Source organism: Corvus moneduloides, chromosome 1 (assembly GCF_009650955.1).
Source record: "Corvus moneduloides isolate bCorMon1 chromosome 1, bCorMon1.pri, whole genome shotgun sequence".
NCBI classification, from domain to species: Eukaryota; Metazoa; Chordata; class Aves; order Passeriformes; family Corvidae; genus Corvus; species Corvus moneduloides.
Window position 1 is genome coordinate 72,819,511 of NC_045476.1, and position 72,089 is coordinate 72,891,599.

Here is a 72,089-nt window from a genome sequence, read left to right on the forward strand (position 1 = left end):
GCATTTTTCTAGTTTTATTAATAAATGAGCTGCTTGAACAAAATTCGCTGAAAAATTACAACATGAGGTTAGAAAAGTAGCTCATGCTACCAACTTTCCAATGAATTTAGGAACTCCTGTCAAATTTACTCCATAAACCATTCCACACTTAATTTGAATTAAATGTATTCACTAGTCATAAAAACACCTACGAGTTAGGAAAGAGTGTCAAGGTCACAGCGAGCTTTTCCCACTCCTCATCAAGGCCACTGATATCCACCAAAAGTGTCCACAAGTCCATCTTAGTTTTCACAGCCAAACTCTCATGTTTTGTGCTAATGACTAGGACTCATGGCCAGAAATATTTTGCCTTGGATTCCTCTGTTTTTGAGAAGGTGACATCCATAGTTAACTGTGTACTACATTAAAAAGTCAGCTAAAGCTCTTCCTACATGCTCTCTCATGCCTGACTAGCATGCAATTAAATGCACAGTATTCCTACTGCTTTTCTTATTACCCAGCTTATCACCTTGACAGAAAAATGCCCAGCATGAAGAAAAGGAGCAAAAAAGAAAAGGGGTTTTTTTATTTGCTCGCAAACCCAAAGCTCCACTGGAAAAATTAGGCAAGTAGAAAACAAACTGGACAATTAAACCAGTGCAACTTGCAAACCAGGAAGCTGCTGGACTTGGCAGATTAAGCCAGGTAGCACCAATCTCTGCAGCACAACAGCACCTGTGTGTAAGCCATTCCCATAGAAATGCTCTAACTTTCATGGCTCAGTTATCTTCAAAGAAATCTTCATCTCATTCCACTCCTTTTCTTTTACAGCAAAGACACATTTTTCCATTTGCAATAAGTTCTTTGTAAAATGATGCAGATGTTGGAGTCATAAAGTATTGACACATTTTTAGCCTTTAACTGTGGTTTTTCCTCTTGGGAAATGAGGCAAATAAAAGTTTTCCTTGCTGATCATTGGTTTATAATGCCACCAGATTGCTGTCAGCTCCAACAAAGAACTCCTTGCACCAACAAAGACTCCCTCAGGCTGTAGGAAGAGACCAGAGTTTGCAAATGCAATCTGCATTCCAGAGAGTCAGGGAATTACCTATGGCTCTAATACTGTATGCTTAGAGAGAATCAAACTTCCATCCACCATCAGAAACAGTGTGGCCAGCAGGGCCAGGGCAGTGATTTTCTCTCTGGACTTGGCACTGGTGAGGCTGCATTTCAACTCCTGTGTTCAGTCTTGGGCCCCTCTACAAGAAGGACGTTGAGGTGCTGGAGCAGCTCCAGAGAAGGATAACAAAGCTGGTGAAGGGTCTGGGGACCAATGAGGAGTGGCTTAAGGAGCCGGGAATGTTTAGCCTGGAGAAAAGGAGGCTCAGGAGGAACCTTATTGCCCTCTACAACCACCTGAAAGGAGATTGTAGCCAGGTGCAGGTCGGTCTCTTCTCTCAAGTTACAAGGGATAGAACAAGAGGAAATAGCCTGAAGTTGAATCAGAGGAAATGGCCTGAAGTTTAGATTGGATATTAGGAAAAACTTCTTCACTGAAAGGGTTGACAGGCATTGGGACAGACTGACGAGGGAAGTGGTGGAATCCCTGGAAGTGTTCAAAAAAACATTTAGATGAGGCACGCATTTTTTGCCAAATCTTTAATCTGATCTGTCAAATATGAGGAGAATGTTACAGTAAGAGTTATCAACTACAAGCACAAGGCAGCTTACAAGTAATGCTGCTTGGTAAAGGAGGTTTCAGCTTTAAAATCGTGAATGGACTGAAGCTATTGACATAGAACTGGTTTTATTCAGGATATTGAGGCTAAAACTGAAATACTAGGAAAATCAACAAAGTCCAACATGTCTTCCAGCTTTCGTGGGTCCTTCACATAAAAAGAAATTAAGGCAAAGGTCTGAGTGTGAAAATAAGGTGGAATTTGTTAGTCTAGATACCGTGGTGATTGACAGAGTTTATCAAGTTGTGCGCTGTGGTCACAAGCCACCAACCTGTGCTCAGCAATCACAGGTTCAAGGATAAGTAGTCAGTGTCCCTCAGAGTTGAGACAATGTTACCCCAAGTATAGGTTTAATAAAAGTTGCCGATTTCCTCCTCCTTTCCTGAGAAACAGGTTAAGAACAATGTATTTGTTTGAAGGGAAAAAAAAGTTAAAAAGTAAGCTGTTCACATAAAGCTAAATCCTTTTGGTCGGGTAATTTACAGTACAGTTTGGCCTTTAGTAATCATTTGCTTTGCTTAAAATGGAGAGACCAAAAATCACATAACCCAACTGAAATATCACAATTCGCTTTAATGTCTCTCCCTCCCTTTTCCATTTTCCAGGGTCACTCACCAGACTATCTGTCCCATTTCCCCAATTTTTTAATTCTTGAATACCAAATTCCTGAAAATTATTTCTATCCAAAAGCTCGACTGAAGTGTAACAAAAAGACATGCAAAACCAAACCGCTGCAGATAGGTGCACCTAATTATTCAGTACATATAAGCTCATTCTGTCAAGGGGCAGCGCTGTTGTTGCCCAAAGCTCTGGGTTAGTTTATGCAGAATGAGCTCTCATCCTTCAGACCCTTTGTCTCTCTCTCGCATTTGACATACAGTGAATGTCCACAGCCCTCTCTCACTCAGAGCTGGATATTGGAACAGTTATGAAAACATTTAAGAGGCACAAGAGTTCTGTTCTTTCTCAGCAGATGCATGTGAAAAGAACTAAACTAGCATTTCCCAATTCCTTTGGCTCTCAATAGCATTTTTTCTTGAGACTAATTTCATCCTGGTATATCTGATCAAAGATTTTAAAAAATACACATTTTTGGTGAAGATATAGTATTCATGTGGGCATCCAGCCATTTCTTTCAGAAAGACAAAAGTACTTTTATGCAAGCTCTTTAGTTTTCTATTTGTAGAAAAACTTCTTGGCAGATGCTGGTTAATTGATATGCACATTTCCAAGGTCACTTTTTACAGCAAAATAAATATTTCTCTCTGTTCCCTTTCTAAATGCCTGTATTTTCCTCATGCTGATATCTATGACAACAGGACTGTGTGTTTGAAGCACGGGGTCACACTCAATTTTTCGCAAGCATACACTTTTCCTTGAAAGAAGTTTGTGCTATCTACCCAGCAGTGCACTCTGATGGCACACAAGGCAGCAAGAACAGCTTGGGAAGAAAGAGTGGCAGAAACATTGTGCAAAGAACTCCAGTTTGGGAAAGGCTTCACTTGTTGGCAACAAGGTTTATAACCACAAGAAAACCATCACCAAGAAATTTCTGACACACTGCTTAGTAGGATCCTGCTCTATAGCCCCCAGCTCTGGCTAAGCTCCACTGCCATTATAAACCCACGATAAAACTCCTCTTGATTTTAACAGGATGAGTTATGCCAGTTATATTGCTTGCTTTTAAGCCCCCTCACACAGTGTCCTTATACCCAGATCAGATACACACAATCAGCTGGGTTTATTTAGTTACTTGCTGTCCTGGAAGATTTTGCAGCTGACTGTGGCCTGTGATTTACTAGGAGAGGTTCAGCTCTGTTGTCTCCATCACCTCTGAGCAGCTCCTGCTTCCAATCACTTGGTGGTGCTGCAGGAGAACCAGAAAGGGCATCTCCAAATCTGCCCATAGGGAACATATTGTTCCCTCTTTTCTGGAAATGATTAATGAAAAGAGTAGTCTGGAAATATGTTTTAGTCAGTCAGGGAGACAACTGACCAAACACTTCACCTATGTTCCAGTGCTCCATACTAGCTCCGTGGTTTTTAGCACCCATTGGTAAACAAGAGAATAAGTCCTTCAAGGCCATGGAGTGCTGACATCCACGTTCAGCATGAGCAAAAAACCCAGATGCCTTTTAAAATTAAATGGGCACTATCTTTGGGATTAAAACATCATTTACTGCCACCTGTACTGTAGTAATAGGATCAACCTGGTTGTAATGACAAGAGGCAATCCATGCCATAACCATGTTACAAAAGAAGGTGGGCAGTAGAAGAAACAAATATCAGTATACAAAAGATTTATTTCCAACATGAACTGCAAGAATGGAGGTCACTACCACAGTTCTGATGATTCTGATTTCTCAGGAATTCAGAAAAGGCTCTTTAGCAGAGGCAGCAATGACACATTGCTTTGGATTTGTGCGGCCAGGTTTTGGTGGCAGCAGAACTCCAGGGATGGCTTCTGAAAGAAGCTACCAGAAGCTTCCCCCATGTCTGATGGAGCCATTGCCAGCCAGATCCAAGACAGATCCATCACTGACCAAGGCTGAGCACATCAGCAACAGTGGTTGTATTGCTGGGATAATGTGTTTAAGAAGGAGAAGAAGTTGCCACACAAGAACAATTGCAGCTGGAGAGAGGCATGAGAATATGCGAGAGAAACAGCCCTGCAGACGCCAAGGCTGGTGAAGCAGGAGGGGGAAGGACGTGCTCCAGGCGCCAGAGCAGAGATTCCTCTGCTGCTGCCCCAGGAGGTTCACAGTGGAGCAGAGATCCACCTGCAGCCCACGCCAGAGCAGGTGGATGCCCAAAGGAGGCCGTGAGCCCATGGGAAGCACACACTGGATCAGGCTCCTGGCAGGACCTGTAGCCCCACGTAGAGAGGAGCCCACCCTGGAGCAGGTTTGCTGGCAGGACCTGTGACCCTGCGGGAGACCCACGCTGGAGCAGGCTGCTCCTGAAGGACTGCGCCCCACGGAAGGGACCCTCGGTGAGGCAGTTCATAAAGATCTGCAGCCTGCGGGAAGGACTCACCTTGCAGAAATCCATGGAGGACTGTCTTCCATGGGAGGGACCCCTGGCTAGAGCAGGGGAGGAATGTGAAGCGCCCTCCCTCTGAGGAGGAAGGACTGGTGGGGACAATGTGTGATGAACTGATAACAGTCCCAGTTCCCCTTCCCCCTACATTACTGTGGGGAGAAGGTAGAGAATTTTTGAGTGAAGTTGAACCTGGAAAGGGTAAGGGAAGGTGGTTTTGAGATTTAGTGTTTAATTCTCATTATCCTACTCTGACTGGTTTGGCAATAAATTAAACTAATTTTCCCCTTGATTGGCAATAAATAAAACTTATTTTCCCTAGATCAAGTCTGTTTTGCCTGTGACAGTAATTGGTGAGTGCTCTCTCCCTGCCCTTATCTCAATCCAGGAGCCTTTTGCTATATTTTCTCTCCCCTGTCCAGCTGAGGAGGGCAGTGATACAGCAGCTCCGGTGGGCACCTGGGTCAGCCCACATATAAGTTAACATAAGTTAAAAGTAAGCACAATTATGATTCAGGGTACACCAAATTTCCACCAGGTCCTGCCTATCACTTAAAGAAAAGTCCTAGGGAAATTCAGATAAACAGAACACTTATAAATGTTTTGTAAAATTTTGTAGAGATGAAAATGCAGTTGCATTTAGGAATATAGGACTATAGGAGGATAAAAAATCATATATATAGGCTATCCTCTATTATTTTGTGTGAGTGTAGGTAGATTTCCGTTAAAATGTGGGTGCTTAATTTCTAAGACATTAGTTTTGGTACAGGTGATGTTCAAGTCTTGGCTAATCACAGTGGGAGAAAAATCCTCACAGCAGATTCTTGACATCTTCTACCTTAAAATAGTGTGGTCACTACTCTCAGGAAAGCTGACCAGACACCTCTGCTAGCAGGCTCTGTGCACGCAGGAGTCAGAATTCCAGTTTTAATACTGAAACCTGCAATACGTTCTCATCCTCACTAAGGCAAATTTTCCTTGCATGATGCTTTTATGAAGATCAGCAACTTGAGGAAACAAACATTGCTTTAAGCTTTGGCAATGGCTTGTCCAAAACCCTTCAGCAAAGAACCAGTCACAAAAAACAAGGCAATAATTCCCTTGTGCTGACATCCACTTGCGGTCCTTGCTGTAGCAGCAATTCACCTTCGCAGTGTTAAACACATTTCCATCTGTAGGCTGCCAAAAACCAGCATTTACTTTGAGCAGAAATGAACAGACTTTTGAGCACAACAGAACTTTTTTTTCCTTTTCTGTGTGGGTGTTTCTTTACTTGAAAGAAAGCTGTATGAAAGACAAGGAAAGTGTCTTTGATGTGTATGTGCCATTTTAAAATAAAGGCTTCCTCTCACATACTCAGAATTTTACCAAGAAGTAGCAATTACAGGATTATCTGTGACTTCAAACATGAATTCTTTGGATGCTGTTCTTGCCTTGCTTTGTTACATTAATAATTATGTTTTAAGCTGTCTGGGATTTTTTTTCATATTTACAAACTATAGTTTGGTAATAAATGTGCAATCTCAGGATTGCTCACCAAAAGGGGAGTTTGCTTTCTGTCTTGTTATAACAAGTTTCAGCAGGTAGCTAATTAACATAAAAGAAATCTTTCTTCAGTCCCTTTACAGGAAGAAAGAGGGTAGACATGCTATGAACTTCTGAATGAGGTTTTGGGGTTTGGCTTTCATAAGACCTGATGAAGTAAGTGTGCTTATTCCTCCATAAAATTTGCATTTGAAATTTGGAAAAGCTCTCTTCAAGGCATCCAGAAAATCATGCAAGCACTGATCATCAGGCCAACTACCAGCTGTTATCAGCACTCATGCTTTGCTCAAGAAGATGGGAATTTTTGTTCAAATAGCTGACTAAGTCTAACAATAACCCCAGTCAAGGCATTTAGAAGAGCTGGTGGCACAGACACTGCTGGGGAATGGAGCTGTGCCAGGTGGTGACCTGCACCAAGGGACAGAACAGGCAGTCTCCGCAAAGCCACAGTCAAACATTACAGAAAAGGACTCAACAATTGCCTCCTGAGGTGCCCTAAATACACATCAGGATAATAACATTCACCAAGGCCAAGACCTAGAAAAATGTTTCAGTACTGGAATTTAACACAGAAGAAATTTTGTCACTCCTGGGATTCCTTGGGAAGCCCCAGGAGAGGAGACACACAAATACAAATATCTATAAATCAGACTGGAGTCCAAAGGCTGCAAAGGTTGTTTAAAGTCACCTCAGCTTTCTTTTATGCACCTTGGTCTGTAAGTTCATCTTTCAAAGAATTTTACTGTTACAATAAACTCACACACAGTTTGGCTGAAAAAAAAATATGGGGGTTGGAACAGGAAGTAATTGAACATGTCAAAGAGTAGCTGGGGGTTTTTTTCTGACAGAGCTATTTCAGAAATGCTAAGGGTTTCACTGTCTGAAATGTAAAAACCATTCTGCTTCAATATTTTCTAGAGAAAATTGGTTTTCCCAGAAGGACAGTTTTTATTTTAAAATTCACCTATGACTTCAAAAAAATTAAATATTTAAAAACAAACAAACAAAGAAAAAATCAAAAACCCCACATTTATACAGCATGATGGAACAATTCAATATATGCTGGCCAAAGCACAGTGACTGATTGGACACATTCTTCCTTTTAATTTTTTTTTTTTTAGTGAGAACTGAAAACATTCTGTGCTGGTTCAACCCATGAAAAACAACACATCCTTTATTCATAGCAACAGTCATAACACCTGTGCAAGCCACAGAAATAGTACTGTTCTCTTCTTGAGGAAGCTGAGCACACAATAGGCCAGTGACTTACCTAAGATCACATAAGAAGTCAATATTATTGCAGAGAATTATTCCCTTCCCCTTTCCTTGTTAGTGAAAAGTATTAACAGGGGTATCAGAAAAAACTGTCATCTCATCCTGCCATTCTCTGCAAACAAAAAGCCTAAGTGAAACAGGAGTTGGAGGTAGATCCTATCAAAGCCATCTTGCATCTACCATACTTAGAATTTCATTCTGAGAGTGCAGGGTTTTTTTTTTTATTTTTTTGTGGCTTTTGATTTCTAAAATCTGTGAAAGCATTGAGCATATCAGAACACTCAGCAACACTTCACATCAGACTGAAGCCTCCCATGCTTTGGTTTTTCCTTTAGAGATTCCCAAAGCCATATTCTGTCTAAAATACTTCATGAGAATTTATGCTCGGTTACTTGAAATGCACACCACCAACATCAGACAGAATTTCTTTACTCTTCAATGGCAGCTGCCAGGTGATCCTGTAAAAACAGTTCTGAGCAGAACAGGAAGACCAGGGTATTGAGGACTCCTTCTGATTGCACGTGCACTCAGGAGTTTCAGTGCATTGAAGACACACAGCTCTGTCTCTCTGCTCTAGTTCACCCTGCATGTTAAATCTCTGCCCTGCAGGAATACCAGAAAGATATTTACAGAAGGAGGTCTCTGAACTATTTCATCCTATATCTAGGGAAAAATGGAAACCCTACTGCTGGGTGAAACAGTGCTTATACAGTTGATTTGCCATGATTGCTGCTTTTGCTGCTAAACAACACAGCTTTGTTGTTGCCCCATGAGCACCAGGCTTGTAGGGACCTGGCATATACAAACCCCAACTTAATTCCAGATTGTGCATCTTCTACCACCCTGAGATTTTAGTTCCTTCCTGGACTCCTGCATTTCACTACTATTTCGTAAAGAAGGAGGAACAAAAACTACCTTATCTAATCAGATTGAAGGACATCTTTTATTCTCCATGAAGAAGCATGACCACGATGCCTCAGAAGTAGTTTGAGTCTTTTATATTTACATTTTCAGTTTGAGCAAGCGGAAAATAATAGGTTTAGCTTTTGTAATTCCCTACATACCTCCCAAAAACACTCCAGTTCTATTATGACCACAGAAGTCCTTGCTTTCCAAATACAGGCATGTGTTAGATAAGCCTGGGTAGAAACAGGACTAAAATGAGACCACAACATTCATTTTTATCTTTGACTTTTGGCACTGAAATGTGGGTCTAGAGAGATGCCACAAAGCCATTTTGAAAATAGTTTCCAGAGGACAAAGCTAAAATCTGTGTTTCATCCCACTTTGTCCTGCAGATAAAGATTTGTCCTAAAGTGTTTACAGATTGTAGAGAAAGCAGACATGCATTTTGCCTAAATATGCATGAAAAGATGATGGCAGACTGAGGAGCTGATCCTGTTATTCCAGTGTGCCATACAGATTAACACAGAACACTCTCTGCATTTTTATTTGCATAAATATTTTGCCTGTCCTGTTGAGGTGACCCGGAGTAAGCAAAGGCCACAAAATATGCTTTTTTTAGTGGGAGAGCATCTCTTGAGAAAATAACAACGTTTGCACTGCCAAAGATTGCGATAAAAAAGAACTCACTCAAACAAAAAGACTCCCACACAACTTTAGTACTGTTGGTACTCTTTTATAACAAGAGTTCTCTTGTGCAGAAATAGGAGACTGTCCTGTCACACATCCCAGGAACTGTGCACGATGCCTATCTAGTTTAACATCCCAAAGACAACCACACGTAAGGAAGATGATATTGCACATCCCTGAATACTATGAAGGACTGCAGTGAAGACCAAGACCCAAATTACTGCTAACAAATCTCCTCCAGGAATGGCAGCCAGTGGTCAGAGGGAGGCGAAGCACCACTGACCTTGCCAGCACCTCTGCACAGAGTTGCACCAGTTGTAAAGCATCACAGGGGAAATGCCTGAGGTGAGTAGAGCTGCTCAAAGTACTTTGCAAAATGCAAAGTGTTATCATGGCCAGAACTTCCTGCAAAGCCACATTTCCGTTTTCTCTTTTGCCAGAGCTGGGCTCAGGTACTCTACTCTAAACCAGACATGTGCACACAAGAAAGCTTTAAACAATTTACTTTTTGTAATATAAAAAAAAGTCTAAGCCTAAGAATAACTATGAAACTAATTTCTGTTGTAGCTCCATCCTAATTATTGCCTGCCTGCTTGTTGTCTGACTCTATGCAGCAAAGAATATGTAATGCAAGACATACTTGATGCATGTTTTTAGAATGTTGAAGAGTTATGTTCATGGGTTTCAAAATCAGTTTTTATAGGCAGCATCCTGCACTCTTTCATGACAACTGCTATAGTTCATCAGTAGTGTGTCAGACCTCCTGTCACATTCAAATGAATTAACAAAAAATCCCATTACAAAATGCAGAAAAGAAGTGCAGTTTCTGCCTGCAATCATATTTTGTAAGTATTAAATCCAGACTATGCAAAGCAAATTGTCAGCAATAAATTCAATACAGAAATTTAATGGTTGTAACAGACTGCATTCGTGTTTCAATTATGAATAATATTTTCCTAATTAATTCATAATTGTATACCACAGCTTCCCTTTTTCACTTTTCAGTGTTAAGCAGTAGCTCCATCTATCCCCACCCATGGCATATCAGTGAAAGAAACATAAGAACTGCATACTGAATCATATTTGCACTTTGAGAAGTTATGGAACATTGTCTGAAACACACGTCTCAGGACCCAGAAACACCACCAGGCCTACTGACTGAGATTTAGCCATAAATACTGAACATAAGATAACACAAGAAAGCAAGAGGACACTTTGCTAAAACAGCCTATTTGTTCCAACATTTAATAGTAGTATTTTTTTGTTTTGAGACTGCAAGAGCCTTCTATTACTACAAATAAGCCTTTTCCAGCAAACATCTTAGTGGAAAGAAAAGAAAAATCCTATAACTTCACATGGTAGCCAAAGTACACTGCAAGACTTACAGACACAGCCTTGATAAAATTCCCATCAGAGGCCTGCAGATTCAGGCAAAAACATTTAATAATGGAGACCACAGGAATCAGGGACTAAAAAGATGTACTAGAGTACAAGAGCCAAGTCTCCCACAGACACGTCACAAGAAAGTGGGTGACCCACAATTTATCAATATGGAAAAGTTGTCAAAGATTATGTCACAACAGGAAACAACAGTGGGGTGAGGGGACAAATCATTTAGAACATGTCAGAAACAGCCAACATTGAACCTAAAGTTGAGAGAGAGATTCCCACTTCAGGATTAGGTGGTCTCAAGATGTTCACACACCCAGCTCTAAATCAAAGCAAAGGCTCTTAAGTGACTTACAATTGTCCAAGTTACTAGCAAAAATGTGGTAGAGGATACTAATATCTTAGAAAAGATTAAAAAATACTTAGCAGGTAGCGTAGTAAAAATAAGCAACAATAATAGACAGTAAGTAGGAAATCATGTGAATGTACTCACATGGTATCAAGCTATGATTATACACGGTACATAGAACAGTATCGACCTGTTCAATAACTAATTAGTCCTTACTGGGCAATGGTTAACTCATACTAATCATTTTATCAAATTTTCTTTATATGAAATGTGAATGCAAAAGTGCTGGTGGCAATCCTGGACATGAGAATAACTCAGTTAACAGGCTGACACAAAAATCCAAGGAAGATCTATGAAACAGGGAGTTGAGCATAAATTCTATGATGTAAGCCTATGAGTTTTCAATGCATTAGGATTGGTCAGCAGGGTCAAATTTTTTTTTTTCATTAAAAAAAAAATATTTGAAGAAGCTTCAGACCTAAAGAAAAAGTTCCAGCTAAACTCAAGATGTAAACAAAGTAATAGATTACAGGAACATCTTCCTGTGATTTAGAGATTAGTTACCAGTTTCCAGTTTAGGAAGAAACAGAACATGGGTCCAACAAAATAAACAAAGAAAATACATTACAGAAGCGAGTAAGGTAACAGAGAGGTGGGAAAATGTACTAAATTATGTTAGCTAGCCAAAGCTAAAGAAGATTATTAGGGGATTTAAAAGGACCCAAAAACTCTAGGGCACCCTGTATTTGAAATTCAACACAGAAAAGGAATATTAATTTCTTTGGAAAGGAAAAAATTCTTTGTTTCGCACATGCAAAAGTAGCTACTGCATTGAAAAATAAAAGAAACCTAGAACACTGCAACAATAAAAGGAAAACAATTTGCACAGCTGTGTGAAGGCATCTTAATCTTGACCACCTGCCTACATGAAAACTTACTACAGGTTCCATTTATGGAATAGCAACAATGAAATAGTAACTTTTGAAAATTATTACATTTCTTTGCTTCTAACAGTAACTTCATTATGATAAACTCCATCTTAAATAAAACATAGCAGTTAAAGAAAGGGCACAGAACTTAGTAGTGGTACTGAAAAACTTCCCCAGGAGTAGAAATAAGGAAGTTTAACACTATTCCATTGAAAGAAACACTGACAAGAGACAATGTAATGGGGAAAAGGATGGGTACAAAGAGGCAGTTGACAGTGTAGCTACTGGCTTAGGGTAACTGTGACTCCCTTTCCACCAGTCTCAGGGAAATTCAATCTTCACTCCCAGTTTGTTCACACACAGGTGCTGGAGTCTGTTCTGCAGACATGAGCATGTGCAGCTGCAGCACAAGAAGTTTTATTCTTCCCTCTCTACCACCAACCCTTCCCAATACTTGGGGTTCACTGATGTGATATATGACTGATGACAATCCTAAATGGATAGTTTTCCATCTTTATCATTGCATTTTTGGGACAGTGTTTTATGAACAAACAGGCTTCTTTCATGTATACCATCCTCTGAAATACCTGAGCACACAGCGATTGGCAGAAAAGACGTGGATATCTGTTTAGGTAATTATTTTTTTATCTATTTCATAAACAGCATAACTGTTATTAAGAAAATATTTATTGGCTATTGTTCAGAAAATATTATCTTTTAGTCTTCTACTATTATTTGAAACAATTCCCAAATTCATTAAGGTATCCTTATCCACAAAAACATTGAGGATTCAGAAATTCGGGAATTTCTGAACTAGCATGATGTAAGGACCACAAGACCTGGGTCACAAACAAAGTCTTTTACTTCCAAAGCAAGCTTCTATTACTGTGGGCACCGATTCAAACATTGCCTTAACAGGCAAGAAATGATGAGTGAGTTAACAGCACAGAATTGCCATGCTGAAAGACAAGGGGAACTGTTCAGTGCAGGTGCAAAATTCCAGGGGCTCGAGGCACATAATGTCAGTTCTCATAAGTAATCATCTTCCAACACTGCTTATTATTTCAGGTGCTCCTCACTCTTTGCATGGAAAACAATTGTCATTATTTCATCATCTGACCACTTTGGAGAGCTCTGTAGGATTTAGACAATGCTTTTAAAAAATTGCATGGATTATTGAATTAAACCAAATTGATTTGTTGGCTTGAAGAAGGGGCGAGAAAAAGAGCCTTATTGCCATTACTCAGTAAGTTTCTTACAGATTGTTCACTAAACAAAAATTACAGGCTTTGTTTGCATGTTGTGTGACAAACTTGAAACTACAAGTGTTTACATGTGCTGCACGCATACACTTTGGGGTTTTAATAGCTGGTTGACAAGAGATTAAAGGCAGAAATATGGCATTTTATTAAAGCAAACATATCAGTATGCCTACCATGATAAAATGATCTAGTTTTCTTCAGACACAAAAGTTTCTGTTGAGTGATACCTTTGAAATTCCTTGAGGGCACCCTATTATTCACTTTCCTCAGCAGAGAGCAGCTGCAAATGGTCTCCAATTTTCAAAGAGTATTGCCTGGTCATTCTTTACTGTCAAAATGAAGAAGAGCATAAAAGTTAAGTCAATAAAGTAATATGAAATGCTTAATATAAAAATTCAAGAATGAATGATTAACCATTAAAAACTTACAGTAGCTATTTCAGCCAGGAAAAAAAATTAACATTTCCCTTGAAACCTATTAACATTCCTTGTAAACAATATTCTTTCTTGAAATATATGACCTTTCCTAATGCTCTCCATACACATGGCATTTTTCTTACATCCACTTTACCTTCACTGATATGCAGCTGAATTCCTCGGGAGAGGGTGTTTAGAGCCCCTTCCTCTGATGCACTGAAAAAAATGTATCCTTTGATTGCATTCCCCTTCACAAATACACCTAACCTTCAGCTTTAGATCTTAAAATCCTTTCCTCATCTGAGAGTCCTGTGGCCTGTTGTGGTTGTGACATGCCTCCACCATTCCAGCCACAGTCAAGCGTCGAGCATAAAATCGATCTCACTCATTTGAGCCACTGGTAGCTACATGTATGTACAGCAGGTGAAATGACACTACCCTGATGCATGTACCTGAACAGTACATTTTAAAGTCACACAATTAACTCAATTTCTTCTTCAAATGCTTACACTGAGCACGGCTCGTACAACCTTCTGCACAGGAAATATGATCCAATTTTTAGGAAGACAGCAATTCTCTCATTTCTGGGATTTCTTAGCCTCCAGCTTTTCCCTAAAAGTGCTGAATGTGTGAACTAAGTATTGTGCAGGTGACCCTGAGGAAAAAATGACATGGAAAATGCCCATATTTTGCATTTAAGACTGACAGATGTATTGGTCTAAAACTACCAAAAGACAACTTTAGGAGTACACGTGCAGGGTTAGAACCTGAGATTCCACAGGTTCCACAATCACAGTGCAAGCCAAAGCAGTGTTAAGGTAATTTGTAGCTTGCTGGAAGCAGTTACATTATTAGAAAGTGTTTGTGACAAAAATGATTCAAACAGTGATGGAATTGGTAGGTGCACAGTAGAGGTGAGCATCCATGATACATGAAGTCCCAATATTCAGTCTCCAGTTGAAAAATGTGAAAGAAAGGGCTGGCTTCCTATGGGTCACTCATGTACTGCCACTGGGGCTATGATCTTCATTTTCTCTTTCTTACTTCTTCTTCATCTTCTCCTTCTAATTTATGGGATTTATGGAAACAGACCAACAGGCCAACATTCTGTGCAAGGCAGTACATCACAGTAACAGTGACTCCAGCAGACTTCTGGATTTCATGTCTACTGGACTTTGCAAGTAGTGTCTGACACAAAAAAACACACTTGCAGATCACTTCAGTTAGATCACCACCAGATGTGTGGGGGAGGCAACACTAGAGAAACACTGATTAGGAAAGTCAAGGTAACCACGGCTTGGAAAAATGAAACCAAAAATAATAAATAATACCACCAGTAAATTAAAATCCTTCCATTAGGAAAATACTCTCTAAAAAGCACAGCAGATCTCACCTCAGATAATGCAGATGACACAGACATCCACTTGTAGTTGCAGCAGTTCTAGAAGGACAAGTAATACAGGTTGTAGGGAATTAATTGTATGCATCATTCAAGAGGATAACTTCATTATGGCTTTAGGCACAGGCGTCTTAATACAGATATGGACATATCCAAATAAAATTTCAGGGCCCTTCAAGGCAGGCTGAACAGGGCTCTGAGCAACTGGGCCTAGTAGAAGGTCATGGCAGGGGGGTTGTAACTAGATGATCTTTAAGGTCCCTTCCAACCCAAAACACTCTGTGATTCTATGATTCTAAGTTTTCTGGTTATCTGGGAAACTGGAATTCCCACTTCACTAGCTGTCTGTGAAATAGACACAGAATCTGTGAGAAAAAAAAATACATAAACCAGGGGTCATAAGTCACACCTCAAAATGTAGTATTTGGAAAATTGCACTAAAACATGGGACTCTGTCATTACTGCATGGACTGAACCCACACCAAAATAATCACAAGGCTAATTTACATATATCCGTAAAGAGCTTGAACAACTTCCCTGAAGTGCTGTTCAAATGTATCTTCAAATAAAGGGAAGATGCATCTACATTTTTCACTGCACAACTAAAGGTGGCCAAAGGACTATCATCTCACACCAGGTCTACAGAAGTCAGTGAACTGAAGCGAACCCCGCATTAACAGGCTAAAGCAAGGCCTTGTTTCCATGTTACAAACCTTAATGCAAACTGTTAATAATTACATGCTAAATAGATCTTTCAAGATCACAACTTAGAAAACAAAAAGCCACAAACATTAGTGATAGATATTGCATTTGAAGTCACATTTAAAACAAGGATGGTAAAATCTGCATCGTAACTGGTGAATCCTTTGATCTAGTGCTGCAGTTACTGCATTTACTCTAATAATCTTGGAAAAACACACTTTACATATACTCTGATTTCAAATAGAAATAGTAGCAACATTGGATATTAAAAGCCTCAAAAGACTTTTCCACAAAGCAAGGAAAAAATTCAGTGGGGTGTTGAATTTAATATGAGCATTTTAATCAAAGTAGTCTTAATTCAAAGAAACAAAAGTGAGGATTTCTCAGACCGGCTTGCACAAACCTATTGAAAGTCTTGTATCTCTGCTTAAACTAACATACTTTGTTAAGTCCCACTGAAATTTTTAGCTCTTAGATGAAAAAAATAAGTCTTAGTTTCTTCATTTTCCTGACAGGAATCTCAGTTTTCATTGTCTGGCATCATTAAAGAGTGCCACTCCCTCCAAAGAATGATTAAGACCACATAGTTTAGACCCTTATTTCTGGTTCCCCTGATAAATTTCTTTATCAGCTGGCCTTAGTGAGAACCGCAATGACGGGTCATAGGCCACTCAATCATTCCAGATTTCTTGTTGCAGTAAGAAATTAAACTCACCTGTGAAGTAGACACCCAATTAGAGTAAGTGGGATTGCATCATATGTATAGTAAAAGAGTGAGCAGCTCAGACATATGTACTGCTTAAACTTCACAAAATTTAGTAAAGCTTTAAAGTTGGAGGTCATTGAAACCACTGCACACAGATGGGCACTTGCAAGAGAGGAAGGAAGCCCCAAAAATAAGACACAGGATGTGGTAGGCAGCAAATAGACAAAACACTCTAATAGAAAGCAAGACAGGTTTAGAAGTGGTGTGTGGTAATAATAGATTACATATAGTCTTGAAATGGAATGGAATAAGTATTGGAAAAGTTTAAAGGCAAAACAGAGATTGAGGATCAGATACATCTGAATAAAAATAGATGTGGATGATGCAGACCTGTACATTTGAGCTCACTGTCCAACGACCCTCTTATATAGACAGTGGTTATCTAGCCATGAAATAGCAGCACAATTCCAGAAAAACACATCTTGTCTTGGTTCTTACTGTAATTTTTTCTCCTTATACAGTATAGTAGAAGTGCAAGCACACTGTTATGACAAAATAAGTGTGCTCAAAAGTTGCTTTCATACCTTATCTTCTTGAAGACGTTCTAAACACCATCTACACTGAATAAAATGTAAGACCAGAAGTTGCTGTTAATCAACCTTTTCTGAAAACTTCTAACTCAGACTTCCTTCTCCCAGAAGAAATGTATTGGTCAGGCATGAGTACCCAGGATCATTTTGATTGTTTTAAATGCAGGGGTTTTTTCTAGATGAAGCTTCTGTGAGTTCTAGCTAAAAACTAAATTACATCCCTTAAAACTTATTATTGGCATCTAATTTGTGCTCATGAATTAAATTCCTACAGGTCATTTTCCTTATAAAGGAGCATTATAGAAATAGAAGAAAAATGTTAAAGGTCTGCTGTGGCATATTTTTATGATTTCCTGTGATAAACAGCAGAAACCTTCTATACTTGAATCATGTTCCACTGCCAATCAGGCCACGTCCATCAGTGAAAACAGCAGCACTAATTTGACTGTTATCTAAACAAAAATGGAGTTGTCACAGAACAGAGCATTTATTATCATTAGGCATTTACTGCAAGCAAACTACACTCCCCAGTTCACTCCCTGTATAGTTACTGTTGTTTGGCAGGTGGCCACCATCAAGACTGGTGAGAGTATGAACAGCTCCAGCACATCTGGGCATTCTACTTTACTCTTTTTGATGACACACCTTTATATTGCTTTGCCTCATAGACATGTACTATTGGGTGTAATTCTAAAACCCCAAACCTAAGAGCACTGAGTGAACTTTTCTCAATTTTAAACCAGTCTCATGGGTTTAGAGGATATGGTCGGACACATGAATTCAGCAGGTGTAGCACCAGTAGGGACACTGCACTGCAGCAGATGCTACAGATGTCAAGGCACTCCTGCATAACTAATAGCAGAAGCCCCATAAGAATTTTTTAGGATGCTAGTAAAATTTTCCTAAAACATTTTTGTAGCTGAGACAGTACAGTTCAACCTTGATGAGTTCCATTTTAGCTTGTCTTCCTCTATGTATTCATTTGTGATTTATATTCTTTGCCTCTGCAGTGAATTATGGAGCCCAGTTCAGGAGGAACAGGACTGTACTCAGTGGAAAGTCACAGTTCTAACATACACTTGAGATGAGAAGCAAATCTCTAAGACACAGAAAACACCAGATCCTGAATCACACTAATCTTAAGCACAGCCTATTGCATTCCATTTTTATGGTACCTCCCCACCACAGCAGAAGCACTCAAAACGTGAGAGAGTTTCTACAAAATGAAATAATCTCAGGAGAAGGCACAATTCTACTCATTGACATTTTATTCTAAGCTTTCTTCAATCAGCCTCATAAAGCATAGGATAAACTCCTTCTTTCCCACGAATATTCCATTCACAGCCTTTTGTAGAAAATCATTGAGAGCCGTCCTGATAGAGGGTGACATCTTGATCTCACATTGACACATAACATTGCATCCCATCTTCTCGTATCATAAATGAAAAGAGAGGCTGCATTCCACAGTCTCTGAATTCTTTCAAGACAGCTCAGCAATCTACGAGTGAAAGGTAGGATAAATTATTACAGGAGACTTCTCAGCATGGCTGTTCTAAATCAAATGCTGTCAAATAATTTTTAACTTTCTTTGATCTGCACTCAGTCTCTGTGTTCTTTGCTGACCTATAGCACAGACTCTCCTTGACTTCCACTCCTTTCTTTTTCAGTCTCTTTGCTCATAAACTTTTATTTTCCCTTTTTTTATCATGTACATGTAGAAATATATAAAAAAAAGCCCCTAGATCCAATGGCTTGGTGACTTCTATTTTATAGTTGCTTGGAAAAAAAACCCACCAACCTAGTAAGTGTGGTAGGAACCTAAAAAGAAATGAGAAAAAGACAGGAAGTTAAATAATCTTGCAAGAAGGAAAAATACAATATTTTGGGCTGAAAAAGTATTCTCCCTAAGGTGTTTTATGGTTATAAGAGGCACATCACACAAACTCTGTATCTGCTGGCTCCTACAATATATTTTGTAGGAGTAACAACTACAACTTAAAAAGCTGGACAGAGAGGAGAATTGGGCAGGCAGGAAAATTAAAAAAAAAAAAAAAAAAAAAAGAGTATTAATGAAGAAAACTAAATGAGAGCTAAAGGGGAAGCAATATAGACAGAGTAAGACAAATTAAAAAGGAAATTATGTGGATTAAGAAATAGCATAGTAAAATTAAACACATGAATCCACAGTAAATGCTGATAGCATTGATTGTGATTGCTACTGAAATGGCACCTAGGGACTCCAGTGCAGGGTCTCATTGCATTACCTTCTGCATTGCATTATATGAACAAACTCCAGGCATGAAAGACACTCAGCTGTCTTGCCAGGGTGTACTAGATGAATGTGTGGACAGAGATAAAGAGAGAGGACACAAGGTAACAGTAGGTCAAGACACCATCAGTCTGAAATGTCACACTCTTCTGTTTATTTTGAGGAGAAATATGGAGCCTAGTCCATATGCCCTGAACAGAACTACTGTTCAGCTTTGCACTTCTTATACCTGAGCAGTTTCACACGTACTCTGAGATCCGGGAAAAGCAAACGTACTTAATTCCCTTACCAGTTCCTAAACACCTCTTTTGTAACACCTGGATTTTCAAGTGCCTCATTTGTGGTAGCAGAGCACCGTCACTGCTATGCACTGACTCTTGATTAACTGAAGCCATGAGAATTTTTTGGTTTGGGACATGCCCTCTTCTCCAGTTCTCAAAAAGTGCAACGCAAAATATCAGAACTAGAACAGTTCTTTGTTTTGCACTAGAGCAGGTAGAACATACAAGCAAGAATTTTTCCAACCTCCTTAAAAGTCTCCACCGGCAAAGACTGCATAACCTGCCATTCCAGGAATTAACTTAGTTACAGCTAGAGTGTCCCTCCTAATACCAGTCATTTTTGTTGATAAATGAACAAACTGTTTCCTCTCATGACTTTGCTGGTCCTGGAGATGTGTCCTTGATACATCAGAAAACTTCTTTGAGCCTCTGCAAATTTCTTTTTTTCTGGAAAACAAGAGAAACTCCATTTTTTAAAAAGGTTTTCCTTGGTGAGTTCTACATCACAATCCTTTTCTTTTTTTGTGCACTACCTGTTAGACTTCTCTTGAACACCCCACAGCCTGTCCATATTTATTCCTAAAATATAATTCCCAGAACTGGGCAAAAGCTCTTCCAATTGAATGACAAAGATGGTACAGGTATCTGACCTTATATTAAAGTGTGTTATAAAAGTTCATGCTTGTTACTAAACACAGGCATGAACTATCCTAATTAAATTCTGTTTAAATGCCAACTCAACTACAGAGCATCCTCAACAGCACCTCACCCTGCTACTGAAACCATGTTCCGAACTCTCATTGCTCACTGCTCTTAGTACCAATTTAACTCCATCATGAAGTTACAGGAAATTTGCAGGACAGGCAGAGATGGCAACTCTAATTTCTTTTTAACAAACAATCATACATGAGAGCCATGACAAAGGAGGAATAGCTGCTATTTTACATTAAAGAGGGTGGTTGGATGCAGATACACCCTAATAGCTTGACTGAAAAGTTACTAAAAAGGACAGAATTTGGAAGTTGAGTTGTTTTCAATGGCCAGTGCATAACAGAGTCTCAAAGAGACCTGGACAACATCAGCTATGAGAATATACTGTGAACTGTACCTCTAAGAATTGCTCATACCCTTTTGTTACATGAACAAGCATCTTGAGGCTCCAGTCAGCAAAGAACACAGAAATCTTTAGGAAGTGTTTTCATAGTCCAGACTTACTTCCTTTCACAGTTTTCATCCCTTCCAACTTGCCCCAGGAAAGTTACAGCTACTGTTAAAGCAATGAAGTTACCATTGTTCAGCTTTGCACTGTTTAAACCTGAGCAGTTACTGGAGTTCATATTTTGTTTTCCATATTTCTCCTCTTATGCATTCAAATTCAAATTGACAAATGTTTTTGTATATAATTTTAAACCCTCCCCATCTCTAATGCATCAGTATCTTGTTACATTGCCTTTGATTTCATTGCTTGCAATGCTACTATCAGCAGCATGGAATTGCCAAGGCACTAAGCAGCCCAATTTTTCTTTAATTTCTCAGAAAATTGACAGCTTTATGAACTCTCTCTTTACCTATGCCCCATAAACATGTCAGGCTGTGGAAAACCATTCTAATTAAATCCCGAGGGATTGCAATGGAAGATTATAGCATCTTGGCAGGTTATTAAAAAACAGTTGTTCATATATACACAAATATCTGTACTAGAAGCTAGCATTTGACAGAACAGCCAAGGAATTAACCCCACTGGCAACTCCAAATAATGCTCACCAAAAAAGCCCAAAATAACAACAACAAAAACCACCACCACCAAAAAAAAGGCAACAAACCACTGAAAACCAACACTAGCCCATAAACCACGAACAAAAGAACCCAAGCCAACCAAAAAAGCCAAGGAAGAACAACCAAGTTAATTAAAATAGAATTGGGTAGGGATAAAGGGGGGAGGTGCCTTTGTATTTGATTCCTTTCCAAAAGCTGCTAATTCAAACTGTCATCTGCAATCATCACCTTTCATCCTTGATTACAAGCATCTGATATAAAAGAAGGAAGAAAAACACTTGTAAGGTCCATAGACATGGCCCTGCTGACTCCACAGCCTTCAAGTAAGTATATTAGGGCGGATGGATAACGCAAATCATTTGAGTCAGCATAATACTCCTCCTGTCTGCTCTGATCATCCAAGGGAATACATACGAACTTCTGATGGTAAAATGTTTGTTAGAGGTCAGTGTGTGTCCTTCCCAACAACTTCCTCAAATAATGATGCCTTTGAGAGTAACGCTTGCCGCCCCTGCTCTTGCACCTGAAAGAAGTTGTCCAAGCTCTCACCTCAGCAACAGATATTCAGGATTTAAATACCGAGGAATTTCTGGGAGGCTGTACAGAAATTTTATTTTGTAACCTGTGTCTGACTTTTTACAAATGAACAGTTTGCATTGTGAAAGCAACTTCCAAAATGCTGTTTTGTTGAGAGAGCCTCTTGAGCCACAGTTACAACACGCAACTCTCGTCTCTCCCCTAGGCCTGCTATCTTCAAGGAGAGCAGCCTTGTTACCTGAGAGGAGGAAGGGAAAGGGAACAAATTGAATGTTATTGCACCAAAGATAGCTATGAAGAAACAAGTATAGCATCACTGAGCCAGCTGTGTAATGGGTTTTGCAACTAACTGGACTTCTGAGGAGTTATAAATTATTTTAGTATTTACTTTTTTGAAACATGTTCTGGTGTCAGCAAATATAATCTGTCATGCAAATGTTTAGTACATCACTACTTAGATTTTCTGGTGTTCCACGTTTATGTGAAAAGAATTTCAATCAACATCAAGTATGAGAAATATCCAAGACTTAAAAATCCTCAAAGACTGACACACAAAGATGCACTGATTTCACGGTCTCTGAGATGACACAGACTCACACTCAGAGAACTCCAAGTTTTTATCTGAAGAAAACTATTTTAGTTGCACTTTACATAAAAGGAGCTTTAAAATAAACCTGCTACTCCAACGATACATGTGTGAAACACCAAAAAATCTGTGTATCAAACTGAAAGCCAAATGAATAAAGAACTTGCACAGAGGTACCTGAGTATAGCACCAGATTGACTCAAGTCAACAAACTCAGAATTAAATATATCTGGTGTCATCTTTTTGTTGATGAAAATCACAGTGCTACCAATGACAGTGAAGAATCAAGTAAAGATAAAAGTTACATTTTTGGAGTGTGTAGGACCTGAGAGATGACTTTTTCTCCCTGCCATTTACTTGATTTATTCACTCATATAAAATACATAAGATATACCACACCTTGTCTGTTACTCTGCTAGGAAATTATTACGTAATTTAAAAAAATACAAAAACCTTCTCCAATGTTCACACGGTACATTAAAGGTACAGGATGGCTACTGGCTACATTCCTGCCTTACGGGACATCAGGGCTTTATTGTTCTGCCACTATAAGGAAATATATTAACAGATAATGACAAGTAGAATAAATATTGAAATTTGAACCCTGATAAGGTTTTTTTTTTTTGGATAGGTGAATTTATATTCTAAATCACCTTACAGCTTTCAACAAAGTTCCAATCTTCCTGTTATTGGTTTAATTTAAAAAGGGGATTACTTTCTTACTCTTATTGGAAAAAATATGACAGAGTATCTGTTTGACTGTGAGCAAGGACACTTTCAATGTGATAGGGACATTTTCCTCCACAAATTAATACATTTAATTTTGAAAGCTCTTCTATCAGCCTATAGTTTTTATTCATGGTTTGTCTTGTGTCATGCTCATAAACTTCATGATAAAAATGCACAGATCAAACTATTTGAAGAGAGAAAAACCAAGACAGAAACCATGCTTGTTCTCCATTAAAAAAAAAAAATAAAAGTTAATCTGCTTTCTACTTACACAAGTTCATTTTATTCAAGATGAAATGGAGTTTTTACATTTTTAGATAACTAATTTCATTTTTAGGCTACTCACAGTTAAGTGGTAAAAGTCTATAGCTACCATAAATGGTAAAATGGTGAAAGTCTATAGCTGAAGAAGAAAATTGAGAGGTGGGCAAATGCTAGACAAGGATCATGGTTACATCAAGTCACACAGTGGGGACGTCACAGGATGAACATCCAAGGGAGGAAGTACCACTTACAAAGGTAAGTCCTCACCTCTACCTACCTGAAACAATGCCAGAATCAGACACCTGAAACTCCTTTATCCTTTCGTAGCATCTCAGGTCTTCCTCTGAACCAATCAGCCACCAATTCACTGTATAGAATATGATTTTACTTGGAAGACACCTAATTTATATCTTCACATACTATCAAAAAAAGAAGACTACAGTCTTCTGAGAAAAAAAATGGGAAACAGTAAAACAAAAATATCCAGTATTACCTACTCACTTTCTTATTTTATATTTACAAATTCGAAAGGGGTGGAATATTTGACTTTGGAGTAACTGCACGTAACAACTAACAAATAAGGCACTGACTGTATTGACTTCAGGATCCCTTCTTTTTCAGGGGAGAAAAAAAGTCTTCAAAAATAATGAAGCCACTTATGTCTGAGTTCTATAAAAACACCCATCTTTCTCCAAAACTTAGTGCTAGCTGAGATAAATCTGCCTTCCCTGCTTTCTAATGGCTAGGTTTTGTTTACTGGAAAGGTGTGTGGGGGGAAGTGATTTTGATTTATGTTCCTGCAATCACAGGATGGAGAAAAAAAAGTCTTGAACCACAATCCCCAGTTCTCAAAATGAATCCTTTGCTGGTTATAGTTGAGTGGAGACAGATTTACCACAGTCTAAAAAAAAAAGATTGCTTTTCAGAAAAATATTTACCAAAAATGCATGTTAAACTCGTTTCTTGCTCCCCACTACAGGAAAGAAAACAAAAATGGGAAAGACATAACATTAAGTATGAAATAATTCAGCTTTCTGCCATGTTGTATATCAAATCAAAGCTTAATATTTAAGAGTTAAGTCAGGACTTTTATGAAGACACCAAGGCAACAGAGTGGCATGAAACCTTGAGCAGCATACTGAGCTAATTTGTAAAAAAATACAGACTTCTTGCATAATAAGGTGTACCTCCATCACCTGGTTGTCAGCGTACCTCTCACAACAATATTAAAGGAAAGGAGAGTATAATTTAAGAAAGAGAAAAGGTGTTTGAAGCACAGAAGTGATCTTTAGTTTTACCAAAGGTGAATGCACAACCAGAGATGAAGTCAGAATTACTTTAGACTTTTTTTGGCAGTAACACACATTTATAATTAATACTACTATAAATTAATAATTATGATTGGTTCTCTGAAAGCTCTAAAATCAGGTTCAATCCTTCCTAAAGACCAGTGGTGACTGAACCTCTCCATGTTCATTGAAGAAGGCTAAGGAAGTTAAGTTAGCCTTTGCCAGAGGCTAGCAGCGTGAACATGAACAGTTCTTTTCCCTCTTTAATATTCATTTATACAAGTCAAATTCTGATCCCATTTATAATAACATAAATCTAGAATGACTCCTTTGCAGTCACTGGAGTGAGTTTAGATTTACTGCAGACTCTGTAAATAAGAACAGAATTTAGCCCATACACATTTAATTATCTTGTCTAACAGACTATATCTCTTGATGAAAGGAAAAAAAAAAAAAAAAACCAAACTGCCTCAGACTTGGGAATGAGCAATAAAAAAGGTAGCACTGACCAGCTCCTGCACCAGCAGGAAGGACCCCAGGAAAGTAGGTAAGTACAACCTAAGGGACAAACCTATTTCTTTATGTTTTCCTGGAGATCTTAAATTCTGTCAAAAGTATATTCAGCTCTGATAAATCGTAAATATACTGTAGGCTTGCTCCATTTCCTAGGTGTGTTGCTGATTGTTAGTAATTTACACTCAAGATATAGCAACGATTTGCCATTGGCTTGGGGGAAATTGTTTTGCTGCCTATGATTTATAGCTATGATTTGCTTAAGAGTTTTATGAGGCAGTTTCTCCTGAATATGCCCTCAGTGAAAGGCCCCCAAGCAGAGGCAGCTTACAGAGACCCTCAGACAGTATCTTATTTCTCCTTCACCCAAATAACAGGAGACTGTTCAAATTTTGTATTACTTTCACCCTTCTTTCTCTTACTCAAAAAAAAAAAAAAAGCACACCATGAGGCAAGGCAATATTGATACTCTATTGACTGAACACTAGGTTTTCATGGATTTCATGCTATGTAGCACATGTAGCACATGCCTGTCTCGGAATGATATATCACAGCATTCTCAGTGACAGTGACATATCAGTTAATCTGGGCAAGGTATAGTACTTGATATCTCTATGATACAAGTGATATCTGGTTACGTCTGCATCTCATGGGAAGGCATGTAGACCTTACAAAGCAGGAAGGTCTGACGATGGGGGAAAAGTGCCAAAATCTCATTTCTGAATACTGGAAGCAACTGTTAAGAAGAGTCCATTTACTTTGTCAAAAATATGCCCAAGAGGATGATCTGTGGGCTGTTACTGCTGCGTACCTGACTAGGGAATACCATATCTCATCAGTCATGTTTTGAACCTAACTCATCAGAGGGCTCAGAACAGCTCTCAGTACTATGACCTTTTTCTGTAAACTATTTCCCTCCCTTTTTTTCTTTGTCACATATTTTCTCCAAAAGTTCTAATCAGTTTTTGAAAATACATATGGCCAAAAAGTTGTCTGGATTTTCACAGATGTTCTATATTTTATTTAATTAGCAGATTCCCTTATGCTATTGATTACTTTTTATTGCTGTTGCATTAGAACTTCTGAAATAATGGGATCCCATTATTGTGCTGGAACTTGGAAAACATAGAACAGACTAATTTATTACAGCTTAGATGTAGTTGCATGTTAAACTTCCCAAGGTCAACACCAGAAACGCAGAAACCAACCTAACAATTACTTATTCCATTTCAACACTTAAGTGGATTTAGAAGTTACAAGTAATTTGTTCCAAAATTATTTGTCCAGATCCCTGTCTTGCACATATGTTCTCAAAACATTCCATAGTGACTAGTGACACTCAGTGGCTCATTAAAATCCTCTCCAGTGACCCAAATAATAACGTTATGAAGGCCAGATGATGTCTAAGTGTGTCACACTGGAATGCCAAAACCTAAAGTACTTAAAATCAGCACTGTAAGCAAGAGGATGACTACACACTGAATGTTTCTCTTGTTTTGTTAGGTCATAAGCTAGACATATAAACCAACCAGGTTGCAGATAAAATATCATGCATGTTTTCTGGCAGAAACGAGGAATCTTAAGGATATTACTTGTCAAGCAGTATCTCAAGTACGTGTTTGGCATCCTACTTTTCTCAACACTACCATTCTGTTTTGTAACCTGAGGTGTGTCACTCATCCTCCAGACCCACTTAGTCTTATCTTGCCAGCATACAGGCAGCAGCATGGACCTGAAACATCCAGCAGAGAAGGAAGCATTTGCCTAATTCAGATAGCCTCAGGAGAGAAGTTCACAGGCTGGACCATGCACCACCCTACATGAACTATTCAGCACCTTCTCAGAGTTTTGCTTTAGTTTCTGCTTGTAGTTCAGATTTCATGTTTAAACAGAAGGAATGTTGATTTACTTATTAAACACAAATTTCTGTAACTTCAACGCTATGCAGTCTTTGATCACATATCATTCCCTTAAACTTCTAAATATAAAAACTTTTCCAGCTGAAAATATCAACTCTTATTTCTGAGATAACAGAGACATTGGGAACTGTGTCTAAAGCCCATCTTTCCACTTTGATCTTGGTAGCTGAGCATCATCGTTCTGATGGTTGGCAGAGCTGTGTGGGAGCACAGTGTTCACAAGACCACTGGACACTCGTTTTGTTGCTATGCAGTAAAATTACTTGCTTTTATTCACTTATTGCCATGAAGGCTAAGGAAAAGTAGAGATCTGACATTTGTCAGTAATGCAATTTGTACTGTGCAAAACAAACCAAACAAACACAAAAATCTCTTCTCATGACCACAGAAAAAATAGGGGAATACAGGAAGATGGAACATTCTGCAGTGGTCACCCAGCTCATCAACAAGGGCCATAGCTCAAGTCCACATTGCAAATATTGACTTTTCTTTTCTTTTCAATACTTTGGCAAGGTACACCCCAGCAAGTTGCTGCACTTGCTCAGCTGAGAATGGGCAGACAGCATAAAAGGTAATGTGGTATCTGCCAGAAAAATCTTAGGGTGTAGATTTAAAAGAATCAAAGCAGATGAGGTTTAGGAATAGCTGTGAATACCAATGTTGTCTGCTACTGTAGATGAATGCAAGAGAGGGATGAACTTATGCTGAGACTACATATAGGTTCAGAAATTTATAAATTTCTGAACGCACTTATAAACATGTGCGTCATTCGCTTGTGTAAATCCTATTTACAGTAATGGTTTAAGGAACTACCCTTTTCCTTAGAGGAAATACTGCTTTACTAGAGAGCAAGAATTTATTTTTCATCGTGCCGTCTCAATAGTATAAAATGTGTACTCCCAATTATAACTTAACACCGTTTCTAAAAATATTTGCATAAATAGCAGTTTGACAGATCAAGTGTAAATGAAGAGCTGTTGGGCACATCAAGACACACAGTGCCACATGCCTGGGTTAATCCACATGCTTATAGCCAGAAGAAAAAACAGAGATGAGAGTATGTTCCAGTAAATATTGATGCTATCAGCTCTGAATGTCAATTATATGTATTTCCCTTTAAATAATTTATAATCAGTGGTAAACCACAAGTCACCTCCAGCTACCATCCATAAAGTATAGTTTTCTACACTCGGTATGCAACAAATTCATTTTGAAGCATGTCTGAACTTTTTTGTCATGAGCATCAGACTGAATGCCTGTAATAAAAATGACAGGTAAATAAGAATAAATGGTTTAACGTTAGCAAGAAATAGGGCTCTGCTGTTTCACCTCTGATGACAGAATCACAAGTTTAGCTCTCCCCTGAAGTTAAATGCAATGTTCTCTCGCATCAAACCTTTAACGCCTCTTTTTTTTTTTCCAAGATTGCGGCAGCCCAAATGCAATTTGAGCGAATTCACGAAACGCACTTTGTAAACAGATATTTATTGCCTGCAAGATAAATAGTCAAAATACATCAGATTTATTGATGCCTTGGGAATACGGTATTATGGCAATTTAGAAAGGAACTGTGAGCAAAACCACTGCAGGAACTGACTGTGGATCGGTCTGCGCTGAGAGCGGGAAAAGCAACAACACAGGAAATATACAGGACACATAGTGTTTAGGATAACATGGCTAAACCAAATGCACTGCAGTTTTTGTAGCAAACATTTTCGACAGGAACATGTACATCAAGTGCCTAGAATTTATTTTTTTTAAAAAAAAAAGTATTTTATACATTAAGGGAGAAAGAAATACTTTTCCAAAGAGGAGGGGAATAATCCATTCTACTTGTGCACTTTGGCAGGGAAAGTAGTGAGATACTTATATTTCAGCAAGTGAGATTTAGATACCAGTGAAAACTTTCTAATAGTAGGAACAGTTAAGCTTTAAAATAGACTGCCTGGAGTGATTGTGGAATCTCCAGTTCAAGGTTTTCATTGGGATATAGGACAAATATCTGTCAAAACTAATACAGATAAACTTGATTCTGCTTCTTGATACTTCTTCTCAGCCTTATTTTTCATTATTCTATGAAACATTTGCAAATTGCTTTTTTAAAATCATCGTTAGAATTGTATTTCACATTTAAAATAACACATGGAAACTCTAATGCTGCAGAATGAAAACAACTTGGATTTATTTTATATATTTTTAACTGCCTCTAAGACCACACAAGAAGTAGTACCCTTATTGATTATACTACATATCACTGAAGTGCAGAAGGCTCTAACCTGTGAGTTGTGAAGCAGGTGTCCTAACGGTGAACCTATGGTGTCCGAATACAACAGGGCCGATACGATGACCAAGATTTTTTGATATTAAGAGGTCTGGGACACTCCTAACAGTGAAGGAGTGGTATGCTGCTGTGTGAGCTTGATCTTGTCACTGATACAAGACTTTAGAAGAGCATGTGAGCTATATTCTGCCCATATGTGTATATATAGATACACTGTATATACACAATATATACACATTGTACACAAGTGCAGAAAGCACACTGTAACAACACTGTAGAAATTCCTATCCACTCACCTCACTTACAACATACCTAACATCAGGAACTGTCCTCTCCCTGGCTTGTCTAGTCTGTATAAATTCTTGTCTCAGATTTCCTTGATTCTTCCAATCCACCATACCGCATTCAGCATGTAAGTATACACCTACCTGTTGTTCATTTGACTACTGTTTTACTTCTAAAAAATGCTTTAAACATTGTCCCTGTAAGATAATGTCCTTAAGAATATTATGTACAAATGTTCATTTTAAACTAGATATATCTTCTTTACTGCCAGGTTGCAAAGACCTCTTGTTTTAACAAGCACCCCAATAAACATTTATCTAGGTCCCATGGGTGTATATTACAGGTTGCCAGTGCTTCTGAAAATGCCTGAGGTTTTTCAATAACTATTTACAATATTCTCTGACCCATTTTAATTTTTTTTCCTGAGTTTCCTAGAGCATGGTGTCTCCATTTTTAAATTTTAGAGGGATTAGATACATTTAGTATCTTATGGAGCATCAACTAAACCTCAGTGCCTAACAAAAAATCCTTACCAGTTATATTCAACCCCCCTTCTTGTGGGCCAACAAACATGATGTGGAAGAAGCATCTTAACAGCATAATTGAGCCAGTGTGAACTCAAGCTGGTTGGTATCCTTATTGTAAAAGCTGTTCCTACCCTGCTCACCACTAAGCTAGGTGTCCTCTTACCAATTATTCCTTTATTTGAAATTTTTACATGACAGCAAGAGCTGGAAAACTCTCATGTTGCATTTTGGAGGTACACTCTACACAGAAAAGAATTTGTGATAAAGAGTCATTTCAGTACAAATAATACTGAACTGTTCACTGCACACAACAGGGACACATGAAGAGAGTATGCACAGCCTAACTTTGGGCAGCACAGTCAGCTAGGCCAGTCGTCAGCAGAAAGAAATCATTCGCTTCATGGGACCACACAGCAGGCTCCTGCCCAAGATGCTTTGAACTGTCCTCTGGGGCAGTTTCTTTTTCTACCAATTAGAGAGGAACCCAGGGCTAACTAACTAATAGTTTACTACCTCAGTACACCATATAATGGGTCTAATTTTCATTCAGATTTTTACAACAGGTTAGAGACGAAAAGTTATCAACAGCCATGGCTTCCTAGAAGACATTTCCTTCTCTTTCTTCTGCTTGACTCTGAAAATCATTTCCACTCTTGTAACACCTGATGTGTGCAGGCTCCCCAGGACAGACAAATCCATGTGTAAGCAGACTGTTTGTTTCGAATTAGAGAAAAACTTCCTTGAGTCATTCTTCATAAACCAAACAGATGACATTAAAGGAAATAGTGGATAATCTCCTTTGGCTTAAAAAGGGTAATGAACAAGTGCCAAATAGATTTTCACTGATAATACAAACTGATTTGAAACAGGCTGGCTGCACTCTGGCCTGCAATGTTCTGGTTGGTGTTCACTGCTGTGTATTTAATTTATGGACCATCTCCTAATGCCTAGAAACTGCTCTTCATGGGAAAAATATCTATGCCTACTTTATATCTATATATACCTAAGAATCCTTTAATGAGAAGCAATTCAGAGAGGCTTGTATCCACAGGGGTGGTTTAGAGAACTCCTCCAAAACTTTCTGCAGCTCAGGACTTCTGACTTGCCCTGTCAGATGCTCATTCTGTTCAGGTAATGTTTGCAGCCCTTCAGTACTGCCTCACCAACAGTCCTTCCTGTGCACCTGGAAAGCGCTTTCCACCTGTGAGCAGAAGCTGACTTACATCATCCAGCTTTCCACAGCCAGCCTGATAAGCTCCCTGAACTGGCTCAGAGCTGGAGCTCAGAGATTCAGAGCAGCAGCACAACTTTTGGGAAATCAAACCAAAAACCCGGCAGTGTAAAGATACCCCTACAATGTCCCGCAGCTTAGATGATCCAACTCATCAGGAAACAGGGATTTATAAGTGATTTTTTTAAATGGAGTTTTTATTTTAGTTTACAATGAGCAAACAAATTAAGAGTCTGCAAATCCACTGGGTTAAAACAATAATCTTGCCACATAGCCATCCGACTTGAAAGTGATCTCCAATTGCTTGGGTTTGGGTTTTTGGTTCTTTTTAAAGACCCAAGACTCAACCCCTGACCTCCCCCCAGTATCTTTAAAGATAAAGATATCAGTAAAGATAGAAGAGAGTAAAATTTAGAATGTAAACCAAAAAATAAATTAATAAATAAAGAGAGTAACACCATGTTCCCTCTACTCCTCAAGTCCTGACCTGGCTAGCCCGTCTCCTGGCTAGCCAAAGCAACTGCCCAGGTATTCCAATACAGGGAAAAATACTGTTCTGCATAAGGAGTCCCTTCACAGACAAAATTTTGAAGACGGAATTTGTGATTTAAGGGAAGTGAAGACAGAAATTTAATTTTTTAATCATTTCTAGCTTCTCTCTTCACAATGTCACTTTAAGACCCTTTCGTTTGCTTCAGTATCATTCACCTTGAGGTGGAACCAGAGCAGGAAGCTGAAATGCCAAATGACTGGAAGAAAAACTGTGCTTGTGGTACTCCTGACCACACCAAATGCAAAGAGCACAAAGAGCTCATTTTCTTAATTCTCCCAAACCCATTTCCACTCCAAAGAGCCATAGAAAAGCCTCAGATAAACATCCAGATCTTTGATTGTTTATGCAAACTGAACACTTCACAGGTTTTTGGAGACTAGCCCATCACTAAAAGGAATAAGAAAAGCTTTCCATACCCGGAATCGGAGAGCTTTTGTCTCCTTCACGGCCATGATCAAATACCATTTTTTTTTCCTCTCTTATTTTCAGATTTCCTCCAACAGACAGAAAAACAGACAAGTGCACTCTATGATTCAGGTAAGGGTTTTTTTAAGAATTTACAGATTAATATAAACAAAACCAAATTATAAGTGCAGACCAAACAAGTCACACAAGGAGCCCAACGCTATAGGTCAAATTCCATTCCTGCAACAATTTTACCCAAAACAGATGTATAACTAACCTTACAAAAACATGTGAGTCCCTATTTTGGCTCCTGTGCAGTCTATTCCTGTCAGGGACAGAAGTAAAATATTCCAGACAAAAAAAGTGACCCTCAGAAGCATAAATACAAAACTTATTAACTGCCTCTAATTCTCTAAGCACACAGGGACAGTGAACATTATTGGTTAGGGATATTCAGCATTTAAAATAATTGGTTTTCCTCTAGCACAGCTCCCCATCCCCACTAGCCTTAAATGGAGAATGATGCAAAGATTCAAGCCCAGGATTATTTTTCCACAATGCACTAGATTTTCTAGACTACTCTCAACTCCCAGATGATGCATGTGTCTCAGAATACAGTAAAAGACATTTTAAAGTTCTGATTCCTGCAAAAGTTACTAAGTGAAAACCTGAAATTTCAAAAACTATAAACTGGGAAGACCTGTAATAGATTAAACCAAAAAAAAAAAAAGAAGAAAAACACCAAACAACAAACGAGTGAAAAAGAGTTTATTATGGGCTTGTCTTCAAAGTATCACAGGATATCTGCTGTCCCACCCTACTCTCACATCATCAGCTCACTAAGAGGTGAGTTTCACTGACAGGCTTCACAAAAAACACCCAAATCCACAACACAGGCAGTCAGAGAGAATCCTCCCCCAGGGGGCAAATTCCTTCCTCTGGGCAGGGGCTGATAAAAGCATTAAGAGGCCCAAGAAAGTTCTGTGCTGTGAGTGCTTTTGGTGTATAGTCCCAGGCTGGTCCAGAGGAAAAGTTTAGAATATCTCTGAAGTTCTGTTAATGTTTTTATACCTCCACACTTTCCCCATGGAAACTGAAGACAGCAATTGATAGGAAATAGAGGGAGTGCAAAGTATCTCATGGACGCCTGTTAACAAAGGTCCCAGGTCTTGTCTCTCTCAGAAATATATAAGGAGAAAATCCTGCATCACAGCTAAGACCTCTGTTTTATCTCAAAATTAGATAACCTGGAGTTAAGGGCTAATGTGGCTTTTAGGCAAAACAAGTTGAAAGGCAGTTGTCCCAGCTCAATATGTATTGAACTGGAGAATAAAGATCAGCGAAGCATGAAAGGTATAGCATAAGAGTAGCCATGAACCTAATTACTTGAGTAATTGAATGAGAATATACCCCACCCTAATTATAAGGAATAACATTTTTAAAGTAAACTAGCTATAAGATGTCAATATATGATAATCAAAAATATGCAGCATAGCTCTTGGATTTTGTGGGATCAATACCTCTCCTTCTAGTGGCATTCTAAATTGCTTCCTTTGCATGGATCACTATATCATCATTTAACAACCTGCACCTAGTCCCACTAAAGAAAAAAGAAATCTGAATTGACTGATGCTCATGATTCACTCCGCCAGAGTGGCACTTGGTACCCTCCTGTCCTCCCAAGGCATGGATCTTGCTGCAAATCCAGGTGCACACAGGCGTCCCATGAGACAGGGTTCTTAGCCTCTTCTGTGGGGTTCTGTGATCTTCCTTCAGGAAGGAAGATCTTGCATCCCTATTGTTACTGCTGACAGTGGAATTTCTGTTAAAGATGAGCTTTTGTTTGTTAAAAATGAAATAATTTTTTTTAAAAAACTGTTTCTCTTGTACTGACTTTGTTCAAGGCCTATTACACACACAGCATCTTTACAGCCATGCAGCAGAACCATACAGCTGAGACAAACCCGTCTCCAGAGCCTGGGCTGTCAGTTCAGACTTCTTTCCTTCTTTCCCTCCTCATGTTTTTATGTTTACTTTATTTGTGAGTGCAAGAAAGGACAAGTAGGTGGAGGGTTTAGCTTGGATTGGTCAGAATCTGCAAGGGTCAGAGGTTTCAGATTTTCTCCTAATCGATTTGTGTGTGCCGAGTTTCATAAGGGACAAAATGTTTTATGCTTTCTCCAAGTGGCGCAAAAGCACAAGCCTGGTTTCCTCGAGTAACAAAGATTGTTTCTGAGCAGCTTTTCCCGAGGCACCGAGTGATGTAAAGGATGATTGGCAGAGTGCGTGGCTCTGAATAAATGAATAGCACACATATGTTCTTTTTTCTCGCTTTTCCTTTTCCCCGCTCTCCTCCGAGAGGCTTTTCAGCCCCGTTTCGGAGCGTGCACTTGCAGAGCAGCACCTGCGTTTTGCTGGCTTCTTTCGAGAGACCTGGCGGGCTGACACTCCCACGGCGAAAGGCTCGCTTAATAAATGCTTCTGAGGCAAAAAGCCATTTTTTTGGGGCTCGTTTCCGGCCCGGGGGGTCGGCGGGCGCCATCCGCACGCCCACACTGCCACCTGCCGGCACCGGCCGAGCACATCCCTCTCCTCCCGGCACACGGGCGAGCAAAAAAAATAAATAAAAAAGGGAAAATGAAGTTACCCTTGTTGCTTTAATAGGTGGAAATCTTCGTAGTAGTACCCCGAAAAGAGACAACTGTCCCAGCACATCTGGCCAGAAGTTGTTTTTTGCTGAACGGTGTTGGTGACCCAACTTGCTGACTGCATCCAGTTGAGACAGCCCAGCATCCTGCTTTGTGCCCAGCCCTAATGAGCTCCGACACTTCACATTGGGTTTAGCAAATAGATGGCTACCAAATAGTCATTTCCAGTTATTGTCAAACGTGGTTGGAGACCATATTTACTTTTTAAAGACAATTATTGATCTGCAGTTGCACAGCGGCCATCCATTTCATTTACCCCCTACACCACTGTGTCACAAGTTCCCAGCTTAATGGAATTAGATCATTTGGGCAACTCAAAGTTCCACATGAGTTACTTTAACTCCTCTACTGCCACACTGCCCTTCCCATGCCATGACTTACTAATACTCCTACAAAAGCTGCCAGATCCTAGCACTGTTCTGAAGTAGTGGTGCCTTCTCAGACACCAGAAGTCCAGAGGTAATTGTACCTTAGCTCCTGATCTTGGAACAATGACGCATGAATCAAACCATGAAGAAAAACAAAAAAAAATTTTTTTTTAAATCCCAAACAAAAACAAAGATCAGAAGATCTCTCACCATCTCGTTGCCACAGTCACATTCAAGACTTGTGCACAGAGTTGAAGAACCATAATTGAAAAAGAGCACTTGAATTATCACTGAAAAAAATGGCCATGGTTTGAAAATAGAATTTTATTTTAAACATGTTAACTGATCTTGTTTTTTGTGAGCCTTTCTGTGAGGAAAATTTCCTCCATGCAAGTGTTTACAGTAAACAAATTTGAGGCCCAGTACTCTAGTTGGTTGATGAAAAAACAGAGTGGTATTCCACAGTGAATTAAATTCTTTTTGTAAGGAAGAGGAAAATTCTACCTTCCTCTTGGGATGAATACCATAGAATAATGCTATGTTTCTGGCCAAAAAGTCTTAACAAAGAACCCGCTGAAAAAACATACATCAAATTATTCTGACAAGTCCAGTAGACCTTCAAGGCTTACAGAATATACAACTCATTGCATTTAAGCTGTCAGATACAAAAATAACATCAATACCATGTAATTCAGGTGACCAATCATGCAGCCAAAGTATCTTAGCATTTCACAGGATGACAACAGGGACAAATCAGATAATGATTCATGGGCTAAAATGTGTTTTATCTTTACAGTTAAAGCAGCACAGTGGGAAAAAAAAAAAAAACAACAAAACATAAAATAGATAAAATAACCCTCCACAAAAATCCCCCCAGAAAAAAAAATTGCAGGAGAAACATTCTAAACATTCTTGAACCAGCTTTAACTATGACTTTTGTGGCTGTTCCTGTGTCAGAAAACAATGCTAGTGGTTCTTCAAATGATTTGTGTTCAGGTAAAACACCTCCCTCAGTAAAATTCTCACTGACCTCAGCCTATCATCCCTAGTTACAGGGACATCAGAACTACCCATGCCCAAAAGAGATTTCTGTATCAACTCCAGGTTCTTTCTGTATCAACTCCAGGTTCTTTACACTGTACCCTGCATTCAGCGCCTCCAGAACTGGACTTAGAGGATATTAAGCTGGAGGAATTTCATTTCCAACTCATTCTGAAGATCCCTGTAATTCTATTAGATGCTCTACAGCAGTCCACCTCACCCAGCAGCTCAATAAGAGAGAATTTTAAAAAAAAACCGGTAAACTGTGCAGGTTTTTACTTGTCCTACTTGCTGAGTAGTAATGCAGTTATCCAGGGAGGTTCTCTCTGCGCCCTCAAGTTTTGGAACTCCTGTGCAGTCACATCAAAGTAGCAGCCTTGCCACAGCAGCTCCTCTGCTCACACATGGACTAAAGGGCTCACAGCTATTACAGTAACATTTACTGTCCTCACAGCCATTACATACCCTGGAGCCAAGCAAGCAGACCAGATGAAATATCTCCTTTCTGTAATCACATGAACTTACGTGCCCTCAAATTCCCAAAAAAAAAAAAAAAAAAAAAAAAAAAAAAGGCTAAAAACACAACTCAAAATTAATCACCACCACCATAACTGTTCAAAACTAAACTCTCACTCCAAAAGTTCTCACCATAATTTCTGCTGGTTAAATCCCATGAGGGTAATCAATATTTCTTACTCGCTTTTAACATGCTACTCTTCAATTTCATGAGCTAACACATGTGAGTTTGAACTACAGATAGAAATAACTAGGGCAGAGAAGGTAAGTAATTCCATGTATTCGCAATAGCAATGTTCTGGGAGTTTCATTGTCTGAAAGTGAGTTGGTGTACAAACAGAACATAATAAATACAGAGATCTCTTGAAGATCACTATATAAGAAAGTCCCTAATAAATGGTAGACAAATCCTGGGCTCTCAGTAATATGCCTGCTCTGAATCTCAAATCCATTTTGGTTACACGATATCAAAAATTATTCTTTTCTTGAGCAGGCCTAACAATATCAGTAAAATTACATGGATTTTTTTTCCGTATGAGACCTTCAAAAAATGTGTGAAGCATTTCAATTTTTATTCTATAAAACTGTCTCAAGTATTTGAAACTAAAAGTTTCATTTCCGTGCTAAATGTTTTAAATGAAGAAAAGGTTAGCAATATTTTCACTTTACCAGAGCTATCCTGTCTGTTCCAAGACCATAGCATATTGGAAAATGGACTATTTAGCAACTGATCTACATTCATTCTTAATTAAAATTTAAGTGAAAATAATCAGGGAATATTTTAATGAGAAAAGAATATGGGTCATTTTTGAAATCTAGGTAACAAAAAAAACTTTCTCCCAAAAATAAAGGGGAACAATGAGTTTGTCAATTAAATTTACCTATTAGTTGGGTTTTCTTTTTTCAAACAGCTTCAGTAGAAGTAAAATTACTCATCAGAAAATCTGAGTATTATCTTGCCAACATTTAACTGAACAAGCCTGTATTCTGTTAATTTCCCCAATCATCTGAAATGACCTCATATTTCAGTTGACAGAAAAAAATGTTTGTTCTTAAGGTTCCATAAAATGTTTGGGCAATTTGTGTTTCTACACTGCTCGCTGAAAATTTCACCAAACTCTTTGCACTGCAGAAATCAGCAAACTAACATTTTCAAGTCCCAGAATACTGAAGTTTTACAGGGGCAGTGCTCACTCCTGCATGGGAAATGGGAGTCCTCAGAAGCAGCCATTAATATTTGTAGGCAACAGGTTCAAAATTATTGGTATAAAGGGAATATTCCATGTCAGTTACTTTTCAAAGCCAAAACCTGCTATAATTTACCTGGGCAACACCCCTGCAATACACACACAATCAGTGAATGACACAGCCTGTTTGGGGCAGAGCCTCTGCTCCTGCTGCTCAAGACCATTGCAGGAAAAACGGGGCTCATCTGGAGATTTCCCTGTTCTTCACCTTAGGTCCTCTGACTGCCAGAACTGCAGAGATGAAGGAAAAAAGAACACGGGGTTCTCCAGTGTTATGGCTCAGGATTCTGAGAAAAGGTGCCTTACTACTAAAGACAAGGTGTTCACATCATTTGCACCATTACTTAATTTGGCCCAGGTACTTGTTTTCATCACTATTGGGTCAAATTGGACCCCACATCAGAAATATTTGATTGCTCTTTGATGATCCTCCTTTTAAAAGGGCATTGTAAAAATTGGCAGCAATTATTTTCATCTCATAACTATGAATGATTCTTTTAACAGATTCATAACAAAATTTAACACAGAACATATTCCAAAGCATAACTCATATCAAAAGTGCTCAGTAGCCAATGAGCATACTGTCTCACTAAGCCTGACTTTCCTTTGCTAAGAAACACAGCACTGTAAACTTCTCTACAAAATACTTCTTCTGAGAGCCTTCTAACAAAAAGGTCCACATGAAATTATTCTTCAGAACTAAAATTTAACAGGGATCAACAGTATTATCCCCACTGTTGTTTTTTAGCAGTATCAAAAAAATAAAAAAATCAACCCCATATCTTGAAGAAACACAGTTAATAGGAAAAAAAGTTTCATGATCTTGGAAGAACAATATTTCTGCAGACATAATTAGATGCCAAATTCACAGTACACAGACATTAATAATATTCATAGCTATATAAAAGTGTGACACCCCTTGGAAATCAACAAGATTTTGGCTTATGCACAAAGTCAGACCTCTAAATACTCGTAACCAATCTGATTTACTCATTTACACCAGTGAAAGATCTGAAATCAGTAATATTATAAAATTTGGAAGCACAGATAAGGTTATCTGGAGCATCACAAGTTCAGGTACTTGTTTTACATTCTTAATTCAACCCTGCTTCAACCCTGAAGTCATGAATGCATCAGACTTAATTATTTTAAGAGATAGTTAAAATGTTGATAACCCCTTGGTTACAGAGGATAGACCAAAACCATGAACTTTGAAGAGTGCCCCAAAAGCTAGAGGGAAATGAAAATAATTGATTTCAATCACAAATTTATAATTGGTACTGTTACTTACAGACTGTGGCTGCTGGTACAGTTGGGCTACTACACACCTAAGTGAGATGGCATTCTCTCCCTTCCTAATGAAATATGCTGCCCCGTGTCTGTGACTAAACTGCAGGTCCTCTCCCTTTTTTCACCATGGTCTGGGTCCAAAGTATGCATCCTTAGCATACTTTAACTGGCCCTCAAGTGTGAGGCATCCTTGCATGGATTTCCCTTAGAAAATAGCCCAAGTGGTAGCTGAAGACAGATTATTGCAAGCTGTGGTAAATATGCTGGCCTGCATAATCAATGTATCTATCAAAATTAAAGCCCCAACAATAACTGTCTCTGCTGCAAAGTTTAGACAACTTTTTCTGTAAATAACTGAATAAAACTAATGGGGTCTGGATTCCTGTGAACTTGTACTTGTTGAATCATCTAATGGAACCCAGAAGAACACCATAGTGCATTTGTGATGTCTTTCTCTTTTGCAGATTCCCAAGAGTCCAATATGTGAGCTCAGCTTGCAGTCACTTTGTCAGCACAGCTGCCAGCATCAACTTCCTCTTCTTCCATACAGTCCTGAAGCCCATGGACCCTTCATTCCTTCAGAACTGCTACTCTTCTGAAAACTTTAGCTGAAGATTTCCAAGAGTTTGGATGTCATGAGGGTGGCCAAGAAGAAGGATAAACATAGGCAGAGACAGACACAATGACCACCTCAACTTCCTCCCTAGGAAACCAAGCTAAAAGAGAAAACACATTTTCAGAATTATGCGCTGAGCTTCTTTCTGTCAAGTGGGTGGGTCTTAGTTTTAATGTAAAACACTAACTGAATTAAACCTGCTTTGATTAAATACAGCTAATTTTGAAACGTGTGTTGGAGCACTGCAGTGCTTCTGAGTGCAGTTTTTAAGACACTGACAAGAACGTACTGAATTTTTTTTCCAATCTATTTCAATTACACTTTTATAATGGCAGAATAATGGCAAGATTAGTCTGTTTTATCATGATTAAATCTTGATTAACATATTAAATAACCATTGTACACTAATTAACTCTATTAAATACAATGTCCAATACATTGTTCTACTTCTGTAGACTTCCAATGAAAAAGTAACTATCGTTAGTATGGTTATTTCTTATACAGTGTTTTTAGGATCTAACACAGAGTTTCACTATGGACTAAATACCTAAAGGTATGATTTTGATAAGCTGTTTGGGAAGACTTTATTTTGAAAGAAATTTCCAGATAAGTTACAATATGAACAGAGAAAAATACATTATTTAAGAGAGCATTTCCAAACATGCCCTATGCAATCTGAACACTGAGGATATAAAATTTAAATCTATACTCTTGTAAGGACAGCATGAAGTTGAATTTTAGATAACTTTCCAGTTCAACTATGTGAAGTGGCATTACAGTATTTTACAGGATGCACAAATGAAAAGCCATTACCAAGGATTTGTCATTATTTCACAACTGTGAACAACTCTAGGCAAGGCTTTTAACCAGCAGTTAAAAACTCCCTTGTGTCTACATCTTGCAGTAACTTTTTATTCCACTGGAAATACTTTAAACATCTAGTTTCCTCTGTCAAGAGCACTCACAGGAACTCAGACATCTGCAGTCTGATTTCCTTGTATAACAAACATCCTCTCAAAATACAAAATGAGAGCAGCCGTCACTGTAAGCCAACACATTTATGCCAGGTTTTCAGCCAACTCTTAAATACAGTTCGGGGGTTTTGTGCACAAAAACATATGGAATGAACTGACATGAATAAAAAATAGATTTTTAAAATCTGCCTATCCGCTTCATGAGACATTTCAAACGTGCAATGGGTGATGATGCAAAGTGCTCAAACTCAGACTTGTCTAACTCTGGGCACTGAGCTGAGGCACCTCCACTTTCTTAAAGGTCACTCAAGGGACTCATGCACCTCCACACACCAGTTTAGAGACTATGTGTAAAAACAAAACAGAAGTCCCTGCTGTGATAGAAATGAGCAATAGTTGCATATGTTGCTTCCAATAAAAGGCACAACTGTACTTCAAGAAGCATAAATGCACAGCTGGGATTTGTCCACCCCAGTACTGTGTCTTTTCCTGCTTCTCTTGGTTCAAATCCTGTAACGTAACAAAAAATACATTGTAAGACAGCAAGTAGACTTCAGCTTGGTGCTATGTAGCACCTTTCCAGATAAGTGCATCCACACAAGAGAAACTTAATGATGAGCAGAAGCCAACACTGTGCCAGGAAGCTGTAAGGTTCCAGTTCTTAGGCACCAGGAGCCAGGAGCTGGGGGTGATAACACAGCTGGCAAGATAGGGTTTCACCAGGCAGGTGGCACATGCCATTGCCCTCAAGTAAAGCAAGGGCCATGGATGGTGGCCAGGTTCAAAGTGGAGATCAAGAGGCAATTTTGAGGTGATGAGGCAGGTCTGAGGTCAAGCTAGGAAGTCAGATCAAGTCCTGTGGGGTAGCCAGGACAAGACAAAGCCCTGTGGTCTCTGGGAAAGGTCCATGGTGACAAGTCAAGTCGAACGTCAAACCAAGGAATCAGTCCATGTGCCTCAGTTCAGATCAACAGGGCCCTTGGCCAGGCACAGACATAGCTGTGGCTGAGCTGGGGAAAGACACAGTAATAGCTCAGGCAGATGCTGAAGATCCAGGGATGGTTTTAAACAGAACTGCAGAGCCCACAGGTAGAGGATATGGTGTGAAAACCCAAATGCCAGTGTTTCACATGTTGCGAGGACAGCATTTTGTCTCTCCCCAGAAATGATGCACCAGACATCATCTGCCCATCACTTCTCCATCTGCCCAGAGTCCTGAGCACAAGAGAGACAGAGGTGCCAACAGCAGGCAGGTCACCCATGCCTTATAGCAGAAGATTGCCCTCAAGAACAGTCCTGCACCCCCAAAAGTCCCAACCAGCACTAACACAGCTCTGTCTTATCAACTGGGTGCATCCAAGGGGAGGGTCTCCCACTTGTCACACCATCACACAGACCTGTGCTCACCCTGAGACCAGATGCCTCCACGCCTTTCCTCCATTCATGTAATCCAGGAAAAACTGTTGCACACATTGGGACTCCAGGACACTGAGAGGTCTGCCCATGTAGGATGCAATTATGTTGAATATTTTCATATAGCTCGACAGAAATGTAAATATCAGCAACAAATATCTTTGTCAGATTTCCAAAGAATGAACAATTCTTTGTATGTACTCATTCACGATTGTTTCTGAACATGATCTCTGCCTTCAGGCTGTAGGACAATGCCTTTTTAGTGGTCTCCATCAAACTTTGTTTGAAATTATGTTAGTAATTGGCAGAATTTTTTAATCAGACCACCAAATGACAACCTTAATGCGCAGGATATACAGTCATTGGCCTTTACTTTGAATTTCTTTTATTGTCTAGAGTAAAAGAATCAGCAAGAAGAGGAACTGGTTACTACAAAAGCATGATAACTACTTCAATCCCTTGCTAGAAACATACAGTAATTAATCAATTAATGAAGATCACATACATCAAGGAAAAGATACAGTATATAGGATGAAGTCAGCATAATCCTTTTGTGTAGTTTTATGAATGATCTTGTAACTCACTCAAGTTACTTCAGATTTACAGGAATATATAAGCAGACAGTAGAATCAGAACTAAATGAAAGAGCTGGTTCATATTAATAACATTAAAAAAAAAAAAAAGAAGTAATGGTTTCTGGTGGACTTAAGAGATTTTGATTTTCATCATGAAATAAAAATGCAACATGACTTTCCACAGTCAGAGTTGAATCAGAAAAGCAAACTTATTCAGCAAGAGCCCTTAAAAATTAATTATGTATTCATGCTCATGTAGCTTTAGCACGTGTTTACAATTAACCATTACCTTGAATGCATTCAGGAACAAGAAACAAATTCTTCTGAATTTAAGAATAAGTTAAAATGGTCACAAAAACGTTTGATCTCTTAACACTCTTTTTTAAATTGAGCTGTATCATAAAGGACATTTTCAGGACTAATTAACTACTTAACTACTGCTTCTGAAAGGGAAGTACTTTCAGACCCTCTGATGAACCATTTCATGTATTACCATTCCTTGCCATCATTTGCATTTCCAGTACCCAAGTCTTTGTTATTTCTTCATCAGAATGTTTGTGCATATATGTATATATGCACATTATACAAAAAAATTTATTGTTGTCTGCAGCTGTATAAAGTTTAAGAAAAATTAGCTCAGCTCAAAAGTCTTTTTTTAATTCTCTCATTCTTTATAGATACTTACTAATGTTTCAACTCACAATCTGGAAGAAAAAGAAGCCAAAAAAAGCCATATATTGAACTTAATTTTAAAAGGAAGTTATTCATGGGAAATTTGAGGGAATAAACCCCCTTTTGATAACAGCTTATGTTTTATACTAAAGTGTGTGTTCACCAGATAAGCTCCCCTATCCACAGGTTTAACTGTAAGTCCATGAAAATAAGTTATTTGATTCCTTGAAAACAATTCAATTGAATCAATTTCTAGTTATCTTTGGTCATGTTCTTTAAATTAAAAGAAACAAAAATTTTATTATTCTATAACTGGCTTTTCATCTGAAGAAAGTATCATGCATTTATAATTTTGAACACTGCTTAACTTCATATTTTTATCTGAAGACTTCCCCTGATGTGTGCAGTTGTGTGGCATTGATTTCAGAATAAGCTTCTGAGTCAAGGTGTGATCAGTTATATAGACAGGCTCACTGCACTTTCTTATATCTGAAATATCCCTGGAGGCTTTTACAATTTCTCAATGTCATGGATTTTAATCTTTATGGAGTGAAATCCAAAATTATCAAACACAAAGTATCTCTCACTTCAAGTACAGTACATGGTAATCACAAGAACCCCATAATCCAAAATACAAGATGCATATAGAGACTAGTCCACAGTCTATTGAGGTCAAAGTCCATCCTAAATTATATTATTCCAAGATCATGAGTTCATTCATTTGCTATGAATCTACTCTCAACATTCCTTCTTGGAAGGCAAAAAAAATATATTCCATAACAAAAACAAGATAATTAGATCTCAAACATATTTCATCTTAATGTGTAATATTTCCTTAGAAGTCATAATAATACAAAATAAATTAAATCCCACATATATAATGAAGCCAAATCAATTTTTTAATGTCTCTGAATGCAATCATAAGTGAAATCTTTATGTTTTTAATACCAAAAGAGGAATTAAGACCTGCTTAGACTGGAAAAACAAATGTTGACTAAAATGTTGGTAAGAATTTTAATACAAAACTTGTGAACTCATGCCTCCTGGACACCCACGAAAACATCCCCTGTAGCTCAAACTGACTCAAAGTTCTGTGACTCAAAGCATTTCTGCAGCAATGAGATTAAATTATTAACCTGAACTGAGTTGCAAAACACAAGCACCTGTGCAGTTTGACCCTAATCACACTGCTTTTAGACTGGAACTAGATCTTACCTTGCTGACACCATCACAGAAAATGACCGAAAATAAAAAGGTTAAAAAACCCCAAACTGATATTAACAATAAGAAAGTTAAAACTTGTTGAACTCTCCAGAGCTTGTGAGGGAGGGTGAGACAGGGAGATACAAGTGCTTCAATAAATCATAATGGATTCATATTTAAAGTTAAGTTGACACTGCTGCTAAGCCACCGGATTGGGATTCAGGTCTGGGCTTCACTGCTGCCTGTGTCATAGACACATAATGTGATTTTAGATGACCCGCCATTATCTTAGTTCATTTAGATATGGGCATACATATTTACAAGAGATTAATTAGGTGCTTACGTGAGGCAGGTGCTTAAAGCACCTTCCTCAGTCAGTGCAAATCTTACTCTGTCTCCAATACTACAGCATAAAATGGGAATAAAGGCATCCTGCATACACATTTTCCTCTTTGTATTTTCCACATTTCAAGGGCCCTTACCGATTCCCTTGTCCCCCGTTCTCTTTGTACATCACCTAGCACAAAAACTCAGGATTATTATAAAGCCTGGGGACCTTTAAATAGAGTGATATACCAGTAAGTACTTAGTACACTCTCAATAAAGTCTCTACCAGAACAATTTCTCACGGTTAGCAACAACCTTTGGTGAAAGACAACATGTCAGTGTACTCTCAGGGAATTTGGACAGTTTTCTAATTAATTTCTGAACATTTGTAGCACAAACCAAGCATCCATAAATTATGCTTAGAGTATTTGGAACACTTCCAACCTCATTTACTTCTCTTCTACCTCTTCTTTCGCTAGAAGAGTCAGATATGTTTAAAATCATACAACAAAAATATTTCTTTTTAGAACACTTGCAGCAATTACCATTTTTATAAAGCTTTTTATTTTATGCTTAGGGTTTGTCCTCAGCTGATCTCGTTTCAGGTCAAGAAGTGACCCAACAAATGCAAGAAGCAGATACTCTAGACTTCCTTCTCAAGTGTAGCTCAATATAAGGCATGTTAATGGTAAAGTCTCTTGAGAGCATTTATGAGACAGAAACACTTGAAGGAATTATTCATACACTCGTTTACATTAGTACTTATAGCATTACCCTGAAAATGAGCTCTTCACCACATGAAATCCACTGTACCTGTAAAATGTTACATCGAAAGCAAACCAATCAAATAAACAGTGCAGGACTATTTCAGATTATCTACTTGCACTGTGGCACAATCCTACTTAGGTCTGTCAGTTTAATTCAGGACTTAAGTGAAAGGTCTCGGTAAGAGACTCATTCGAAGTCCACATTGCATAGCTCACAGCATATCGACAAGACTTCTCCTTTCACAGTGCTGTAGGAAGTAAGGCCAAGGTTGTCCTGCTGTGGGTCCCAAGCACATCAGTTTTCTCAAATGACCCATTTTATTTGCAGATTTGAGAGTTAAGGGGGAGCACCAGGTACTTTCTGGAAAATTACTTCATCTAATTGTCAGGTATTTCATTAAGAAAAACACCACCAAGACAAACTCTCCTCCCACAGCTGGTTGTGGGGGCTTCCTTCCTAAAACTCAGAGGTCGTCTGCCCTGACAGCCACAATTATGTAAAGTGCTGCAGTATAAAGCAAAGACTGAGGCAGTCAAATCAAACAACCAGATCCATCTAACACAACACCACTCATTTCAATTCCACATCTTTACTATGGTCTAATGCTGCCTTCACACTACACCTCCTACACAGCAAGCACTTTCCCTAGCTCAGTTACCAGGCTCGGTGTATAGACCCTGTAAAAGTCATTATGGCAATGTAATTTCTAGTACTTGCATTGTCACTATAGCAAAATCTCACAGGGATCAGACCCACTTATGGTCTTAACTAAAACTAGCCATCTGACTTAATTAACGTTTAGAATTCATCAAACCTTGCAGGGCTCATACTGGGCTCTGGGGCAGCTTGGCAGTGCTCACATTGGACTCCTGCTGGGTCTACATCTCTGGTAGCAGCGTTTTTCCACTGGATGACACACTTGGTGTTAAAGCATAGGAAGAATGAAACTAAAAAAAAAATCAGTTTCACAATATCTCCACGTTATGCAATGCACCAGGCAGCACAGGCAGAACAGGAGGCAGAAATAGTAAGAGCAGCAGGAACTAAGAGAAACTCACATTACCCATATATATTTGCTCCATAAGTTGTAACCCAACAACAGCTGTATCTTTGTTAAATACCTTTCTGTGCAATACAAATTCTGAATGTGTTTTTGTTTCTCTCTATATATGCACATTGATATTAAAAGCAGCAAAAAGATTTGTTTCTGTGAAGGTACCAGAGATGATGGAAAAGTTTTCCATAATTAGGAGTGATGTCAATAGGGAAACAGACTTCCATTTGGGCCATCCAAAACATCTAGATTTTTCAAGACCAAAGTTCTATGCTCAGAGCATCGAACACTGATGGACAGACAGCTGCTACTCATGGTCTTGACTGCTTCAGGTGGGTCTGGGGCAGACCTGTGGAACTAGGTCTCTTTATAACCTCTTTTTCCTTTGTGCCCTCATAGCACACAGTCTTCACACAAGCCTGCTTTGCATTTCTTCCTTCTTTGTACCCAAGTGGCAAGTTACCAAGTAATACTCAAGTAACCACCAGAGACACAGCATTCTTTCAGTGACCTTAATGTGTGATGGCTTGATTAATTAAAATTTATGAAGTGTTTTATTTTTCTGCTCTATGTGAAAATGTGGTTGAATGTAAAAAACCTGTTCGTTAAGAACTATCATGAGATTAAATACTTCCAAAATGTTTAAACACAATGATATTGAGAAAAGAAAGTGTCAGCTGTATAAATATACTTTTCCAATGTGCAAGGTGCAATATAAAGGCAAACTTCAAATATTTAGCATGAATTTCCACTACAATTTGAGTTTTTACCTTCCTAAAGCTTCAAAAATTATTTTGTACTTTGATGTTCTCTGTTCCTCAGGGAACTAATTTAATTTATTATTATTATTATTATTATTATTTACTATTATTATTATGAAAAGCACCTTAAGTCCTACATTTGGTGATATTTGAAGACTCTAATATTGTTAAGACACAAAGCCCGTACATTCTTTTCACTGCTTACCAGTGGCTGCAGGCACTGAGAAGGAGCAATTCAAGTGCATGAGAAAGACAAAAATATGAAATTTCAACACAAGTCTTTGCTGAGAAACTATTCATTTCCTACAGGACAAACAACATATTTGGGGGCAGTGAAAATATGACAACTCTATCTATCAATCCAACCAAGTTTATCGTGAGGTTTAAGCATTTCTTAACTGTCAACCTATAACACAGACCAAGAAATAATAAACTACATTCTGAACCGTCTGCCAAAAGCGCACAGGGAAAAAAAAAAAGATACAAAAGATGACTTCCAAACCATAAATAATATTTTTGCAGTCATACTTGCATCCTTATTCCTGAAACCAATTTAGAAAACAATTGGACAGGGCACCCCGGGAATAAAGAATCATTTGCCATTAGACTTTAATGTGTGATTACTTAGCAATGTAATTGAAAGCATGACTGTAGCTCATTGCCAGCTTTCTATTGCCAGGAGATTACATCGTAAATGATACAGAGCATTTAATGTCATTTTTTTTTTTTTTTATTCCATACTTTTTGTGACAAGAAGTTTTGCTTAATATTTGAATTTGTTTTTCTTTCTCAAATACTGCAGGATCAAGGGTTTGTGGGAAGGAGCTGTGGTGAAGGAGAGGTGATAGGTCTCATTTCATCATTAACATGAGAAAACATAAGATGCTAACTAATTGCCATGATTGCATTGGCAGATTTGTGGTAGAGGCCAATGTCTGAATTTGGGCATATAAAACTAACACAGTGATGTACCTTTAGGACTCTATTTTTGGCTCTGATTCTGTGAATTAGAGTAAAATCCAAGAACTAACAGTGCAGCCTATATCTGTTGGAGCAACTTCCTAGAAATGTGTTGTTATACTGACTGTACCTCCTGGAGACCTGACCCAAATCATCGTACTCTACAAAGCCTCATGGTGTTTAAAAGCTTGATCTTCAACCAAGGTAGCCCAAAGCCGGGTGGGCTTTTGGAGGAGTTGTGTCCTTTTACACCTGCAGAGACCCTAGACCTTCATTAAGAAGCTGCACTGACAGCTAAAGAAGAGCTACAGAAATTCAGGGCTCCCCTTTGCACAGAAAGCATTGACTCAGCAGAGTTTCCCTCACTTGTCTTTACACCCTTTCCGTCCAAGCATCCTGTGACTTTAACAACTCTCACAACAAAAGTTCCAAAGGCTTTGCTGGTAAGGGGAGCTTGTTCTCCCAGATCATGGCTAACATGGCTAAGGCATCCTGACTATGTAACTCCTTCCTTCTCAGAGCCCATCTAGTTTGCAAAAATGACTCTCAAGAGAAAATAATTTAAAAATTCACGGGTTTTGGAACCCTGAGATTTTTGCCCAGATAGACTGGGGTACAAACCATGCCTTGCTGGTCCTTGTATAAAGAACCTATGTCACCCCATCCACATGAGCCCCATGTCCAAGGAATTTGCCCAGCCCAGCAGTCCCTCTATACATACACCATAAACAAACACCATCAGACAAGTTCAGTAGAACCGTGCTGCCACAGAGCAATCATCAAATGCTATAGCATTCATATTTGATTGTTTGACGCCTTCAGATCGCCTAAGACATACATTTCACATTTTAAGGCCAGGGGTTTCTGGGATTTAAAGCCCACTCTGACAAGAGAATTCAAGAGGGAGTTGTGAGGAGTTGAAATCCACAGTGATTTCCTCTCCCTTGCAGCCCATTCTCACACGTTTTTCATCAATGAGCAGGGAATGGAGCTTGAGTAAGGATTCTGGCATTTGGCTCACAGGCTTTGTTTTGTCTTTATCCTATTTTGCTGAATGTCAGATGACCACTGAGGCAATACAGAACTCCAAGAAGAGCAAATGTTTCAGAATAGGAATTATCATTCACGGGCAACAGTCTCTCTCCTCTGTCACACCACTAGTACTGAAACCAAGAAGGAAAGAATACAACATTAACTGCAAGGTGGAAAGCCTTCCTTCCAGAGGCTGATTCTGTGCTAGCTTTCCCTCCAGTAGAAAACATGACTGCATCTTGAGAGGGACCCTTCAACTACAACATGCAATTAATTTTTCAAGAAAAACTTTTTATTACAAGAGTTCTTATAAAAATCATTTGCTTCCCAGCTGCTTTTACATAGTTTCTTAAACTGTTTTCACAGTTTGAGTGATTGGAACAAACCAGATTACTTCCCTCTAATTTGTCCTAGTGACCTACTGTATACATTGATAAAAGGGTATTTTTTTCTGCCTATAGCTCTGTTTTCACTGAAGAAAGCTATGCCAGTTGCATTAAAATACTTTTAACCTATTCAATTCATGACAGTAGAAGTACCAGAGCCTTCTGGGCTTTGTAATGTAATAGCATCCCTTTATCACGTTGAATAGTTTATTGGAACCAGCTTGTACAGATGATTTAGTTCACCATAGTGAGGCCGCAACTGCAGGGCTCCAATCTCTGTTTGGGGACTCTTCTGTAATTTTCAATGTTTCTAGTTTGGCCTTCAAATGGTTTTTCTTTTTGGGGCGTTTTCTGGTTGTGTTTTTTAATGGCATTAGAGGTTTTGTGTGGTTTCTGTGGGTTTTTTTCTCTTTGCTTCCTTTTAACTAATTTTTTCATATAAATTCAGTCAAAATTTTCAAATTTTGCCCTCTTTCTATATATATTCTTAAGATAAGACCTGATTCAGATAACATGCATTTTGTGAACACATGATGGCCACTCATTTTCATCAAAACAGGAATTGGTTTTGTCCAACACAAGGCAGAAGCATTTGCTAGCTCTATTTTATATAGAAATACTAATGTAAGAAATATTGCTAGGACAAGTGTCCTCACTCTGTAGAAAAGGACAACCATATCAGAGATCTGAGACTGCACATGGACTGGGTCAGCTAACGAACCTGATGACTTCATGTAGCAGCCACCACCAATCACATGCACCTAGCATGGCTCCTAGCATAAGTCTGTGAATTTTAACCTACTTTTTGCTATGACAGGCACAAATGAAATATGACGACACACTTGTCCCAAAAAATCACTTTTCGCGTGCTCAGAGTAGTAGATGGCCAAACTATGCAAATAGCCTGTTGATCATCAAGCAGTACTAAAGTGTCTGGAGTTGTCTGGAACAAGCAGACTACGAGCACCGCCAACAGAATGTGCATCTGTGAGCAAAATCCACGTCACCTTTACACTATCATTTGGGCTTAAACTATGACACTTTGGCAGAAGAGAGCATTCCTTCCAGGGCATTTAATGGAATCCGGGCACATGATAATCTGCTGCTGATCTCATAATACGATTCTGTGTTTGGGTATATTAACAGTCACATAGATAAAAGACTCTCTTTCAGCCTACAGATGAGTATGCAAAAAACATAACTTTCTACAATTTTTGTTATTACATTTACATACGAAAGCATTTTAATTGCATTACAAATCAAGATTTACCATGAATATATAGAAAACATCCAAGCAGTCTCTGTGTTGCTTCGAAAATTTTTCCTAAATGGTAGGCTTTCACAAACTCTAGTCCGAGGTTTGCACTGGTACCAAAGTGAGATTCTTACCTCAAAAATATGTAGCTGCCTTCTCTGCCTTGAGCTGCTAAGCAGCATGGATTTGACTCAGTTTCATTTGCCTTTGAAGATTTCCTAAAAACACTTGCCTAGTGCACTTCTCCATCTCCTTAGTAATTTTGATAAGGGGAAGGCAAAATATAGGGAATTTTGCATCGTTTATGTAAAGACATTCCATGATAAGAAAGGGGGTTGGGGGGTGGAAGAAGGTAATTTTGAGTCTGCTATTTTTTCCCCTCCAGAAGAAAATTTGGCAGTAGAAAAGTCTGAGACCAAACTTATAAGGCTTGCTAAGCACTGCAAAAGAAAGGAGGAGTGAAGATGAGATGAAGGAGAAGACACTAATTGGTGGTAACTTTCCAGATGCGTGCTGGCGGAAAAAAGAGAAGTCCTGCAATGAAAGGACAAAAAGCAACAGTTACAAATAGCAACAAGTGAAATTCCAATTGTATATGTTTAAAAATATTGCCCACAATAAGCACGGCTAAGCACTGAAACAGTTGCCCAGAGAGACAGAGAACTTTGCACCTTGAGAATTTCCAGATCCTTTTCTAAGTGCCTGAACATCCTTATCCAAAACTGAACTGGGGAAGCTGAGCAGCCTTGAGCAAGCAAGACTAAATGACCTCCATAAATTCCTTCCAATCTGAATTTTACTACAATTCTTCTATTCCATGTCTACACACTCTCAGAGGAAGGGTGATAGTAGGGGTATATGGTTACAGGCTCTATAGTCACTGATACAAAAGTTAGTGGGTACTGTCACCAATACACAGTGTCTACTGTGGCTGAGAAAATTGAAGAAATTCAGCCAAAGACACCAAATGACAGACCCCCAAGAGAAAAAATTATTTCTGCTGTCTGGTGTACAATAATTATGTCCTGATGCAGAACCAGAAGAAATCTACATTGCTCTTGGAGAAGATATTGTTCTGTGTCTTAGAAAATGCAATCACAGCAGGTACAGAGATGGACATTCACTAAATCCAGAAGATGAAAAAAGAATCCATCATGTGTACATTAAAGAATTTCAACAGCTGTCCTTTTTTATGAGAATATTCGCCTCACAGTATTGTCACATCAACAAAGCTTGCAGTGTCTACTGTACAAGTACCAGTTGTGATCATCAGATACCCAGATCAGAGCTAATTCATTCTGAACTCCTGCCATTCTCTTCCTCTACTTGACTTCTCTGGATCAGAGGATGCAAATTGCCCTGGATTCCATCAAATCTGAGTAGTTTGTCTAATATGGACAAATTTCTTCTGGTGACATCCTGGTAATTGAGACCACAAAACACATTATTCTATTGAGCTCCCATCACATATGAATCCAGGTTCACAGAATTAGAAGGCAAAGACACAGTTCCAGTTGACCACAGAGCCTCCAGTATGTAAATTAGATTTGGCTAGTTCTGTGCAACAGAGCTATCAAGTAAACTGGTGAAACATACCATAAGAAACCAGATACAACAGCCTGAAGTAAACTACAGTTGGTTTGTCAAACTTTATAAATACAGTTATGCTGACTGAAAAAAATTATCCCTGCCAGTTAGTCCAATTTGGGGAATTACTGGGGAATGTTAGCTCATGACTCAAAAGTTCTGCCATAGTTACAACACATGGAACGTATTAAGTGAATACTCCAAAATTCTTGCGGGATTCATTTTTTGTTATAGGTCATGACAGGATTTTTTATTTTCTCTCTTACAGCTTTTTGTCTTTTACTACTCATATCACTGTACACCAAGTATAGACTGGTCCTGGAGAACTCTAACCCCTCTTTCTAAACTGCAATGCATCAAACACCGCAACCTTCCCCAGTTCAACACCTATAAACCCACCAAAACCTCAGCCATACTACTTTGTGCTGATTTATTTCTCCCACATCTGAAGCGAATCAGTACTTGGCTGTCTATGGAAAACAGTCTTACTGCAAAGAACACATCACTAATTAAGCACTGGCTGATTTTAATTATCTGGACAGCTACAGAGAGGCAAAGTAATCTCCTACAGTACTGGCATAGATGTCATAGCCCAATATGGTTTATCTATATCCACCTAGCCCCATTGAACTCTACAGAAATTGCTCTCACTGAAGAGAGATTCCCTCAATTTCAAGATACAGTCAAGATGCCCAGAATATTTTGGATTATCAAAGAGCCTTCTGGCACATTTAAAATAAGAACAGCAACATTAGTTTCATCACCATCACTAAACGCGATAGTGGGAAATTACATCTAGGAGCTGGAACTGCATCAAAAAGAAATTCCTGTACAGCATCACTGTATACTCTTAAACCATTGCTAGCTTTTGCCCCAGAGACAGGATATACTTCAATGATGTGTGAAGTAATCTCTGTATACTTTGCACTTAGGTTTACAATTCTCTTTGTCATTCCTCAAGATAAAATGGCACTAGCCAGAGGAAAGAGGACATTTCAAGAGTAGGGTGGTTTGTGTTGGTTTTTCAGTTTTGTTTTGTTGGGTTTTTTACCTCTATTTTTTGGTCCATGCGTCCAGTTGGTGGAAACTAGTATCTAGTCTTCCTTCTCTAAACAGCCTTCTATGGAGTTGACTGCTATGGATAAATGCTCCTCATCCTGGTATCTGCCAGCAGCACATAGACAGAGGTTTTCCCCATTATCATAGAAAATTCTTTGAGTAAGGTTAGACTGGATATTGGTAGCTTCCTCTCTGCAGTTCCACTCCCAAAGCATTAGAGGAGTCATCCCCGTAATTGTTAAACAATGGAATAATTTCCTAAAATTGTAGCAGCAACACTTTGATGGACACTGTAGAAGCAAACTAGCATAATGTGGTTTTTATTTTTTGAAGTTCTGTTACATGTACTGCAAAAAAATATCCTAATGAGATCTCTGGAGACATATATCCTATTGAGGAACATGTGCTGAACAAACCACACCAAATAGTATTCCTTCAGTATGCTGGAAAAAAGGGAAAACATTTTTCATTCATTCACCACTCCAGTTCAATGCTCTATCAACTGGCTGCTATTGGCATGTCTGCTCTGGTAAATTTTGCCTCTACTTGTTCCTGATACCTCTGCTACATAAAAAGCCCAAACACAAATTTAAAACAAAGTAAATATCTAGGTTTCACACCAGATTGGTCTAACACACTTACTTCGAGCACAATTATCACCTTTTATGATTTGGTTTAATCTCCTCAGGAAAAGGTCTAAGGTTGGCCAAAATCCTATGAGCTACATACAAGGCACTGGGTACATTCAGAGACCAGCATTTCTATAGCTGATAAAATATTTCCACACAGCCAAAACCACCACATATTGCTGAAACCACGCTTAATGTTAATCCATTTTACAGTAAACTAACAAATGATACAGATGTCTTCCTTCATCACACCAGTGTTAAGTGTGTGATTAATTCATATGAATTTAAAAGTAACTTCTAAAACACCTTGGTTAGCTCTAACTTTTAGCCAATAAGTCTCTTCAGAATATAGCTGCCTATGGAGCTATATAGATCCACACTATGTGGAGACTTTCTCTCAGGAAGCTTGGTAGACCTCAAAAATTAAGATCAAAACCTTATATTTGATCTGGGGTATCCACAAAACCAGTATTAAGAGTGGCTAACTCTTAGGACTATCTCCCTTTGAGATGGATAGACACTATTTTTTGGTCAGGGTGTCTCTTTAGAGTCCTACTGATGGCATCAAATGATGACTAAAATCATCAAATTTCAAATCATCCCTAGCGCCGCACTGCACAAGGTGATGAGCAGCCATGATGCAGCAGAGGTGATATAATGCAATATCTGTCAAAGCAACATTTTTCCAGCCCCTCTTGACGCTGCTTCATTAAAGTAATTCTCTCCTACTGACATTACTGCAACAGTGGCAACCATAGAGAGCTAACATTTGCCAAAAAAAAAAAAATCACAAAGTCACCAGTAGACACAATGCAAAAATAATTCACAAAACGTTAAATACTTCTGTCCATCAAGAACCTGCACCCTTTTGACAAGGACCTTATTTGAAAAATACTTGATGGTCATGATTTGAGTTTGAAAAATGGCATCTTTTTTTCTTTCCCTTCTAACTGTGTATATGCATGTATCAACATCGATGCATCTGTTTCAGAAGAACATACAATTAGGAATCCCTGTGGAAAGCTGCCTTCAGTTGTGTCTTCACAATTTATGTCTTTGATATAGATTTTAGTGACACAAACAGTATTATTGATGTTACCATCTACAACAGAGACCAAGTAAAATATTTTAAATAATGAAAAATGCTTGAAGATTCTTTCTTGTATGCCATAACCAGAAAATCAGCATTAAATTGAGAAACTCCTCTCACTTCAGATACTCCTCTGCAATTAAAGTGTACTGTCTCTAAATGGAAGAAAAGAATCAGTCAAGAATAATCAAGTCTCTAACAGGTTTTGGAAAGGTACAGAGCTGCTGTAAAGATTCAATTATGTATTTTTTTTAAATAAAATGGAATCACTTAAACCTGATAGTGCATGCTGACAAGCTACAGCAGATTGACAGAATAGTTTGGACAGACTATCAATCCAAAGCTGTTGAGGTGAACATTGTCGTTAGTAGAGCAGGCAAAAATAATTTAGGAGACACTAGGATTTCACATAGAATCTGATCAGAAGTTTTCCAGTACGATTTTTTAAAAATAAAACTTCTCTTCAAAAAGGTAAACTGTCAAAACAAGCAAGCTTCTTTGAAGGGAAGGAAAGGTTAAAATTATAGTTTCATTACTGACTTTTTTTAATATAGTATCCTGTGAATTTTCCTTTCAGAGTGAGGAACTGAAAGGGGTGAAACACTGCAGTGATTTGGGAATTTGATAGAAGTGCACTACTTCAGAAGTGGAAATAAAAGACAGCTGTTCCTACCCATCCTGGCCCAGGACACTTGGACATCCTCTTCCTATCTTCCTTGCTGTCAAAAGTGCAGTGAGGGCAACAATACACTTGCACCAGCTTCAGTGTGCCAAGTCACAGGCAAAGAGAAAAGTAGGTAAGCAAGAAAACAAACAAAAAAAATCAAGAGCACCAACTGCCTCAGGAGGAAAGGAAAATTAGGCTATTGTTGTTATGAACTGTTCCTAAAGATACTTCAAAAATGGTGCTTAAGGGTGTGGGCATAAATCCTTATTGGGCAAGAAAATGAATGCCATAATCCTCTGAACACTGCTTCTTGGCTACAAACATTTAAAACCAAAACACATTTTTTTCACATTTTTATCTGCTTCTTACCTGGCCTAATATACCAATAGTTAATGAGAAATTAAAGATCTGTGCCTTTGGTTGTTGTTGCTAATTAAAGAACAAAGTAGAATATTTTCATCTGCATCCATGATTTAAACAGTAGTTGAGCTTAAATAGGAATTATCTAAGGATTGCAGGGTTTGTCCCACTATGTTACCTATAATTACTCTTAACCTACATAAGTAGATAACAGTATCCCCAAAGTAAATGAGATGTCAGCCTTCAGCTTGTTTCAACAGCCTGCCTCAACCCATTGAAGGTACCGAAAATCTCCACTGACTTCAATGGACTTTGAATCAAACCCATAAGTCTTTAAAGTATTTTGGATTAAAGTGGATTTTGGCAGTTCTCCAAAGAGAAAAATACTTAAGAGCAGCAGAGGGGTTCCTGGAATTGTTAGATGACAGGTTTTCCTATAGCAAACAGTCTTTCTTTACAGTATAAGTGTACCAAGCCTGGCATTCATTGAAAAAAAAAAGCAGTCCATTATAGGAATCTGTTTGTTTTAGCATAAGTATTGTGCCTATTTAAGTGTCTGGTATTTATCTTTAGGGGCAAGAAAAGCTTTATGGATAGCTAAACACACTCTTAATGCAGGTTAAAGTATCTTCTCTTTAATGTTTTTAAGGTTTAACTTTAATGTATGGCATTATTACTTTGTCGAAGAGAAATTAAACATAGTGCAGTGGAATCTAAGTGGCACATGATGTATCTAATCAAAGCTTAAGAGAGAGAATAATGCTTTATGGATAAGAGCTGCCACTCAAATTGCAGCATTTTGTATTCCTTTAAATGAATAGATGTTAAGATAATCACCATTTCATGACTGATATCTTAGTATTGTATTAACAGTCACACATATATGCAGGTCACAGCTTCAGGCTTGTGTTCCCCACCTCTGCTCCCCCTGGACTGTTCCAAGTTCTGGAGAGAAAAGTGAAAAAGCACCGTGTGATTTGTAAGCCTTGAAATAAGAAAATTTCTATTCATTTGTTTTATCATTCAATCTACATAATGATTTTCACAGGCCAGCTTCTAGATGCTGTAGCGGTGCTTACCTCTCACTGACAGCAAGTGGTGGAGATCCAGTGAACATCAATATTGTCAGTGATTTCACTGGGAGATGAGCTGTAGGAGCATTGGATTGGATGACATTTTCCAGGCCACCAAGGCTATCCCCAGCTGCTAAGTCAGGCAACTGAAGCCCAGGCATGGCCATTACATTACTACTATCAACTTTTTTCATTCTAACTTCTAAAGGATTTAGAAGGTTTTGGGTTTGTTGTGTGGTATTTGTGTTGATTTTTTTTCACTTCCACTCTGCCTATCAGAGAGATGTTCCAGAACCTAAGTTCTCGTATAGAACAGAAACGTCTTTCTAATTTCCATTCTATTGAATTTTTGGCTGGTTTATATCCATTTATTCTTATGCCAGTGTTGTTCATTCTTCCTTCCTGGCTTTTATTTCCTGACATATAAAGACAGCACTGATATCTCCCCCCCAGAGCTTTAGGCATAAAAGGGTGATTGTCAGTAAAGTCTAGAGCTGAGCAGCAGAAGATACATCCACTAGCTGAGCTGTTCATCTTTCCTTAGGGTGGTGGGTGTGCCAGCTTCAATTAGCCAACTTAGTTATATACAAGAATACAAATCAGTCCTTGTCTAAAGATGTTACATTTTATATTGTCTATATTCTTTAAAACCTACTAGCTTCACATCCTTTTTATTTTGCAGCTTTGGGCGTTTTTTAGGGGCAACAACTGACAAATTTCTACAAGAAAATATTAGTGTCCATGTGATCACAGAACATTTAAAGATGAAACTAAAATGTAGAAATTTCTCTATGAGAGAAGAAAGCAATGGAGAAAAATTGACATTTTTTGTTTTATTTCTTACCAGAGATGAACAATTTCACTTTTCTATTGGTCAGTACAGCTGTGACTTGAGGAGTTCCTGCTTCATCAGCTACCCAGCCTGGCTAATCAAGTGAACAAGGACCATTTCCATGTTTCTGACTTTCAGAGGTTATGTCATACTTACTGATATGTAGAAATTAACATGAATAGCTAGAAATTAACATGAACAAAGGAGAAAGTGACACAGTTCCAGCAAACACACCAAAAAACTAACAGAAGAAAAATCCCCAGGCTGCACGCCTCTTCAGGTGAGGTTAAATGCAAAGAAACTGTAATCAAAGTCAGAGGAATTCTACTCATCATCTACTAAAAATAGTATAATCATCCAAAGATCTAATGGCCTTCATGTTCTGAAAAGCAGGACACAAAACATGCTAAAATCAAAGATTGTTTCCTTGGAGGCACACATTTTTAAGTATTACTTTAAGGAGGCTAAAAAGTAAGTTTCTTATTCCACTCCATTAAGAGCTCCTCCCACTGGCTGCCATCCAATTGGCAATTGATACCCTTACAGTTCAACACCTTGACCTTCTTGACACAAAAGTCTCTTGGTAATTCTGGTTTTAAGAGATGCACCAGATGAAAGAGACCAGGCAAAAAAGAAGTGGGAGGGAATTGGTACACTAAGAGTCAAATGTCACTTTATTGAATCTGGGGAAAGTGTAAAGTTTCCACTTCTTTCCTCAAGACTACATTGCAGCTGGAATGAACAAAAATGAGGATGTACCACTTTTTTAAGAACTCAGTACTTGCGTGATGCCTGCCAACACTGTCTGGAAAAGGCAGTAGTCATCTGCTGAGGTGTGCTTTCCTAAACAAACAAACAAAAACCAGAAAACACTCACAGAAACAAACAAACAAATCCTACCCCTCCTTCCCTCCTGCCTCCCTCACCACCCCCAAAAAACAAACCACCAAAAATTCCACCACCCATTATGAGTTTTGTTTCCATAATCCAGAGTTATGGATGTATTTATGGCTTTAAAAAGACTGTAATAAAATCTTTCTGAACAATTCAGCAGATCAGTCAACCCATTGATAAACTTTCAATAACGCGTAAAAAGGGTTATGGAAAGACCTTATATATTCAGATAACCAAGTAAGAAACAAAACACAACAAAATTAGTAGACTGACACACTGGCAATGCGCCATGAACTCAGGCATCAGAAAATTTTCCTCCCCACTCTTCCAGATATTTATAAAAATATGCAAGTCAAGGATTCTTACGCTCATCTAAGGGGACCTTTCTCAATGTTCCACTCACAAGTGGATGAATACATGCACAGTAGGAAACAGGCTGTCAGATGGTTTTATCCCCTTTATGAATACAGTGCCAACAACTACCTAGTATCAGACTATTAGCAATTATTATACCATCTAAATATAAAGAAATTTCAGACCAAGAAATAAAATTCAATAAGTAGAATTAACCTTTTAACCACTACATAAATATATATACATATGTCTATAAATGTTTTTTCTTATTCTAGTCCCTCAGCTCTATTTCTTATGAAGCTGGATGAGTCACCTAAGTGATTAGCAATTACATTTAGGCAATAGTATTTCCCAGCAAGTGTATTTCAAACTGTTTAAGTGTTTAACTTAAAATTCATAAATCTACCCATGAACAACACTAATACACTACCAGCTTTACTAACAGGCAAAGAGACATAGAAGATCAATTTATTTAATCCTTGATCAAGCCATACTCTTGGAAAAGCCAACGATATTTTGGTGCAATAAAGGTGTATACACAACTTATCAGATAATGTTAAGCATATCTAATACCACCCACAAAGTCAGTGACTGTAAATGTCGGCAAATGTACAGAAGTCTGGGTTTTACCTTAGTACCCCGAGTAAGTTAAACTGTATAGCTCTAAGTTCTTAAATCACCTGGCAGGCCATTTGTACTTCAGAAGGGTGTGAATTATGATTCTTTGACTCCTTATGTTTTCTTCCTTACTGCAGAGCTGCTCTAATGACTTATATCTTGGGCACTACCACAAGATGGATGTTTTAGAGCATTTGCAAAGGGAAGGGAATGTAGTAGTGATTCTTAAATGACTGCAAGAAATACTTTCAGTGTTTTAGAGCATGAGGATGAAATACTTAACAGGATTCTTTAATTTTTTTTTTCAGCTTTCCTATTATAAAACACAATTAATTAACAAAAGGACCTAAATTGGCAATATGGAAAGTGAAAGCTACAGAGATATCTTAGTACTGACGTAGCATGTTAATATAAATGCAGCCTTGCTAATATTAAAAACGTGCTTTATGAAATATAAATGATTTTCTTTACATATAGTAGTTACCCTTGTAAGTATCCAAATAAGTGCAGAAACAATTTTCAAATAACACATTTCTTGAAATATGTACAGTAAAAATTATGATATTTGTTATTTGTATTATGTTGATTCACGATGTCCTTTACTCTCTACCACAAATTTAATATTATCCATCTGTGGATCCATCTATTTTACAGATGCAACTTGTTCTGGAGATAAGGCAGAATCAATTTCCATTGTACAAACAGGCAAGAGGGAAGGAATGAAGAATGACTAGGAAAAAACCCTCATACTTTAGAAAATTGATGCTGGAGAGATTTTGCAGCTTCCAGGAACTAAAGTTCACTGTGAGTTTCTTTCCAAACAACTTCCTTCAAACATCATAAATTCAATGCAAGACAGGCTTCGGAAACCAGGTAAAGAAAGGTTTGTGGTCTGAACTAAATGAGAGCCAGACAAGGACCATCAGTAAGGATTGTTGGTATTTGCACTGTGTGCCTAAGTTGCTCTGCACTGGCAGCCCTACAAGAAAAAACTAACAGTTTACAAGGAAAACTGAGATATTTTGTCTCCTAGAAACATCCAGTCTCTACCTGCTCCAGACAGAAGCAGGGAGCATGAAATGTGAATGTGATTTCCCTTGGACTACATATTACTACAAAAGACTGAGGCTAGATTCTTGACAGCTTTCTAGGATCTCCTCACTTCGATCAGCTTAGAAGATTTCAAATCTCCTTGCATGATGAATTATAGATTAAGGAACAGTATCTCCCATTTATTTTGTCCCCCATTATTGTGTCAGATCAGACCATGACTCTACCTCATATTTTCAAAACAATCAAAAGAAATCTTGGGGAAAAAAAGAAACCAAAAACATTAAAAAAAATAAAGCAAAACAGGAGAAGGCCAACTAAGCCATTAATCTGTTCACCATAAAACAAAAACTGTTCTTAGGATCTAAAGTCACACGCAGCCAACTAGAAGAATCATAAATCATTGCCTCATAAACACTAGAGGCAATGGCGTGGTTGCACTGAAGACAGCAAGGTTTCTGCTACTGATCTTCAGCTACTGAGGTTTCACCTCATCTTTGTGATCTCCTGGAACTAGTACCTCATATCACCATGCTAGTCTGTCTAATACAACATTTCTGCATGCAGAAGAAACCCATAATTCCTCTCATTCATAGCAACCACAATTCAGTTAGTGTAACATGATGCCAGGGTTTAGCTAGGTTATCATCTGAAACAGGTTTAACATAGAGCCTATAATCAGCAGGATTCTTGGGAAAACAAATAGCCTTGAAGGATAATCACTATTTGGAAGTCAAGTTATGTAAAACATATTTTCCCCTGTGTTATTGCTTCAAGTTGTTTGATTGCACCTAGTATGTGTAAAGAGTGGGAAATTATAGATCTTCACCCTCAGTGGTTAGGCTCTGTTGTTGTAATAGCTACGTAAGTTTTAAAGGGTTTTCTTGCCTTTTTCTTTTGGTCTTTCTCATGCAGTAAATGCTGATAGGAGCAAAGCAATGCGGCAGGATAAAGAAATTTGCAGCCAAGGAACTCTGCAATTTTCTAAAACAGATGCCAATGCTTTTGGCACCTTTTGTAGTTGACTAAAACTGAGTCCAAATTTATCATCAAAGAGCTAGCCAGGCATGCAGATTGCACACATATCAACCCTCAAAGGGAAAGCCTACGAAGTTAAAAAAACTTCACAGTATCACTCTCTCTTAAAACACAGATCAAACAACCCTCCTTCCCTCCTCCCAGCCAGACAGCACTATCTAAGTCCAATATACACACAATTGTATTTCTTTTACTCTATTATTATCTATGTATATTGTACACGTAACAGACAATAAGATACACCAGAAGTAAATATAATAAATCCACACACCACAGTGTGTAGCTACTATTTACCCCCAAAACATTCCCAATGCAGAAACTGAACTAGAAACGGGACCATCAATAGACCAAATATCCCCCGCTCTACTACAGACAAACTACTTCTTTCACGGTTTCATCCTGTCAGGAAGAATGCCAAAGCCTGGGTCCATGACTTTCTTCAAGCAAAACATTTCCTCACATGTATTCTTCAAGCAATTACTTAGAATTGCACAATATGACTACAATACCACTACCCCTGGCTAGCCACGGTCTTCAAGGTACATGTGTATTGTGGATCAAACCCAATTTCCCACATGCCTAACTTTTGTTTATAAATAATGTATTTCTGCCTGTGCTTGAAGAGAGGTTAGGGAATGGGAGGTATGCATAAAAGGGTAACAGCCACTGTTTTTCACACTTCTGTTTCTTTCGCCCTTCTCTTTTCCTGCATTCTCAGTGTCAGCCAATAGCATGGAGCAAGCAGAAAAACCTTCACCTTCCAATCTGGACACAACGGTCCTGCTGCATTCCTAAAGCAGGCTGACAAGGTTTTCTTATGGAAAGAGTTGAAAAATGGAAGACATTTCTTAGAAAGAGCATTTTCTTGTACATACAGGAAATTAATACTGTTTTTACAGCTGTAATGTTTTAATTTTCTGACACGAGAGTGTGAATTCACCTCAGTCATGCTAGGATTACATCCCTGAAGCTTTGTATTGCATAATCATAATATGTACCAGAGTCATAATATAATGTGCATAATCATAGTATGATTAAATATATTAAAGATACAAAAGAATGTCGAATAACACTGCTTTAACATGCTCTTTTAACAGACCACACCAGACTTACTATGAGGCAGATGTTCAGCTGGGGCAGACTGTTATAACTCAACTCAAAACTAAGAAGTTAGCTATACTTAGCTTTGTTGAAAGACTGAGGGGAAAAGAAAAAGGAGAAAAAAAAAAAAGAGGGGAAAAAAAAAGAAAAAAGAGTCTGGGGATTTGGTTTTAGTTTTGGTTTTATTTTTCTGTAACCACACTTACTTGACAATAAGAGGACAAACATTTTGAGAGTCTGATGTGTGTGCACAGTACACGCACACACACGGAATACTGAGTCCGGAAATGTTTCTGTACAGATCATACACGTAGCAACTTTCCAAGGTTCTGCTTGTTCTCTTACACAGGAATGTATTTTATAGACAAATAAAATATTATTCCTTTTTCATTATAGTTATCATTTCAGGAAAGCAGAGTGTTGCCAAAGTCACTTAATTTTCACATTCATTTTACAAGATGGAGATTACACTTTAAACAGATAAAAGAATCTAAATGAACTAGAACAGGCAAATACATTTTGTCAGTTTTGCTCGAATGTTATTAACTCAGGAGGTGAAGGTCATGCTTCATGTCCTTTAAAAAAAAATAGCTTTCTTTTAAAATTGTATTTCTACCATCTCATTCTGTAGAATGTTTTCCGAGATGGCTTTTCAATTTTCTCTAATTTTCAGCTAAATAGACATACATTACACCCCAAAAAGTGACCTAACCCAAGACAACTACTTTAATAAGATACACATTCTCTATATCTTTCTTAATGCATCACACATGCAATAGTCTCCTAGGACCATGTCCTGCCCTCTGCTATACAGACAGCTTATTATTTCAACATATGCAATGAATCATTAATGATGCACACCCGCAGAGGGGAAAATCAGAATTAAGCCCTTTAGCTGGTGTGTAATATTTGCTCTCAAACTTCATCTATCAGGAGCAATGGTACTTCACTTACCATTGCCAAAAAAACAAATTGGAAAAAAAAAATTAAAAATTTATAAGGTCTATACCATTTCTGTCTGTGACCTCTACACCATGTATTAGGGACAGGTGTTATACTGAGTGCTTTCCTATTTCTGCTTGTGCATAGATGTAATCCAAGAGTTATATGTTCACGTGCTCAACGTCCATCTTTGGGAAGGGGCTATATTTCAAATACTCTCTCTCAAACAACCTCTATGCTCACAAAAGATTAAAAAGAAAAAAAAAAAAAACAAGACAAAGAAATGGCTTTCTAAAAGTACAACTCAGAAGGCAATGCTAGAATATAACAATGACTCTGAGTCAGTAGTGACTGAGACAAATGATCCATTTAGCTTCTTCTGCTGTCTTGTCAGTCATCCCTACGGCTAAGGTAGCAGCACTTTTGGTTTTGTTTACAGGTATGACAAAGAAGCTTAGCTCCTTTGTCTACTTCTCTTTCATTACCAAACCTGAAAGAGTGGAAGGGGTGCCCTGAAAAGGAGAACCTCAAAACATATCCAGTTCCCAGATACCAAGACTCACAACAAGTCACAATTTTCATTTTACAACTCCTGGAATTATTTTTCTGTCACATATATGTGTATTTATTTTTATGGAAAATAGGAAAAAACTTTTAGTAATTTGAACAAAACCTGCCTCTAGAACTCTAATGTTTTCTTAGACAACTACTACTACAATATTTGTCATAGTTGTCCAATTAAAAAAAAAATAAACTGGAAAAAATCATAAAAATTTAACACAAAGAAATTAAAAACTCTTTCAATGTTCCTTAATGTTTTTTCTCTACATAGGTACTTTTTTAACTTGCTAAGCATGTATTATGGAAACCAAAGACCTTTCTTGATGTGCCCATAGACTCTTTAGGACCAGACTCCATACTACTAATAGAACAGCACAGTAGAGTTAGACCCATTCATCTCTTTGCAGGCACTATTTTGGATTCTCCGCATTAAAGCCTGGAAGTTTGGAGATGGTGCCCTCTTGTAATCCTTCCAAAAACCTTTGAGGAAAGGAAGCAGAAATTATAAGAGTGTTCTTCCAGGATATCATACACCCACATACCAAGCCAAGCCCAAAATCCCAAGATTTAAAATGGCTTTCATCACCTGTGCCTCTAACACCAGATGTATTGGATTTACCACTCATTCTGCATAATTGATCAGCATCAGATCTGCACATCCAGATCAATTAGGTGTGCAATTAGCGTTCTCTGTATATCATGCTGTACTTTGTCCATTCTCTTTCAATGGCTTAAGACACTTTTGAGAGAAAGTATAAACATTAGGCCTGCATCCCCTGCACCTGAAGCTTACCCCATATTTGGATAACCTTCAAACCTGGATCCCAGGAATGAAATATATTTGTGTATGAAATTATGTATATGTTCATGTTGAGACAGAAAGGATGAGTGATACTGATGGTTACACCCCTCTTTGAAGGTGCAGGCAAGTAGTTTCCAATAGCCACACCTTTCCTAATGTACATCTTCATCTTAAAACCTAAAGGAACGTGAGCAGCAAGGAGTTTGCTGCAACACTCCACAAAGCAGTATCCAGATATGAAAAGGGTAAAGAATACATTTTGTGATTAAAACACCCCTATGCCTACTGCTGCCCTAGAGTGGGGTAAAGGGAGAAGGAGGGAGGAAAATTTTTAGATGGATATAGATTGTTGTCATAGCCTGAAGAATATTAGTAGTACAGTACATGTTTTTATCAGATCTACAACCAAAGATAAGTTCTTATTAACAGAGAATAAAGTAGCTAGAGAATAAAGTGAACTGCATCAGTGCTGGGTAAAATTCACATCTCAGCCCAGGGCTAGCACCTTGAAGAAGCACCTCACTGGCTCAGTTCCTATCGATGATGAATTAAGCTGAGAGGAAGAAGCCTGTGGGATCACCACCTCACAGAAACAACTTTTCTGTTAAAAAAACCTCAGCAGGCTGCTGGGCAAATCCTAATCCACGTTGACTTTATGCACAGGTACCACGCTGCTGGCAGATTAACAGATTGGTTTACAGCAAGATATTTTGGACACCTAACTGAGTCCTCCTGGTGAGCCCCTCCTGAGCTTTCTCATCTGCTACCAAACATGAGACAGCTGACAGGTTTTTAAATGATGAACTCCTATGGGTCACATTACTTAATTATACAGTACATCCAGGGATACGCACATGGGTCTTTTATGGTAAATGATATGACTGTCTTAAAAAACTCATTAATATGTCATTAACCAAGCAGACATTTACTAATTAAACAATTGAGCCCCTCTCTTCTATTCCTTTGTTCCGCTCAGAGATGCTCATTTACTGTGATCCCGATCCCCCCTCAGATTTTTTTTTTCTTTTTTAATTTCTTTTTCAGGAAAACTTAGTATCTATAAAACATTTCCTTTGCTTTTGTCTCAGTTTAGTCAAATGGGAAACCAAAACAAAGTCTAGATTCCCAGCTGGTGAAAATCACCTTTATTTCATGGAAGTCAAGGAGTTATGGTGATTTACCCCACCTGAGGATTTGCTCCAGGCTTCCAAATACAAGTAATGTATTGATTTCAAATGCATGTCTACTCTCGAATATGCAGGCTTTGCCTGTCCAAACTGATACTGATTTTACAATACTTCCAGAAATGCATCCAACAGATACTCTGAGCTGCATAATTATTAAATACAAACAAAACCCCCAACACCAATAAAGCGAGTATAAATATGCAAAGATCAAGGCCTGGAAGCAGATTATTCTGCATCACCATATGAAGTTAAAACACTAAGGAACACGCTGTATTCTTACCTTTGAAAATTCAAAGGATTTTTAATAATTTTACTTGAGCTGTTTTCTGCTGATAAATGTAGCTTGATCATGTTTGATGTGTTTTAACTGTGTAGTAAACTCTGATACAAAGAAGGATTATCAAATATCTCAAACTGGAATATAGTGAGTTTCTTTCTGGAGACAAATCCCCCATTTCTCCTTTATGATCAGAAGGTAAGCATTATTTTATTTCTATTTAAATGGCCATCTTTTTTACTGTATATACAGTAGTTTTACTAATAAATATAAATAGCTGATATATAGATGCTGAAAGAAAAAATAGTGAAAAGAATATTTCTTTTACTTCTTATATTACAAGTGTTCTAACTCCTATAATTTTATTTTCTCTTGCTTGCCACAAAACAATCTTTCAGGAGCAGCAGATCATTTGCAGAGGATTATAGAAAGGGTTCAACCAGGCACTAGCAAAGGAAGAAAGACAAACCGTTTAAATGACCTATCCTTATACTGATAACACAATGAAGAATTCTGCCTTGGTTCTGATCCTTCCTGCACTGTATCTTCACTCAGAATCACACAAAACTGCAGATCAGGTCCTAGAGGTCTGGGGGATCACTAGCCCAAATAAATACAACTTTAGCTACAAGGAGGGATAAAAACCTTCCCTTGGGCTTTCACCTACCATCACAGGTGAGCATCTGTGGCAGCTGGATGTCTGGTATAGTCCAGTAGCATAAGTCACCAGGGATGATGAAGTATCTTCAGAGTAGTGTCTTAAAAGCAGCTTACACATCAGCATTCACCAGAACCCAACACGCCACCAGAAAAATGCCAACAGCTTTACTGCAGTGGAAGATCTGTCCCCAAAAGTGTGAGATAGTCTGTGAAAAGGTCAAATAAATACAGTATTTAAGACCAAACAAACCTGAGAAAGTTCTTGTTAAGGAGAAGGATTCTGTGCACAGTCATGAGACAGAAGTCTTCTATATTCTCTGTGGACAAGCAGAGCGTGGGTGATGATAACAAAGAGGTCTTCCACACTGCAGCATTGAAATGCCTCTTCCTGAACTGGAAGGACAACAGTGAGGGCTCTGGAAGGTCAGATGCCATCCTCCCTGGATATAAGTCCTGACTCCTGCCCAGTCACATATTTAGAACCAGCAGCCCTTTGGAAAGCAAGCTTGAGTCCATTCTTGCTGATTTATTTCTGTGGTCTGTGAGGGATCAGTTCAATTACACCCAGCAGAAACTCCATCATATATTCACTGTCACTGACTGGAGGTGCTTTCAGGCCACCAGGAGCACTGGCCATCCTGCAGAGGCACACCATGTTGCCACTCACCACTACATACAGCCTCTGTGCTTAACTCCAGATCAGTTAGGACAGGAATACAACATAAAACCTATCACAATGTGGACTTCTCTCCTACACAATATCTATTAGGCATTAATTTTGTGGCAATAGCTCTTTTGCAGCAACAAAAAAATTATAAAGAAGCTACAGCCCAGATGAAAATTGATATCTAAGGATAAATTCCTGACTTTCAGATTATGGCTTTTTTAATGAAAGATTTCTTCCTGTATTGCCACTTATTTAGATAGTAAGGGCAGTGTGAGAATGGAGACACACATTTTGAATACGATGTAAATCATGCATAATTTTCATAGATTTTCAAGAGGCCTTTAGATGGAAGAAATATCTGTCTTCTACTGATTATTAGAATCACCTAAAGGTTTGCACATTTGCTACTAGCCAAGCTACCCTAATTCCACAATCAGGTAATGATTAAATATTATGGGTGAAAACCTATACTTCGGATCTTCATTTTCATCACTGCTACACAGACAAGAACACAAAGGCAAGGAAGCTGCAACCCCACTCTTTAATAGCTGCTGCATAGAAGGACAAATTTCCAGAACTGGAAACATAGAAGAGCAAAGTGGTATTTGCGTGAGAAAGATTTTCACAAAGGAAAGATCAATCCCCCCTCCACTGACTGAAGAGAAAATTAATTACTGCAGTTGGCAGAGGATAAATGATTCCAATTTACAGAGTTGTGTAATTATAGCAGCTGCAGAGTCGAAGACTGATGCTAACTTGAACCTCCACCCCAACAGGACATTTCTACTCGCATTTAGTTCTGCCACTTGTGAGCATGTTGAAAGTTCTCTCACTGTGTCTTCATAATTATATGTTGGTTCAAAAATAATCATTGGCTCCATTGCATAGACAAAAACCTTATCATCTGGCTAGCAAAAGGTATGTTGTATCGTCTTTGAAGTGCTTGAAATCCCACAGTGGAAAATTTATTAGGGGAAAGTGATGTTATGGCAACACAATTAATTCTGCCACAACATGCAGAATTAACTACACTGTTAAGAATTAGGGATTCAAAGAAGAGTTCAAAGGAAGAAAAATACTGTATGTCAAATCATAAAGTATAACCTTTTCATAAGGTCTAACAACACCATATTGTAAAGAGGCATGCTCAGTGAGACATCTAGCTAAAGAAAAAAAAAGGAAAATAAATGGTTTAAGGAGATGGGGAAGCATCTTTAGTGTTGTACTTGTTTTTCTCATGGGAGGTTGTCAGTTATGCTTGTAGAGAGAATTCTGCTCTCTTTTTGAAGCCAAGAGGAAAGTTTTTAATCTCATCTTTAACTTTAATCCTTTAAAATATGTAAGAGATTTAGACGTGAACAGGGTAAATTTGGCAGAAGATCCTAGCTATGGAAGTAAGGTAATTTCTTTCAACTACTGATTGCCAAGGGTGTTCAAAGCCTGCCACCTAAACTATCTATCAATTCCAGCTACAAGCTGCAATCTACTGATTTTTTACATTTCTTTCTATTGATCAAAAATATTTAGAAAAGTCACCAGCTATGAGTGAGTGAAACGATGTGATTATTACAGACAGGGATGAGGGCTCTCTAGTGCTGTTGCTTTTTTCAGAACAAATGAAGAATGAAAGACATTTTCTCAAGCAATATGCACAATAGCATCTGTGGTGACTCTGTAGTTATTTTATGCACCAACAAAAAAGGAGCTAGTCCTCAAGAAAAATTTCAGAAAGTCTTAGAAAATTGGCAACTGAGCCAAACATTTCGTTTTTAATATGAGGAGACTTTTGACTTTAACAGAGAGTTTTGTACCATCTAAAGGTCACATAAGCCTCATGTACAAGGCAACCTGATTACATTCCATTACTGAAATGCAGGTGTAGAAGCCAGAGTACAACTTTTTCCCCTAAAGTACCTGTACATCCATACATACACTGAAAACACCTGCCATGCACAGCCATTAGGCTATTCCAGTTGAACTGAGGTCAAATCCCATAGTATACTCTAAGACTGTGGTCCTGTTCTATTGAGCACTTCCTAATGGGAGTGAAAAACATTTCATATTTGGGGGGGTTTATTTCCAAAAGGCTACAGCAAAGTTGGAAACTGAAGAATAATTTTTTTAATGTGGAAAATTGGCACTAAGTAACAACACACCTTGACTAAGGTTACACAGAAACGCTTGGAGAAGCTGAACATTGAGCCAAACAGCTGAAATCTCCCTCTTCTGGTCATGGTCAGTCTCTGGTTTTAATTACCTGGGTACAAATCTACCAGCTAAAAGGAACTAACGGATTTACACCTCTCTATTTAAACCACCCTTATTTATTAGGCAAATTTGCAGTTTTCAATGCCATTGCATTAACAAACCTAGAAGACAGCTGAGGCCTGTTTTAAAAAGGACTGATTCAAAATGACTGGAGATCTTAGGTTTTGGCCGTGTGCAACTACAGTACAGCAGATGAAGCAATTACATAATCAGATAGGCTTGGCCTTGTCTACTCTTTGATCAATTCAACATGTGCCAAATCCATGTCATATGAATGAAAAATCTAATCCAGAACAAAATGACTGTGTCATAGGAATAAAAAGCTAATCCGAGGGGGCTCACATCTGTTCTCAGTCACATCAGACCCAGGACAAGCTGAAATGCCATTGAACTTGATGCCTTTTATGCTGGTACTAATAAGATTAGGATTTAACTTCCTCTTCCCTCTCTTAAATAATGTACAGAGTCAGCATAATTAAAAATCAATATGAAAGAAAATAACTGCTGCAATACTCAATGCAGATATAATAATTTTAAAATACCATAAAAACATTTGTTTCTTTTGAATCTAGTTTGTATAAGGTCCCATTGTACAGATGAAACACTTCATTAATATACCTCAAATAGTTATCACAAAACTTTTTTAAAGCATCACTAGCAAGATCATGAACACCAGTCGTGGGTATAAGATATGCTTGATGAAACATACTGGAAATCTTGAGCAAGCATTTGGTATATTTATACAAGTTATACTCTTAAATTATAGGTTAAACTTCTGTAAGGATATTAACCTATGATATAGGAATCTGTAGAATTGAAAAACTCCCAGAGAATTCAGTAAAAATGTTGC

At 38.3% G+C, this 72,089-nt stretch overlaps 1 long non-coding RNA gene across 1 annotated transcript; it reads left to right on the plus strand.

Moving 5' to 3' along the window:
* The first annotated feature begins 9,209 nt into the window (after positions 1–9,209).
* On the plus strand, positions 9,210–44,076 carry LOC116447118. The gene is made up of 3 exons (XR_004241489.1): positions 9,210–9,515; positions 32,442–32,489; positions 39,992–44,076. It is a non-coding gene; the product is annotated as an uncharacterized LOC116447118 (long non-coding RNA).
* The last annotated feature ends 28,013 nt before the right edge of the window (positions 44,077–72,089 follow it).